This window comes from Erpetoichthys calabaricus, chromosome 7 (genome assembly GCF_900747795.2).
Source record: "Erpetoichthys calabaricus chromosome 7, fErpCal1.3, whole genome shotgun sequence".
Taxonomy (NCBI): domain Eukaryota; kingdom Metazoa; phylum Chordata; class Cladistia; order Polypteriformes; family Polypteridae; genus Erpetoichthys; species Erpetoichthys calabaricus.
Window position 1 is genome coordinate 84,915,080 of NC_041400.2, and position 72,089 is coordinate 84,987,168.

Genomic DNA, 72,089 nt, shown 5'->3' on the forward strand with positions numbered 1-72,089 from the left:
AAAGAAATGTTTCTTTGGATTGGAGGAAGCCAAGTATTTGGGCTACCTGGTGGGTCGTGGTACGGTGAAGCCGCAGTGCTCTAAAATAGAAGCCATTTTGACATGGCCCCGTCCGCGAACCAAGTGGCAGGTCCAGGCATTTCTCGGATTGGCGGGGTACTACCGCCAGTTTGTATCACGTTTTTCAGAGAGAGCCGTGCCCTTGACTAATTTAACAAAGAAGAGGGCTCCTAACACTGTGGTATGGACTGATATGACTGAGGCAGCCTTCAGTGACTTAAAAAGGGCCCTGACGTCGGCACCCGTTTTAAAGGTGCCTGACTTTTCACAACCTTTTATCCTCCAGACGGACGCTTCGGACACAGGCCTAGGGGCAGTGCTGAGCCAAAGTGTCGATGGTGCTGAACACCCTGTCATGTTCCTGAGCCAGAAACTGTTGGATCAGGAGAGCAGATATGCGGCACTGGAGAGGGAGGCTCTTGCAATTAAGTGGGAGATTACACAGTTGAGATACTACCTCTTGGGTCGGGAGTTTACACTAGTCACGGACCATGCACCTTTACTGTGGATGGCCCTGCACAAGGAGTCTAACCCATGAGTCACAAGGTGGTTCCTCGATCTGCAACATTGTAAGTTTTCGCTCATTCATCGGAAGGGTTCTCTACACGCCAATGGCGATGCTCTCTCCCGCGTTCACGACCTCTCGGTGCAGAACGCCCGATCCGATGGGTCTGGGCTAAGGGGTGGCCCTGTCACACACGTGTGTTTAGGAGACAGCTAAAGGGCTTAAATACATGTGATTCCACGCCAGACCAGGGGGTGGCGAAGTGCACTAATTTTCCCTCTCGATCTTTTGCAGACCATTCTAGGGAAATCCCGCCCGGCTCTGGAGCAGCCACTGACATTACTTCTGGTTTCTGGTATTAATGACATCACTTCCGCTACTGGCCTTTAAAGCTGCCATCTTGCTTCATGGAAATCAGTTCTGTTTTGGACTCTGTTGAATGATCATGTCTCTGCTATTTGATCAGTTTTGTAGCCGTAAACAATTATATGGGTGGCTGCCCCAAACCTTCTCGATGTCTTTTGGTCGTTTTTCTGACAATATATATATATATATATATATATATATATATATATATATATATTGTGACAGATGGCCGGGGCCCATGCCTGGCCGGGACGCCCCTTCACCACATCTGCCAGGGGGACAAGGGTGGGAAGCCCAGTATCTCCCCCTGGACGCTAGATGGCAGCATCCCTCGGTTGCAGCAGTGCCTCGGACTCCCCCAGGGCTTCATGTGGCTTGGAGTTCTGTGCAGCTCTGTGGGGTTCCACAGGCGCCAGCAGGAGGTGCTGCAACTGGAGCGGCTGGCCCGTTTTGGGCACTGGTTTCACCTTACCTGGAAGTGCAGCCGGATGTCCTAATCAACCACCTGGAACACTTCTGGGTGCCTGATAAAAGGGAGCCAGCAACCACCACTCAGCGGCCAGAGTCGGGTGGAAGTGGACAAAGCTTGCTGAGGAGGAGTGGTGGTGGAAGACAGGAGAGAAAGAGTGCATAGTGTACTGTGCTTTATTTGGGATTGTGTTGTGGCTGGAGGGATTACAGGGAAGACGTGCCCTCCAGCTGAAGAAAACTAAAAAGTCTTTTCATTTTATACGTGCCTCCCATGTCCAATCTGTGTCGGGTCAGGCGCTATATAGCTCCATTATTATAATGTATATTGTAAGAAAGGCGCTATATTGCACAAGACCCGACACAGATTGACACGAAGGCACGTGTAAAATAGAAGAAATATTTATTTTTCTTCACCTGTGGGGCACATCTTCCCCGTGAACCCCACAGGCAATACACAGTCCCAAATAACAGCACACCAAGTAACACAAGCACTTCTCTTTCTGGTACCACCACTCCTCCCAGGCAACCTTGTCCTCCTCCTCCCGACTCTGGCCGCTGAGTGGTGGTCGGTGGCTCCATTTATTGGGTAACCGGAAGTTCTCCAGGTGCTTGATTGCCGACATCCGGCTGCACTTCCGGGTGTGGCGAAACCAATGCCCAAAAGGGGCCAGCAACTCCTGCTGCAGCAACCCCACAGGGCTGCACAGAACTCCAAACCCCATGAAGCCCTGAGGGAGTCCGAGGCACCACTGCAACCCAGGGAGGCTGCCATCTAGCATCCAGGGGGAGATACTGGGTTTCCCACCCTTGCCCCCCTGGTACATATGGTGCAGGGGCGTCCCGGCTAGGCATGGGCCCCGGCCATCCGTCATAATATATATATATCTCTCTATTATAAAAAAAAAACTTGGGATGATACTTTTCTCCTGCAATGAGACACGATCTTTTGAAGAGAGATCTTTTGAAGAGAGACGGGCAAATCACGTCATACTGACAACCTTTGAAAGCAAATCCCGTGTTACACATGCAGAGCATTTTAGAGATAATGGAAGTAGGAAAATTTAGAACTCTCAAAAAATGAGAGTAAAGATCACATTAGCGCAAACAAACATATTACTTGGTTAAATAATGGAACAGCGAAAACAGATTGAATAGTGTTTGAGGATGTCTGGGGGAGAAGAGAGATAAGGCAGTGACTTTAAAACGTTTGAAGCACCGCATGAAATGCAGATCACGCGGCAGAGGAGCAGCAGCAATCCAGCAGCTGATCGAGCAAAGAGGAGGTAAAAAAACAAATGTTATTTGATTCCCATTGTATCATCATTAAAGAGGGGTTTCAGAGGAGCGACCGCATCTCCTTGTGGTGCATTCTGCCCCCCTCTTTACAACGGCATGAAGCACAGGTGTAAGGGGTTGACGAGCGAAGCGAGCAGGGGGCAAAGCCCCCTAGTATGCTCAAAAAAATTAAAGGATCCCTTTTTAATCAGAGTATAGCATCAAATCAATGAAACTTCTAGGGTATTGATCTGGTCAGTTGAGTAGCAGAGGAGATTGTTAATTAGTTTCAGCTGCTTTGGTGTTAATGAAATTAACAATAGGTTCACTAGATGGGAAACCATGAGACAACCCCCAAAGCATGAATAGTTTAACAGGTGGAGGCCACTGACATTTTTCCCTCCTCATCTTTTCTGACTGTTTTTTCACTAGTTTTGCATTTGGCTATGGTCAGTGTCACTACTGCTAGCATGAGGCGATACCTGGACCCTACAGAGGTTGCACAGGTAGTTCAACTTCTCCAGGATGGCACATCAATACATGCCATTGCCAGAAGTTTTGCTGTGTCTCCCAGCACAGTCTCAAGGGCATGAAGGAGATTCCAGGATAGCTGGACAGGGCTGTAGAAGGTGCTTAACCCATCAGCAGGACCGGTATCTGCTCCTTTGGGCAAAGAGGAACAGGATGAGCACTGCCAGAGCCCTACAAAATGACCTCCAGCATGACTTCATGAGGGTAGCCTGAGGGCCTGACGTCCTCTAGTGGGCCCTGTGCTCACTGCCTGGTACTGTGGAGCTCGATTGGCATTTGCCATAGAATGCAAGAACTGGCAGGTCCATCACTGGTGTCCTGTGCTTTTCACAGATGAGAGCAGGTTCACCCTGACGACATGTGACAGATGTGAAAGGGTCTGGAGAAGCTGTGGAGAATGTTATGCTGCCTGTAACATCATTCAGCATGACCGGTTTGGTGGTGGGTCAGTGGTGGTCTGGGGAGGTATAACCATGGAGGGATGCACAGACCTCTACAGCCTAGACAACAGCATCTTGACTGCCATTAGGTATCCAGATGAAATCCTTGGACCTATTATCAGACCCTATGCTGTTGCAGTGGGTCCTGGGTTCCTCCTGGTGCACGACAATGCCAGGTCTCATGTGGCAAGAGTATGCAGGCAGTTCCTAGAGGATGAAGGAATTGATACAATTGTCTGGCCCCCACACTCACCTGACCTAAATCCAATAGAACACCTCTGGGACATTATGTCTAGGTCCATCCAACGCCGTCAGGTTGCATCTCAGACTGTCTGGGAAGAGATCCTCCAGGACACCGTCTGTGGTCTCAGGAGCATGCCCCGACATTGTCAGGCATGCAATCAAGCACGTGGGGGGCATACTAACTACTGAATACGATTTTGAGTTGCTGCAATGAAATTTTGACAAAATGGACTAGCCTGAAGCATCATTTTTTCACTTTGTTTTTCGGGGTATCTTTGAATTCAGCCTTAATTTCCATCAAACGATGTGGCATCCTTATGTTCTTAACATATTACCCAGTCCATATCAGTATAGATATCTAGCATGATTTTTTTCCGATTGAGATATGATGTGTTTTCAAAGTGTTTGTTTAATTTTTTTGTCCTTGACTGGATGTAAGGGGCTTAGCCCAAACCCTGAAAAACATCCCCACACCAATATCCCTCCTTCACCAAACTTCACAGTTAGCACAATGCAGTCAGGCAGGTAATGCTCTCCAGGCATCCGCCAAACCAAGACTTGCCCATCTGATTGCCAAACGGAGAAGTGTGATTTGTCACTCCATAGAACATGTTTCCACTGCTCCACAGTCCAGTGGCAGTGTGCTTTACATCACTCCATCCGACACTTGGCATTGACCTTGATGATGTGAGGCAGACAGAGTGTTGGCGACTTTTACGCACCTTGCACCTCAGCAGTTGTTGACCCCATTCTGTGACTTTACATAGTCTTCTGCTTCATGGCCAAGTTACTGTTGTTCCTAAATGCTTCCACTTTCCAATAATACCACTTACATTTGACCATGGAATATCCAGCAGGGATGAAATTTCACAAACTGTCTTATTGCAAAGGTGGCATCCTATCATAGAACCACACTTGAAGTCACTGAGCTCTTCAGAATGACTCCTTTTGTTTCACAAATGTTTGAAAATGGAGAATGCATGGCTAGGTGCGTGATTTTTTACACCTGTGGCAAGGGGTCTGATTGAAACACCTGAATTCAATAATTGAGGTGTGTCCCAACACCTTTGTCCATAGAGTGTACATATAAGAATTCTTATACTGTATTGTAAAAGAGGACAGAAACAAAGATAAAGATTGGGGCACAACCTTGGTGTCCCCATATAACTGGATGAAAAACAGACAAAGAAAACACACAATAAATTCAAAGTTGTACAGACAAAGAAAACACACAATAAATGCAAAGTTGTATTTTCAGACTGGTGTTTTCAACTGAACTGAAACAAGATGGCTGATTTCAGATTTAAGAGTTCATGAGGCAGGAAGTGTAGGGTCCAGGAAAATGGACACGGAGAGATGTGTGTGACTCTAAATATATATATGGAGGCAAAGGTCTGTGAAAGGGTTTGCATATTTGTAGCTGGAAATCCAAAAAGGGAGCAAATGAATCACATATCTTAAAACAGTTTTTTATTCCTAAGCTTTCAAGTCCTGCCAGGAATCACCATCAGAGGAAAATGATTAGACTTACAGGAATCCAAGGCAATATATAGCAAAAAAGGAAGGGGAGGACAGGTTGATTTGATGGAATTGATGAGGTGGGGTTCGGAGGGTGTTGGTCGAAGTAACTAGTTGGTTAGTAGTTTATGAAGGAAGATGGTAGGAAGGGGCAGGTCCAGGAGGACGGATATCAGTTGCTTTGTCTTGGTAGAGTAATATATTACTCTACTTTCCCCTTTTGTATTATTAATATGTAGCCTTTGTCAGAATGCCTCATATCTTACAGACTTACCGCTGTTTATAAGGTATTGTACCATGCAACTTCTCCCCACCTTCCCTTCTACATTTATAACCTCAGGCAATTAGGTGTAGTAAAAAACAAGCAGGTGTTAAGCTACAATTTAAATAATGTATTATTGATAATATTCATAAATAATAACAATATGCAAAGTACATTTGAATATTGGCCACCATACAACCTGATAAATGCTGATGTGTAGTTTCAGGCAGTACACAGACTTGTATTTACTTTAAATGTCTCTACTTAAAGCATCATTTGTGGTCCACTTTCTTCAGAACAGGCCGTATGCCTGTCTCAATATGGCTGCCGAGCTCTGCTCTCCATTGTGTTGTCCTTTTCACTTCATGGTGTGTGAGATGCTCTTTCATCAGATGTTTGTAAGAGAGAGAGAGAGCTAGGGAGGGGTAAAACAAGCACATTTATAGATTCTCTGTCCACACTCTACAGCCAATAGGGCTTCATGGTACTTCACTCCACTGCAAAGCTCTGAGGCCATGGGATGTTCAATAGGGAGTCAACATGATTTTCTTGTTACATACAGGAACTATCAGCTTAGCTGTTTTCCATTGACATTATGCTGGTTGTCATAAGGTATAAAAGGAGTGTGAGCAGAAGAGAGGAAAGGAAAGTGAAAAGGATAGGAGAAGGACAAAGGTGAAATAAGAGGAGAGAAAAAAAAAAGAAAATCAGGATCATGGCAGAGCTGGTGCGGCAGACAGTAGGCATGTTGGTCAGTGAAGAATCCCTGTGTGGAGCAGTGAAATTCTGGGGGTAGGGTCGTGCTTACTGAGCAATGCATTGGAGCAGGAGTGACCATTCATTCTGAGAGGTCTCATGGACATCAAGGGATGGTGGTGGGGACAAGAACCAGTGAGGGTTGGCCATGCTTGCCAGAGAGGGTTTTCTGCCACTGACCAGGTCCTAAGGGTGAGCAAAGGAGATATGGTCATGGAAAGATGCGCTGAGGGTCAATATTTTGTAAGTGATTGATGCTGTTATTTTAAGCCTTGTGTAAGAGCCAATCTTAGAAAGTTAAAGTTTTGAGTTAAACTCATATTAATGTTTGCTTAATTTGAATAGAATATAAATTTCTTTCATAGTCATAACTTATGGTATAGTCTTTCCCCCCATAAGTTAGCAAGAGATAGAACCTTCTTACTGTAACTGAGAAACAGTGTGATAATAAGTGCAGTTGTTGTTTAGAACAGGTCCCAGTAAAGAGGGACTTGATAAACCCATTTTAAGTTTAGAAATGGGATAAGCATACGGTTTTCTGACCATTTTGAAATGGTTCAGAAATTATAAGTGTTTAGTAACAATTTCAGATGTAACAAGATTAAGCTTAGAACTAAATTTTTCTTATTATAATTTTTCCTTTTTTTGCTATTTTAATTTTCTTTTTTGTGTGAACTGTTTTACTTTGAAACTTAACTAAACTTTTAAAAAACGAAGATATTTTGTCTGTGGAATCATTTCTGCGCGTCAGGCTTTTGTTGAATCCCATTTTTTGAGTTAGAGCTGCAGAATTTTGGAAACTTTGGGAAAACGCAGCTACATTTTTGTCAGAAAACTATGCCATCTGAAGGCCTTGAACGTGAATTGGAATCTACCATCAGAACGGAGGACACTTCTGCTCCAGAACTCGTCAATGAAGAAAAAGAACTGAATCATTCAGAAGGTACCGTGCTGTTATCTACTATCTTCGCATGATCGTAAATGAAAGCAAGGTCGCCGTACCTTTAGAAGATTTGAGAGAGTATGATATTATAAAAAGACGTCTTGAAAAAAGACATTTTGGATGATCGGTTGTGCCTTTGTCTGAGTCATTGAAGCTTGAGCATAACCTCCTTACTCCTGTACTTTACACATTGAGCTGTATAACTTAAGATTCTGTTAGCCTTCTTACTGGGTTCTGAACACTGTCTGGAAGTTGATAGTGTCGAGTCCACTATGACTCCTAAATCCTTCTTATATGATGTACTTTCAATTTTCAGACCTCCCATTGTGTATTCAAACTTAACATTTTTAGTTCCTATTTGTAATACTTTCATTTATTTAAATTAAATTTCATCTTCCACAAATTTGTCCAAGTCTGTACGCTGTCCAAGTGCCTCTGTAATGACTCAACTGATTCTAAATTATCTGCCAAACCACCTATCTTGGTATCTTCTAATCCTGTGCTTACTGCATCTGACCCAATTTTGCATCCATCTATCAAATAACACCCTGAACTCCCACTTCTTTTAGTTTGATGTCCAACCTCTCATTGGGTACCTTATCAAATGCTTTCTGAAAGTCCAGATAAATAATATCTAGGCTTCACTTTGATCATATTCTTTTAATACTTAGAATTCCATCAATTTGGTAAAACATGACCTCCCTCTTAAAAACACATGCTGACTGTTCAGTAAAACTCTTATTCTTCCCATGTGTTGCTCAAACTGTTCCTTAATAATTCCTGCCATTACTTTACATGTGATGCATGTTATGTTTACTGGCCAATAGATGCTTGGAACTGCCCAATTTCCTTTTATTCTAATGGGATAATATTTACCATTTTCCACTCCTTCAGAATTTCCCCATTGTTCAGTGACATCCTAAAACTATTAATCAAGGGTTGGTATATCTACTTGCTAACTTCCTTAAGAACTCGGTGGTACATTTTATTTGGTCCTGATGATTTGTTTGACTTCAGCTTATTTAATCTGAACAGTACTCCTCCCTGTACATTTTCTAAATCACTCAGTACCTCCTTAGTTGTCCTTTTTACTGCTGGGATGTTATCTACTTCCTGACTTGTGAAGACCTCAGACCACTGTCTGTATTTTTTAAATTTCCCTTTACTATTTCTGATGCATTTCACTTTTCCCTTGACTGTTCTTTTAGTGCTAAAATATTGAAAGAATCTCTTAGGGTCATCTTTTGCCTTATCTGATATATTCCTCTCTAACTGCCTTTTAGCCTCCCTAATATCCTTCGTAATGTTTGCCCTCATGTTCTCATATGCCCTATGATTCACAATGGAGTTGTTAGTCATATATGCCTTATACAGCTGTTTCTCCTTTAGAACTTCGTTCTGTCCTGCATTATGTTACCTGTTCCACTGCTCCTCAACTGTCTCCACACTTAAAAGCTTAAGCCAGTCTATCCTCCTTAGTCTTTGCTGCATCTGTTCAAAATTTGTCCTACTAAATGTGGAAGCCGGCCCGGACACATTCAAGTCACCCACAATACGTTTATTATACATTATTTACAGTTGTAAAAAGTGCACCACAAACCCCCAAAGTCCTGGCCAACACAATGCCTTATCTCTTCAGGCCGCCTCCTTGCCTGTTCCAGAGACTACGTCCTTCTCCTCACCTGACTCCAGCCACTCTATGAAGGGAGGCGGCCCCTTTTATTAGCACCTGGATGTGCTCCAGGTGATTCCCGGCAATCTTCCACCGACATGCCCCAGTGTGGCGGAAGTGCCGGCTGCATCCCCGGAAGCATTCCAGGTGTCCCTGCTTCTCTTACCCCCAACACTTCCTGGTGTGGCTGAAGTGCTGAGGTTCAGGGCTGCCAAGGCATCAGGGCGCCCCCTGGCGGTGACCACGGGCCCCTACAGGGTTGAACTTCAAAGCTCGGTACCCGTGGCCCCCAAAGCAACCAGGGTGGTCGCCCCCTCATGGTCTGGAGGAGGCGCAAGCCCTCCTCCGGTCCTCCTGGGCGTCCCGGCTGGGTACCACCCCCAGCCGCGTGCCACACAAAGTTAAACTTAACAGTTTTAGTCTTTGCAGCCACACTTTTCCAAAACAATAAGAATTGTATTATATTATGATCACTTGACCATAGTGATTCATTCACATCTGCACCCTCAAATTTATCCTAATTATTACAAAATTCTAAATCTAGACAGGCTTCATCCCGCGTTGGTGCTTTAACTTACTGAAAAATGTGTCTCTCTCTATGTTATACTCATCCCCATCTTTGTTATTTGGTCCTGTTTCTGCTATCTATCTATCTATCTATTAATATAATATCATAATTATGTTCTGCTACATACAACTCCACCTGTTTTTTTTCATACTTCTAGCATTAAGGCAAGATATTTTTAATGTGTTACTCATTTTAATTTTGCATTTAAACGTTGGGTTCCAATTTACCTTAATTTGCATTTTTATTTTTACACTATTGTTTGTTCCTATATGTACAGTTCTAAACCTGAGAGAGAGAGAGAGAGAGAGCCTGTCCTAAACTCCCCCCTTTCCTATACCTTAGTTTAAACAATCCTCAACTAACCTTCTCACATGCCTCATATATGTGAATAAAATATGGGTTTATGAGATTTGCAAATAATTGCATTCTGTTTTTATTTACATATTGCACAGTGTCCAAAGTTTTTTGGAAGTTGGGTTGTACTTTTATAATCCTTTCGTTTATCAATAAATTGCATTATTCTATTTCTTAAAATGAGTGTGCTTCAGTTAGCTTGATAGAAGTCTAAAGTCTGGCGACCTACCTCCTACAACAGAACAACAGAGAAAGACAAGATAAATAATGTAGGAGCTTTACCAAAGGAGCAGTACTCCCTCGTAATGCTGGGGGACTTCAATGCTCACGTGGGCAATGACAGTGACACCTGGAAGGGTGTGATTGGGAGGAATGCCCCCCCCCCCCCCTCCGATCTGAACCCGAGTGGTGTTTTGTTATTGGACTTCTGTGCTCGTCACGGATTGTCTATAATGAACACCATGTTCAAGCATAAGGGTGTTCATATTGTAGCAGTATTGCTATTGTAGCACCTCTTGAACTCTCAGGTACCACGCCAAACACCAGGTAAAAGTACAATTATTATTCTTTTTATTATAAATACGTGCACTAAGCACCCTCCACTCCACACTACTCATACAATAATCAATAATCAAATAATCCAACACCAATACACATTCCTCCTCTCCCAGACACTTAGCCACCCTTCCTCCCAGCTCAGCTCAGTGTTCTGGTCTCCCAGAGTCCTTTATATAGTCCATGACCCGGAAGCATTTCTCTCTTCTGTCCATGTGACCGTGAACACTTCCGGGTCGGATGAAAGCTCCTTTCTTCAACCCGGAAGCACGTCATTTCTCCTGTTCACGTGACCAGGATGTACTTCCAGGTTATAGAGCACATAGCACTCCCCAAGCCTCCCTACAGCGGCTCCTGGTGGTCCCCATGGTATCCAGCAGGGCTGTGTATACAAACTACAAGGTCCATAAGGCCCTGCTGGAGTTCGAGGAACCTCCATGCTGTTGGGAGGGCTCCACCTGGCGGCCTGGAGGTGTGGGCCGGAATATTTAGCCGGCCATCCATCACAATATGTGCACTTGGCATCAGGACACCCTAGGCCTCAGTTTGATGATCGACTTTGTGGTCGTGTCGTCGGATTTGCGGCCACATGTCTTGGACACCCAGGTGAAGAGAGGGGCGGAGCTGTCAACTGATCACCACCTGGTGGTGAGTTGGCTTCGATGGTGGGGGAGGATGCCAGTCGGGCTTGGTAGGCCCAAACGTGTTGTGAGGGTCTGCTGGGAACGTCTGGCAGAGCCCCCTGTCAGAAGTAGCTTCAACTCCCACCTCCGGCAGAACTTCAACCACATGCCGAGGGAGGTGGGGGACATTGAGTCCGAATGGGCCATGTTCCGTGCCTCTATTGTTGAGGTGGCTGACTGCAGCTGTGGCCATAAGGTGGATGGTACCTGTCGTGGCGGCAATCCCCGAAACCGTTGGTGGACACCGGCGGTGAGGGATGCCGTCAAGCTGAAGAAGGAGTCCTACCGGTCCCTTTTGTCCTGTGGGACTCTGGAGGCAGCTAATAGGTACCGGCAGGCCAAGCAAAATGCGGCTTCAGTGGTTGCTGAGGCAAAAACTCGGGCATGGGAGGAGTTTGGGGAAGCCATGGAAAACGACTTTCGGACGGCTTCGAGGAGATTCTGGTCCACCGTCCGGCGTCTCAGGAGGGGGAAGCAGTGCAGTGTCAACACTGTATATGGTGGGGATGGGGCGCTGCTGATCTCGACTCGGGATGTTGTGGGTCGGTGGGGGGAGTACTTTGAAGACCTCCTCAATCCCACTAACATGCCTTCCAATGAGGAAGCAGAGCCTGGGGACTTGGAGGTGGGCTCCCCCATCTCTGGGACTGAGGTCACCGAGGTGGTCAAAAAACTCCTTGGTGGCAGGGCCCCGGGGGTGGATGAGATACGGCCTGAGTTCCTCAAGGCTCTGGATGTTGTAGGGCTGTCTTGGTTGACATGTCTCTGCAACATCACATGGACATCGGCGACAGTGCCTCTGGATTGGCAGACCAGGGTGGTGGTCGTCCCCCTCTTTAAGAAGGGGGACCGGAGGGTGTGTTCCAACTACAGAGGGATCACACTCCTCAGCCTCCCTAGAAAAGTCTATTCGGGGGTTCTGGAGAGGAGGGTCCATCGGATAGTCGAACTTCGGATTCAGGAGGAACAGTGTGGTTTTAGGCCTGGTCGCGGAACAGTGGACCAGCTCTACACCCTTAGCAGAGTCCTGGAGGGTGCATGGGAGTTTGCCCAACCAGTCTACATGTGTTTTGTGGACTTGGAAAGGGCGTTCAACCGTGTCCCTCGGGGAATCCTGTTGGGGGTGCTCCTGGAGTATGGGGTACCGGACCCCCTGATAAGGGCTGTTCGGTCCCTGTACAACTGGTGTCAGAGCTTGGTCCGCATTGCCGGCAGTAAGTCGCACCCATTTTCAGTGAGAGTTGGACTCCGCCAGGGCTGCCCTTTGTCACCAATTCTGTTCATAACTTTTATGGACAGAACTTCTAGGCGCAGCCAGGGTGTTGAGGGGGAGCCGGAGGGGGTTTTGTGGACTCAGGAGTGGGTCACTGCTTTTTGCAGATAATGTTGTCCTGTTTGCTTCATCAGGCCATGATCTTCAGCTCTCTCTGGATCGGATCGCAGCTGAGTGTGAAGCGGCTGGGATGGGAATCAGCACCTCCAAATCCGAGACCATGATCCTCAGCCAGAAAAGGGTGGAGTGCCCTCTCAGGGTTGGGAACGAGATCCTGCCTCAAGTGGAGGAGTTCAAGTATCTCAGGGTCTTGTTCACGATTGAGGGAAGAATGGAGCGTGAGATCGACAGGCGGATCGGTGCGCCGTCCGCAGTGATGCGGGCTCTACATCGGTCTATCGTGGTGAAAAAGGAGCTGAGCCGTAAGGCAAAGCTCTCAATTTACCAGTCGATCTATGTTCCTACCCTCACCTATGGTCATGAGCTATGGGTAGTGACCGAAAGAACGAGATCATGAATTCAAGCGGCTGAAATGAGTTTCCTCCGCAGGGTGTCTAGGCTCTCCCTTAAAGATAGGGTGAGAAGCTCAGTCATCCGGGAGGGGCTCAGAGTAGAGCCGCTGCTCTTCCATATCGAGACGAGTCAGATGAGGTGGCTCGGGCATCTGATCAGGATGCCTCCTGGACGCCTCCCTGTTGAGGTGTTCCGGGCACGTCCAACCGGGAGGAGGCCCCGGGGAAGACCCAGGTCACGGTGGAGGGACTATGTCTCCCGGCTGGCCTGGGAACGCCTCGGGATTCTCCCGGAAGAGCTAGAAGAAGTGGCCGAAGAGAGTGAAGTCTGGGCATCTCTGCTCAAGCTGCTGCCCCCGCGACCCGACCTCGGATAAGCGGAAGAGGATGGATGGATGGATGGCTTTACCAAATTATTTGAGTAATTACCAGTAATGCCAAAGGCATTAGTTAATTAACTGATAGTTAATTAAACAAGTTAAAATGTCTTTCTCAAATCCTACGTTATTAAGTTGTCTTCCTGCATAGGAGTCTTACTGATCATCAAAATTCCTACACCCCAAGGCAACACATGCAGCAGAAACTCTGTACTCTAACTACACAGCAGCATGATGTTCTGGAACTTCTTTTGCTCAAGGCTGCATCAGAGCCAAAGTTTTGTAAATTGTGTTAAGGCAGAGTTTTGCTCTGTACTCAGGTCAGTTTGGTTGGTGTGTGTGGGGGTGGGGGTTACTTTAGTTTATTTTGCTTTACTCACTTGTTATTTTTGTATATAAAACATTTTGACGGTTTGGATTATTTGGTAGATGTTTTTTCCTTTATTTTGTACAGTTACAGTGTCCCTGCCAAAGAGGCCTTTTACAGATACATGTTTCTAGTTACAGCTGGGCCATTGTTGACCCAAAATGGAAATGACATACACCAATTAGGCATTTGGCCTGCATTAGGCACAGAATGCAAATGCCATGAAAACCTACGAATGTTTCTGGTTACTGTTAGGCCTTATTTGGTCCACAATCAAATTGGCAAAATATATTACATGTTCTTGGTTACATATGAGCCACATTTGGCCCAGTATACCAACTGCATAAAAACTCCTAAATGTGACTAATTACAGTTGGGCCATATTTGGCCCATAACTGTAGTGCCAGACATACTTGACATGCGTCAGATTGTGTCCATACATAAATTGCTAATGTGGCTGGTTACATCTGGGCCATTTCTGGGCCAAGATACATTTGCCATTGCCATAACTGAACATTAAGTGCCTAAAGTCAACTACATTTGGCCCAGAACAGTCTGCTATCTGGGTTGCTTTTGAAGGCCGAATAATTTTACATCTAATATTATTTATTTTTTATTTAATATTTTTATTTAAAAAATGCTGCAAAAGCCTCACTTTTATCTGCTGATGTTTTCAGAAACCATTACATTAATGGAGCTGGGTTTAATATATGATCAATTTTTGAAAAACAATACTCTTAAGTTTTCCATGGAATTTTAATAATAGATGATTTCTCTGCAGTTTTTCCAGGCCTACTACAGTATGTTTTTTGCGGCCCTCAGCTTTGCATTAAAATTTTCCATCTTATTGTTTACATTGCTGACTATTTTAGAATAAGTACCAAATTCAACCTAACTGTTCAGAAGCAGCTGAAGCATTAAAATAATGTATTTTAAAGGGTGTGCTTCTTTAGTTCTAGTAATAGATATTTCTAAATCAAATAAAATTCAATAACAGTCAGATATGCTGAAGTCCAAGACCTATTTCTCATCGATTTTAGATCCATTCAAAATACTGTCCTTCCTTGTGTGAGTTAGCTGGGTGACGTGTTAAGATCTAAAGAACGCAGTAAGTTAATAAGCACACGTTTGAGGGTCAAAATGGTTATATATAATAAAAATGTCTACTATTAGGCACTTATAATTAGTAGTAATTATAGATAATACGTGTAATAGTTCCTCAATAAAAGATGCATTCATTTTGAAAGATGATAAAAGCTTATTAAAATAAGAATGTGATACTCCATGAATAATTACAGCAGGATACTCAACAGATGTGAGAATGCCAAGATTGTTATTCTTACAGTGTAAATGGCTTCAGAAAATACTCACTAAATCACTAATACTCCTTTACTTGATAAATGGATTGAAATAAATATTATTGGAAGGTATGTTTCCCTGAAAATTTCAGCTCTGTCGCTGCTCAGCCGCATTTCGAACTAAAGTTTTAAAAAGTCTAATTTCCAATAATAATAATAATAATAATAATTCATTACATTTATATAGCGCTTTTCTCAGTACTCAAATGACTGATATGATTATTAAAGTAAAACATGTTACTAGTTAAAGCTCTGATAATATGTAAAGCCATATTGAGGAGCTCAGCAGAACACCACTGCATTCAAAATTTTGAAAAAGTTGAAACATTACCTATAATAGGTTATATGCATTTATACCAGTGCTAATTGAAACGTCTTTCACTGTTGAAGGGGAGATTCTTTGAAATATTTATTGTTGAAATCAGGAGTAGGGAATTACAAGAACCAATATTTTAGTGCCAAGGTGATACCAAGTCAAGTCAAGTCAAGTTGGGGAGCATGCACTGGTACAGTGTGTTGCCGCACCCACTACACGTCGAAACAGCTTGGGATCCCAGTTGGCAAACCCCCAGGCAGACACATGGTCCAGTCGCACCCTCCGAAAATGACCCTCTATCTGCCACAGCCAGGTGTTATGTGGGCAACCCCTTAGCCTGGTCCAGCCACTTGGGTCCCCAACAATGAGGATCTTATGAGCCGGATCACGCTCGGGGAAACGCGCCACATGGCCGTAGTGCTGTAACTGACGCTCCCTCACAGTGCAGGTAATGTGCCTCATTCGGGACTCCATGAGCAACCACTCATTTGACACAAAGTCAAACCAACGGTACCCAAGGATTTTCCGGAGAGACACAAGTACCAGTCTTTGTCTCAGGTCACTGGATAGTGTCCATGTCTCGCAACCATATAGTAAAACAGGAAGCACCAGGACTCAAAAGACTTGGACCTTCATCATTTTGCATAGATATCGGGAGCGCCACACACCCCTTTCCAGCGACCTCATGAGCCCCCATGCTCTCCCAATCCGTCTACTGACTTCACAGCAAGAGTCACCAGAGACATGAATGTCACTGCCAAGGTAAGTAAACCTCTCATCAAGGTCAACACTGTCTCCACAAACAGACACATTGCTGATGGCTGTGCCCAAGAGGCCATTAAAGGCCTGGATCTTGCTTTTTATCCAGGACACTCGCAATCCCAGACACTCAGTCAGTCTCTCGAGTGCTCCAATCAGAGCCTCCATTAACTCGGCGAAGATCACAGCATCGTCAGCAAAGTCAAGATCCGTGAATCTTTCTTCACCAACAGATGCCCCACAGCCGCTGGACCCCACACCTTGCCCAACACCCAGTCCATACAAGCACTGAACAGAGTAGGAACAAGAACACACCCCTGACGAACCCCAGAATCAACTGGGAAAAACACTCAGCACACTACACTCTGCACAGCACTCACAGCACCAGTGTACAGGCCAGCCATGATATCCAGCAACCTCAAGGGGATCCCGCGAACCCTCAGGATGTCCCACAGGGCAGCTCGATCAACTGAGTCGAACGCTTTGCGAAAATCGACAAGGCTGCTAAGAAATTCTGCCGATATTCACGTTTGCGCTCTATGAGAACCCTCAGCGCCAGGATGCGTCGATGGTAGACTTCTTAGGCTTAAAACCAGACTGTTCCAGTCACTGGTAAGTGAGAAAGTGATCACGGATCCTATTGAGGACAACCCTAGCAAGGATCTTACCCGGCACTGAGAGCAGTGTTATCCCCCTGTAGTTGCTACAGTCCAGGCGATCACCCTTCTCTTTCCAGATAGGGACGACAAGTCCATTTTCCAGTCAGTTGGGATGATGCCAGTCTCCCAAATGGAAGCAAAGATTGCTTGCATTGCCAGGAGGACAGTCTTAGCACCAGCCTGGAGAAGTTCACCCCAGATACCACAGATCCCTGCAGCCATTCCACCCCTCAGCTGTTTCACCACCTGTGCAATCTCAGTGAGATTGGATGGTTCACAGCTAATTGGAGGATCAGCCTCAAGAACCATGGACCCAGAGATATCCCACATCCTAGTCAGAGGATCAGCTTTGAACAACTAACTGCTCAAAGTAGTCAGCCCAGCGGGTCACAACTGCAGTTTCATCTGTAAGGACCATTCCATAAGCTGCACTGACTGCGACACTCCGAGGAACAGATTCAGATGTGCGTAATGCTTCGATTCCTCTGTAAGCAGGATGTGGGTCACTAGACCACAAATGATCTAGTCACTTGCTCATAGATTCCTCTAACAAACACCTCTTTATCTGCCCTCAGAGCCCTCGCAGCCGTCCTTCTCAGTTCCCGGTACAGACCAGAGTTGCCATTGAGTTGTTTGCTGCGACTCCTCTTGATGATATCCAGGGTGCCCTGCGAGATGAAACACCTCCTTCTGGGAACATCGGTAACACCAACACAACCCTCAGCAACCTTCAGGGTCTTGTCACGGAAGGTCTCCCACATCACATTAGGATCGGCAGTCGTACCCAAATCTGAAAGTTCCTCACACAAACTGCGTGCAAATTCCTTAGAAACAGCCTGGTCTTGGAGTCTGGCTAAGTCCAGGCTCATTTTCCTAGCAGGTGGTAACCTACTGGACCTAAGCTGGATCCTAAGAGTAGCAACAACAAGTCTATGGTCAGAATTCACAAACTGTGCACTTCTGTAGACCCTGCACTTTTCCAAGAGCCTCCAGCATCTGCCCACGAGGATGTGATCGATCTCCTTCACCGCACCACCAGTATTGGAGTACCAAGTCCAACGATGCGGTTCAGGGCGCTGGAACCAGGATCCAGCGATTTGCAGCCCGTGACCTTTTGCAAAGTCAAGGAACATGGAGCCACTTTCACCATGGTCACCAGACACATGGGTACCAAGACAATCCTCATAGCCAGCCCTCTCAGTGCCAGTGGCTGCATTGAAGTTGCCCATGACCAGAGGAGTGTCACCCCATGGGCACCCATCAACCACAGAGTGAAGTTGCGAATAAAATGTCTCCCTTGCCGAGACACCACTCACCGCGGTCGGAGCATACACTGAGACAACAGACAAGGCACCCAGTGAGTGCCGTAATCTGAGTCCCATAATACGCTCATTGAAAGGAGTGACATCAGACACCATCGGAAGAAGCCAATCTGCTACAGCAACAGCTACTCCCTGAGTATGACAGCCATCAGACCGACCAGACTAATAAAAGCTGTATCCACCTACAGAGATTTGGCCAGTCCCCGGTCTGCGCAGCTCAGAGAGTGCCGCCACTGAAATGCGGAGTTTACGCAGCTTCTCTGACAGCAGAGGAAGATGATCATCTTGTCGGAGACAAGACGTTCCATGCGCCCACCTGTATGGGCTGCCTCAAATTGGGACCTGAGTGCTGCCGTGCAGTAGGCGACGCCTCAGCACCACACCAGTTCCGATCCCCAACAGACTTGACCCTATTGGCTCTCCAACGGTTTTGACTCTCCGAGGGCTTTCCCTCATCCTCTTCATGATGTGAGCAGCCTTCCTATGGGCAGCTGCAGCAGAGCTACTCCCGCGGAGAGCAAAAAGGAGTCCTTTCTGTAGTCTCAGAACTTTGTGAAGTTTTTATATGGTGGCCAGAGTGCTAATCCTGCCACCAAACCCCATGATTTCCCTGCAAGCTGGAGGACCGCTTAACATCATACCAAAATTCCAAAAATTAAGCAGTACTAGTATTTTTTTATTTTTTTTACAGTATCAGTTATCCTAAGTAAAAGTTGCTACCACACTTGCACATGACTGCAAGGAGATCAATTATTTCAGAAGGCTCAATAATATATGGGAAACACATGAGGAAAATCTACATATAAAAATAAGTGGTCATAACACAGCACTGCATTAACATATGTCAAAAAGAAAAAACTGCAGAAGCCACATTTGGAAATGCTTTGTGCTTGAACAAGGATAATTTTAGTGTGTGAATGTGGGAATTGTAATAATTATTTTTAAAAAAAACACAGTTTTTTGTTATTTCCACTTTTTTCTTATGTGTGGAGTTAGTTCAAAAACAGATTCGCTTTCAAAGAGCAGTGATTTGCCCATTCAGATTTGAGTAGTACTTGTTTAACATAGTTTCACAAATTTGTCAGAGGAAATTAAATGATGATGATATTAATCACTTTTTAATACACCGTCCCAATAAAAGAAGTCAGGCTTTGCATTCATTCTCTGACTACAATGAGTACGTCTTCAGAAATCCGGCCCAATCATTCATTAATTTTGTAACTGGTAGATACAGTTCAGGTTCACAGAGTAAACTTTGTATGAATCCATAATTACACAGATAGGGCTGTGAGATGTGTGAGGGAAAGTGCACGCTGACAGTGAGAGCAACAGTTTTAGCATGTGAAAGTCAAGAGTAGCTTTAATCAGAGTGGCTATGTGGCTTGTCTACACCAGAGATGAAATGCGTTGCTCTGTATGTTAGTACCAAAGAAAAATTTATTTAGTGCTTCATTCAGAACAGAACAGAAATGTATAATGGCTGAGATGGTAAAATAGCATACTTTTGATGAATATAAATATGCAAACACTAAATTTGTGTGATTTATTTGTTTGTAATTCTCTGATGAACCACATTTTAAAAGGACTTTGTTACAAAATGGCTTTAAAGAGTTTTTTAAACAAAAATACCCTGAATTATCTTGGAGTTCAGAAGTACGAATATACAGTAATATATTTTTGAATTTTTATTTTTAGTATTCATTTTAAGCAATATTTTTCAGTTCCTGGAGAGAAAATTTTAAAGAATATGTTCAGAATGTGTGCATGGTAAATCAGATCTTTCAAGATTATATCATTCTTTAAAAATCCTATACTGAAATCCCCTGAAGATTATAAAATCCATTGTTATTACAGTGGGGGAATCCCTGTGTCTATCACACATTACAATTCAAGTCCTGCCTTGTACAATATTTTAATATTTAAGAACGCCAAAACCTGTTGGTTTTATATATTTTTATTCCCTTACAGAATAGGCACATTATTGTCAACTTAAACAATGAAGGTACCCTAACATTTTCCATTAGTTAAAAGCTGAGTAAATATGAGAAGGTTGGAAAAGGTGATTATCATGTATAGGAGCAACACATAAGAGCTTCTCTTCTTTAAAATATATCCTGCATTGTTTCCATATTTTAAGTAATAGGTGGATGATTAGATTGGTGGTAAACTGATGGTAGTATTGACTGGAGCACAGAACAGGGCATACAAAGAAAATTTAGAAAAAGATTTGTTTGCCCTTGCAAGCCAGGTTGTTGTATGTTTGTGAGTCTCTGCCAGTTTCCAAGAGTTGTGTGTGTATACTGTATTTGCTGCCCAGAGGTAGTATAAAAGTTTGGTAGTGCCATAACACTTTCTGTTTTAGATCTTTGTAGTGATGTATTTTGGATGCATGGCCATTTAGAATTCCAGGTGAACAACAACAACAACAACAACAACATTTATTTATATAGCACATTTTCATACAAAAAGTAGCTCAAAGTGCTTTACATAATGAAGAGAAGAAAAATAAAAGACAAAATAAGAAATTAAAATAAGACAACATTAATTAACATAGAAAGGAGTAAGGTCCGATGGCCAGGGTGGACAGAAAAAACAAAAAAAAAACTCCAGAAGGCTGGAGAAAAAAATAAAATCTGTAGGGGTTCCAGGCCACGAGACCGCCCAGTCCCCTTTGGGCATTCTACCTAACATAAATGAAATAGTCCTCTTTGTAGTTTGGGTTTTTCACGGAGTCACTTGATGCTGATGGTCATACAGACTTCTGGCTTTTAATCCATCCATCATTGTTGGAACATCATGGTGCTTTGGGTAGATGGTGGTGGCACACGCCACCACCAACAGGACACCGGAAAAGGAAACAGAAGAGAGAGTAGGGGTTAGTACAGATTTTGAATGAATAGTTATTATAATGAATTGGATATACAGAGTATCAGGATTAAATTACAGTGAAGTTATGAGAAGGCCATGTTAAAGTAATGTGTTTTCAGTAGTTTTTTAAAGTGCTCCACTGTATTAGCCTGGCGAATTCCTACTGGCAGGCTATTCCAGATTTTAGGTGCATAACAGCAGAAGGCCGCCTCACCACTTCTTTTAAGTTTTGCTCTTGGAATTCTAAGGAGACACTCAGTTGAGGATCTGAGGTGTCAGACATTCCGATATATAAGCCAGGGCGAGATTCTTTAAAGCTTTATAAACCATAAGCAGAATTTTAAAGTCAATTCTGAATGACACAGGTAACCAGTGTAGTGACATCAAAACTGGAGAAATGTGTTCGGATTTTCTTTTCCTGGTAAGGATTCTAGCAGCTGCATTCTGCACTAGTTGCAAACGATTGATGTCTTTTTTGGGTAGTCCTGAGAGGAGTGCGTTACAGTAATCTAGCCGACTGAAAACAAACGCATGAACTAATTTCTCTGCATCTTTCGATGATATAAGAGGTCTAACTTTTGCTATGTTTCTTAGGTGAAAAAATGCTGTCCTAGTGATCTGATTAATATGCGATTTAAAATTCAGATTACAATCAACGGTTACCCCTAAGCTTTTTACCTCCGATTTGACTTTTAATCCTAATGCATCCAGTTTATTTCTAATAGCCTCATTGTATCCATTATTGCCAATCACTAAGATTTCGGTTTTTTCTTTATTTAATTTGAGAAAGTTACTATTCATCCATTCTGAGATACAAGTTAGACATTGTGTTAGCGAATCAAGAGATTTGGGGTCATCAGGTGCTATTGATAAATACAGCTGTGTGTCATCAGTATAGCTGTGGTAGCTCACGTTGTGCCCTGAGATAATCTGACCTAATGGAAGCATGTAGATGTAGGTGAATGATATTATGATTGAATTTAACATCTTCAGGAATGATTTGTCGATGTATATAGGAATGTTCTAGAATAGATATAGTAGCGTAGGTAGAATATTCATTTTGACAGTATTAATGTTCTCTGCTAATATAATGATGAAGGGTAGACCATCTGTTAACATCTTTTTTGATTTCTTCCAATTCTTCATCAATAATAATTTATTGACTACTATCAAATCTTGTAAGTATGGTGCTATTGTTATCTGAACACACTCCTCTGATCCTGGAGCTTGAATCATTAGGCCCTACACACTCATCTCGTAACTGGTATCTTAACTCACTGTCATTAGCAGATATAAACCTTAAAGATATAAACCTTAAAGAATTAATCTCCATACAAATTGGTTATTTTTTAGAGAGTAACACATTCTCAGAGGTTTCCACATGAACACTTTGGGAAGCATTAAAGACATTTTTAATGGGATGTATTATTTTGTATCTCTCTCAAAAGAATAAATTGGAGGCCAAAAAGGCATTAGAGTTAACGAGTGAGATTTCCAGAATAAATCATGAATATGCCACATCTCCAAATGAGACAGTGGAGATGGTAGAGCAATACAAATATTTAAGAACAATCATTGATAACAAACTAAACTTTGATCTTAACACAGAACAAATTTGTAAAAAGGGGCAGACACAACTTTTCTTTTTTAGGAAATTCAGCTGTTTTAAACTGGACAAGTCCTTTATTGAGTCTATGGTTACATTAGCTCTTACCTGTTGGTTTGCAACCTCAGCAATAAATAAATAAACCATCTTAACAACATTATAAAAATTATTATTTCTCAGCAGACCTCAATCACTGAAATGCATTACAAACAGGTTAGAAAGAAAGACAACTCAATTCTGTCTCAGTTCTTCTCTCTCTCAATTCTGAAGCTATCCTCTTCTCTCTAAATTCCAGTTGTTGTTATCAGGCTGCAGCTTTAGGTTTCCAAAGGTAAAGAGTATTAGGTTCAAGAACTATTATCTCTAGAGTTATAATCATTTAAAATTTTGCAAGGATGCTGCTAAATGTTAAATTCTGTATTAATTTGTATAGTGTTGAAAGAAATTATTTTTCCTTTTATTGATCTTGAGTGTGTGTTTATGCAATAACATTGGTTGTCAAATGTTGTGTCTCTATTTATGTATTCTTGGGGTACCAAGGATGATTTAATGTGATCGTGGGACTCGCTTTGTAAGCAATGTTATAAAAGATATTTGCAAAGGATTACACATCAAGCATAATTTGCATTGTTTCTAGCATCCACAGTCGGCAGGAAAGGTTGAGAGAATGAACTGAACTATTAAATACAAGTTAAACAAAGTTTGTGCAGAGACTTGTTTGAAATAGACAGATGCCCTCCCTCTGGTGCTAATGTCAATTTGGGGTACCCCCAACAAAACAACCAGTTTGTTCCCACAATAACATTCAATTATAATGATAAAACATTGTCAACAACTACTTGATCAATGTTTTATTGTTCCTGCATTTAAAGTAAGTATTTGATTTCCTTAAACATTAGCTATATTAATTCTCAAAAATGTACCTTGTCTTGAATTTCGTCTGTGGTCAAACCATTTAATAGAGCTGTTGGTAGCAACACAGATAGCACAAGTATTAGCTTCAAAAGTTATTAGTTTATGTTGCCAATAAAATGTACAACAATGACCAGAGATACAGTCCTTCTACAAACAACCATGCTCACATCCTCAAAGTCACCCTGTTTCATATGCAGTTATGGTCTATAATATGTTACCACCTTTGTTTTCTACTAAAAACGGTAGTATACACCTTCACAGTAGATGTCAATCCTCCCTTCAGAAGATATAATCACTACTGTCATTAATGCAAGTCACTGGTCACATTTAAATTGCAAGAGTTGTACCCAAGCTTCTTACTGATGTTAAAAATCTTCTGCCACCAGTGGGATCTTTGCTTTGTATTTGGGATTTCCAATTCACAAACTGCACACTCCGCAACTCTTGCATAAGACACTCTATATCTGTAGTGCCCAATTATTACTTTGTTTGGCTATTTTCTGTGTTACATAGGTCCAAGAAGCCATAATATTAATTATGTGTCCTGTATTACCACTAACAGCTGCTAGTTCAAAATATATCTTGTAAAGAAAGCACACAGACACTGCATTCAGGGTTGGGGATCCGTCCCCGTATAGTGTAGCTTGGTCAAGGTTATACAGTGGTTTGACAACTGCAGACATTTACAAGCCACTTTCTGGTGGATAGATGGGTGTATTTATGAAGGACGGCAGAAAGGATGCCGGCAGGAGCGGGGAATCCTGGGATGATGGTGACGTCATCAGGAAGGGACGGTACACGACTGAGGAACACGCAATTAGCCAGGCCGTCTGGATGGAAGGCTGGAGGTGAATTCATGTTACCGGGCTCTTTTGCGGTTCGTCTTTCCTGTGAGAGAAAAGAGATAGTGGTTAGTACACTGTTCCCTTTCCCTGTCTTGCACATCGGGTCCTTTGGCTGCCCTCTAATCGCTTGTGTGTGACAATCTTTATACAAAAGGATTTAGAGATTTTGATCTGAGTGTCTTCTGGAATGACTTGTTTCTCCTTGGAGTCAGTTTGTTTGCAGACCTTTATTACATCCCAGTCTATGAGTTTTGCGCAATATTAGTCAGTATTGTAATACTTCAACTGTAATTGCTGAAATTTATTTATGAATCCCATATTAATATTTCATGAGGTGTTGGGCCTGTTTCATTGGGTATACATGTTACTAACAATAACGCTTATATCTTGGCCAATTTGTTTTTAATAGTCAAAGTGAATTCTGCAGGTGGCACACACAATGTGCAAGTTTCCTCTCATTTTGTTTATTATGTTCAAAATAGATCCTTCGATAAAATGTATCCTTCATAGTTGTATCTAGTTTAGCTGCTGTTGTGACCTCCACTGAATTGAAAAGGACAAGAAAATATTTCGGAATAAAAAATAAAGTCAGTCTTAATATATAAAGTGGTATGCAAAAGTATACAGTCCCCTTGAAAGTCATCATAATTTTCTAAATGACCAAAGATTTGCACATATTTATTTATCCATTCAGTAACCTAACACACTCAAAGTAATGTAAACTGTCATTTATACATTTAAACTCATTTAAGTTTTATTTATTTATTTTTAACTAGTATTCACTATTCAAAGAATTTACTATGGTGACCGAGAAGGGCAAATCAATTTGCACATTAAGACATATATTTACTTAAACATGGTGTTTGTAAACAAATCAATGCACAAAAAGAAACAGAAAGACATGCACTTGAAAGAAGAGCGAGTTAACTACTTTACCAATCATGGAGCTTAAATGAGCCTTTAGTCATGCTCAGTCCATGGAGTAAGCAATTAATTAAACAATTCATCTAGTTTTATACTTTCTTCTAATTACATCACCTTATCTAATAAATCACATCATCTGACTATTAATATGCAGAACGTTATTACTTTATCCAACCAACTAATACTATCAGCAATTTCTGACTCATTTCGATTCTCCCATTATTCTGAACACCGCTTCATTAAGAAGGGTGTTTTTTGGATTGTCCAATTCATAGGAAGGGCAGCTCTCCCATCATTTATCCTAACTTTCTGGAGTGGTGTTTGTTACTCATTTACTTCATTCTAACCTCATTGGAAGCTTCTCTAAGATGAGACAGAGAACTCTTGCACTTTCAGCTTTATGTTACATTTAATTAACCCTTGAGCTGCTTTCAGTCCTTTTCCTTGTGTTTAATAATTCATTCTGTTATGGCTTCAAATATATATACTTATAATAAATTGTAAAAAATCATTATATATTAACAAATTCCATTCCACCCATTTCTATTCCAGAGAAAATACTGATCACTATTGAAGACTCAGACAGAATCTCAACAATATGCAAAACTATCTCAAAGAAGTTTTCCTTCAACAATCCTAGGGTGCTAGGGAAAAGGACAACATCTCAGAAAAGAGGTGGATGTCAGCCGTACATGAATATCCTCTAGCTTCATATGTGCAAAGCATTCAGTCGCTGAACCTATAATATTTTATCGATCACATCTATCTTGTTTAAAATTGTCCAAAAAGTATCCAGGCCAAGATTCAACCTGTGAAAATTTCAATCTAACTCCAGCCTCACGAGGCCACACAAAATTTATGTAATTTTGGACAAAAATCTTTGAATTCCTTTCAGGCAACCTTGGTGTCACAATCACTCCTATCCTGTTAATAACCATATTTGGTGCACTTCCTGATGGACTTAAAGTACAGAAAGACAAATCGATTGTAATTGGCTACACCACACTTCTAGCACATACACTTAACCAGCTTAACTGGAAGAATCCTAACTTACCTTTAATAAGTCAGTGGGTAACTGACATTCCATATTATATGAAATTGGAAAAAATAAAATTCACTCTTTGAGGATTCTGTCTAAAACATTTTTAAAACATGAGAAAAATTCATTTAAAATAAATTAGAATAAGCATTTATTTAGGGTTTTCCCTTTACAAATTTTTTATTTTCCTATGGTCTTGACATTTCTTTCTTTCTCCAGAGCCCTGGGTTGAATATTTGCTTTGTTAGGTTTTGAAGTTATTTGTTGTATAAATTCTGTAGATTTAATTTGTTTGATTATATATTATTTGCTTTCTTGAAATTTTTTTTCCATTGAACTTCTAAAATTGTATTGAAAGAGATTTTTATATATACTTTTGCTGGTTATTCCTAGATATTTAAACTATTTTAATAATTATTAACAAACAGGTATCAAAGCTGGTATGATGTGCTAGAGAGTTAACTGGAAAAACTAAATTTTTATTTAATTTGATTTAAAATACAGAGATTTCATAAAATTCTCCTAACGGGTTTAAGATTAATGGAAGAGATGATTGTAAGTTTGATTTCATTTATACATTGTGACATGCCTGAGTCTCAGTACTTTAGCAAAACCAGCTTTATTCAGCTTGAAACAGGAACAGCATGGTTATTTATTGTAGTGGGATCTACCACTCTCCTATACACAGATACAGCAATCAGGCAGGGTCGTGGCCAGGTTAGTGGCCAAGTAATACTGTTCCCTGCATTTATAATGTTCCTTGCATCACCCACTGACAATGGCGCTTACAGCGTGACCGTGATTGGCTCGGATTTGCTTTTGCAGCAAGTCTGCGGTTGCTCTGGTGATGGATAAGCTTTCTTCCACAGATGCGCCAATCGTGCTTTGGGATGCTCTTCAGCATGTCGTCTCGTTGGGGGTAGTCCCAAAAGAGTTTAGAAACCTTACATCTCTCCTCTCAGCTTTGTCCACATCGGGCTCGGCTATGAGGGAGAGAACGTCAGCTTCTTCCACAGATGCGCCAATCGTGCTTTGGGATGCTCTTCAGCATGTTGTCTCATTGGGGGTAGTCCCAAAAGAGTTTAGAAACCTTACATCTCCCCTCTCAGCTTTGTCCACATCGGGCTCGGCTATGAGGGAGAGAACGTCAGCATAGGAATGTGCAGCCCCGGGATGGTGGCAAACATCAAAAGCAAAAGCCTGCAAACTGATAGACCACCAAATGAGCCGGGCATACGTATCCTTCTGTTAGTACAGCCATTGTAGCGGGGTGTGGTCAGTCACCAGGGTAAACCATCTTCCTCAGAGATAGTAACAGAGGGCTTCCACTGCCCACTTAATCGCTAAGCACTCCTTTTCAATAGTCAAATAATTATTCTCCCTGGGTAGCAGCTTTCTGCTGAGAAACGTGATGGGGTGTTCTTTCCCCTCAAAACATTGTGAGAGCATTGCTCACAAATCAAAAGCACTAGCATCTGTTTGCACAATAAATTCCTTCGAAAAGTCTGGATTGCGCAAAACCGGGAATGATGATAAAGAGGCTTTTAGGTCCGTGAAAGCTCTCTCACAGCCATTGGTCCAGACAACACTGCGATTCTTTCTGCCCTTTGTCAAGTCAGTGAGGGGTGCGGCCTGATTCGCAAAATTAGGAATGAACCACCTGTAATACCCCGCGAGCCAGAGGAAGGCACAAACCTGTCTCTATGTTTCAGGATGGGAATATGCAAGCACATCCCCCACCTTGACCATTTCAAGCTTGAGTAAACCCTTTCTCATGGAATATCCCAGATAGTGGGTTTCCAACATACTCAGCTTGCACTTCGTAGGGTTGGCTGTCAACCCTGTCAGCAGTAAAGTATCAAGCACCACTCGAAGGCAGATGAGATGAGATTCCCAGTTATTACTGAAAATGACCACATGGTCAAGATAGGCACCCGAGTACACAGAATGGGGACGCAGGATCTGGTCCATCATTCGCTGAAAGGTCAGCAGTGCACCATGGAGACCGAAAGGGAGTGCTGTAAATTCAAACAACCTGTCCAGAGTGGTGAACGCAATCTTCTCACAACTATACTCCTAAAAGGGGACCTGCCAATTACCCTTCATGAGATTAAGGGTGGAGATATATAAAGCCTGTTTGAGCTTTTCCAACAGCTCATTCAAACGCGGCATCGGGTATGCATCAAACTTGGAAATTTTATACAAATGCCTAAAATCAATACAGCACCGAACCGTCAGACTTTGAGACAAATACAATTGACCTTCTCCATTCACTTTTACTTGGGCGAATAATGCCTAATTGGAGCATCTGTTGGACTTCCTTGTGTATCACTTTCCTTGTAATAGGAACATTTGCTTGTAGGCGATACCTGAGTGACAATCTTGTGTTCTGCAATTGTCGTCCGGCCATGCATTGCCAAGAAGACGTCCGAGTTCCCCTCGATCAGCGATAGCAATTCCGCTTTCTGGGTATCAGTTAAATCATCCCCAATAGCAACCTCAGTCTGGGGGACTGCTGCGGCTGTGACCAGGACTTGCCACTCGTGCCACTCCTTAAAAAGATTAACATGCAAAATTTGTACTGGTTTCTGCCACCTGGGAATTCTGACTTTATAATTCACTGGAGACATACGCTCTTTTATCACTGCCAGCCCTTGCCATTCTTCCATGAAATTTATGTGGATCAGATGGGATCAACATCAGCATGCAATCCTCCTTCTTAAACTCGCGAGTTTACTTGTCTTGTCATAATTACATTTTCGTGCCTCCTGCTCACACTGCTGATGTTCCACCACAGTAAGAGGACAATCTGGCAATCTGCTCTTGCAGCGAAATGACAACAAACCGCTCCAATCACCACTTTCTGTCCCTTGGGTACACAGTTCATCACTTCATCCAACTCACTCCAAAAATCTTCTTTCTCCTCCATCGCACACCCAACTTGCATATGCATATGCACTAACAACATTCATCATCACACCTCCAATTTCCAGCTTCATAATCATCACTCTGTCTGACACTCTTTTCACCTCCAAAACACTCTTGACATGCTGTACCTTCAGAATAACCCCTACTCCATTTCTGCTCCCATCCACACCATGACAGAACAATTTGAATCCACCTCTGATCCACCTGGCCTTACTCCCCTTCCATTTAGTCTCTTGCACGCACGATATATCAACCTTCCGTCTCTCCATCATATCTGCTAAATCTTCTACCTTCGGTTCCACTCTCTTTACTTTTCTCCTCTCTCTCCTGCCTCTGGACATGTCTCCCCCTTTTTTTTCTCCTTCTTTTTCTTTGGCCAACGGTAGCCCAATTTCTGCCAGCACCCTGCTGGCTAACAGTACTGGTGGCGGTCGTTGTTAACCCGGGGCTCGACCGATCCGGTATGGAAATTTGTATTGTTGTCTGCATACTGATTTGGCAAAATTTTACACTGGATGCCCTTCCTGACATAATCCTCCCCATTCAGCCGGGCTTGGGACCGGCACACAGAAACACACTGGTTTGTGCATCCCCTGCGGCTGGGTTTCAAAAATAAATAAAAACTGTGGCGTGCAGCTGGGTCCCATGCCTAGCCGGGACTCCCCTTCTACATATGTTCCAAGGGAGCAACCATGGGCTTCTCAGTACCTCCCCCGGGATATTTGGTGGCAGCCTCCCTGGCTTACGATGGTGCCTCAATTTCCCGCAGGGCTCCATGGAAGATGGAGTTCTCCATAGCCCAGTTGGGATCTGGGGTGGCCGCCAGGGGGTGCTGCATGGCTCCCTGAGCTGGCATGGACAACTCTGCAGCCCCGCCCGGAAGTGCAATCGGAAACAGGTAATCAAGCATCTGGAGCACTTCTGGGTGGGCTATAAAAGGGGCCAGCAACCACCACTCAGAAGCCAGAGACAGGAGGCGGAGGATGAAGCTAGATGGTAGGAGTGGTGGTGCCAGGAGGAAAGGTTGTGATTTGTGTGCTTACTTGGACTGTGCTGTGCCTGTGAGGTTCACAGGGAAGACGTGCCCCACAGGTGAAGAAAAATAAAGTCTTTTTGTATTTTTACACTTGCCTCAGTGTGAGTTTGTGCCGGGTCAGGCGCAATATAGTGCTTTTATCACACTGGTGTAGTCGGCAGGATTCCGGTCCATCCTTTTGGGCCAGGACCTGTTTAAAAATTTGTGTGGTGATCCGGCACAGCAGCGCGAGACATGTGCCCAACTCAACAGTGCGGAGAACACACACCCGACACAGCTGCAGGACAGCACGCGTGGCCCAGCACAGAGTGTGCGCACCCGAGGTTGCAGTGTGAGGCACGTGCCTGCACAAGCTGCAGGAGGACCCCCAAGAGACCTTGAAGGACACTGTGCTGATGGGGAAGAGACGGTCCGGGCAGACTCAGAGGCCAGCCGCTAGACGCCGCCACGCTGGCCAACACCACGGGACGCAACAGGAGGTAGGTGACATGCCCAGGGAATGTTGTTCTGTTGTCTTGTCTGCCTGCCTTCTAGATGCCGAGGTGCGGGATACCTGTTGCTGGCCAGACAAAGTATGTCCATGGCGTGACAACAGAGTAAGCTCCGGAGAGAGCGAAGCTGACCTGGGTCTTTTCTTCAGCTCCAGACAACAATTGGAGGACGACAGCTGGGACAAGCTCCCCAGTGCGGTGATCCTTGCAGAGGAGCAGGAAAATCTCCTGGTAGCATGTAAGGGGGTGGAAGGTGTGTGTCAATTCCCTGCCGATAAAAGAGCAGAGGCAGGGACAACAAACCTTCACCCCAAACTCGAGGAATACCTGATGGGGCCTGCGGGGAACCCGCATGGCCTCAATGGCTCGCGGTCGGCAGGAGAGGACAAGGGGAGCCTGAGTCCACCGCTGACCTAAAACACTAACTTTCTTGTGCTGCACGGGAGGTGGAGGCCATCCTCCTACCCCTGCAGTCCCTGGCTAAGGTTTTGCAGGTCCTGCAGGAGATGAAGGAGGGACTGGAAAGGAAACTTGGCATGCTATTAGGAGCTGTCACAGAGTGGCTTCAGAGGCGTGGCGCGAAATCCTCAAGCCTGCAGGACACAGCAGTACAGGTGAATGAGGCCTGTACCGGAGATAAAAGGGGAGGGTGGAGTGCAGTGGCGGCAGTCATGATCAGTACTGCTTGCCAGGCCACCCTGCCTCTTACACGAGACGTTGCCGCTATAACCGACAGCATGGCAGGGGAGCGTGCAGGGAGGCAGCTGGTGGATGTCGGCTGCCAAACAACCTTGCCCCGATTGCCAGCACCGGTCTCGCGGCCGTCTAAAGGGGTGCAGATGGTGAGGGGTCTCTCTTCTTCCCATAAAGGGACTCAGACCATCAGTGCACCCCAGAGAAAGAGGAGTGACAAGGAAGAAGAAAACAGGAACTCCTGACAGAGCGCAGCGTAAGCCCGTCTGCTTGAGGGTGCTGGAGGGCTACACTGCAGAGGAGCAGAGACCCCATGAGCCCTCAGCTGAGCAGGCAAAGGGTCAGGGGTTTCCTGTCTGCTTCCTCTCCCACAAGGGTCGAGCTGGAGGGGGTCGGCCTTGCTACAACTGCGGCTGCTGTGGCCACGTCTGGAGTTGTTGTCCAGAGAGGACGTCCGAGTGGCAGGGACGTCGGGGTAGCACCCCCAGACCATTTGCTTATATTTCCACAGGGCAGAGCCGTGGATCCAAGGACGCCAACTCCCTATCCTGGAGAGGACCGGCCCTCACAGGACATGCTGCTGAGCCCCACGGGTCTCATCTGAGAGAGGGGCAATGTGGCGGGACGCCTCTTCTACATATGTTACGGGGGAGCAACCATGGGCTTCTCAGTACCTCCCCCGGGACGCTTAGTAGCAGCCTCCCTGGCTTATGATGGTGCCTCAGTTTCCCACAGGGCTCCATGGGAGATGGAGTTCTCCTTAGACCTGTTGGGATCTGGGGTGTCCTCTTAAAACTGTTTCTCAGAGTATTTATTTGAAAGTAGCACCTGAAGAAATCTCTGCCTTAAAGAATTCACCTTCAAGTTTAAAGAAGCATGTTGAAGTAAACATTTTTTCCTCTTCTTAAGATATTTTGGAGCCCATGAATTACAAAAAGCAGTATCTTTTTAATCTTGGGCAAACAATATTTTTGGGCACAAGTAAAATGTTGAGGCTACAATTTATATATTGTCTGAAAAATATCCTTTTGTTGTATGCACAATATACTGCGATGGATTCTTATGAGCTCAGTTACTTAAATGCTAGTGTGAGCCTGGCTATAAAAACTGCTCATTTACTAGATGAGATTGATTTGGGATTCAAGTGAGATCTAGAGGCTGGCAAGGGGTAATGGGAGAAGTGATGCCAACATCTGGCTTTCCCTTGTTATATGAGAGCTAATTAAAGGGGTTTCAACCTTTCTTCAAGCAGAGATGAGTATTTTTGTTGCTACCTTATGGAATGTGAGTTCAAGGAAATCTAACAGAAAATGGCTCTATTGACCAGAATCTACTAGAGCCACAATGACTGAGGAATGTATAGGTATATTATTAAGAGAATTTTCTAGTTTTGTGTTCATGGGTGAACTCTGAGTACAATTTATTTTTGTCTTGGTAAATTATTGGATAATTACTACACATTATTCTGTCTTACACTGAACTGTAAATTGTGTAACTCTTCGTTTCTCTGAACTGTCCTTTTTATTAGTCCTTTATGTGATTCAGGATAAAGAATTTAAAAATGTAACAGAATTGACCAATATCCAGAGCATTCTTCAGTAGAACACTGGCTCTCAAATTTGTAATTGTCACTTTATTATTAGTATTGTTGTACTGAAGTTGAATTACTGTAGTGTAATATTGATGGAAGTGAATTTAATGCTTATACAGTATGTGGGAAAATTATTCTGTTAGAAAGTTATTGTGTACAATTTAAATGGTCTGTAAGAGTGCATTTAAAATATGAATACATATTATGAAACAACCATCTGGTATACATATGGTTATGAGGTGTTATGAGAAGAATAAACCAACAGTGGAAAGCTGATCACCGATGGATGATGAAAACATAAACACAAGGGTCTCCCAGTGAACCAACTAAACACAGAAGGCACTGCAAACACAATAATAAAGGTGAACTCAGCACTTAAAATTAATTCAATTTTTTCTCTGCCCATACATGTTTATACTGTATGTTGTGTGTCCTGCAGTACAAAATTGCATAGTTAAATTAGAGTTGGTCAGAAACATATGTTCTTAGGAGAATTGCATTATGAATGTGATATCAATTAGGCAACACAAAAATTGGGTTAGCTCTGTTTGTTTAAACAATTCAGTCATTTCTGATTTGGCTTCAGTCTCTCAGGTCCCACTGTAGTCCATGCATGATCAAAATCAGCAACACCAATTCAGATCCAAATTCAATCCAAATTTAGTCCCTCAGTAGCCAGGTCACCAATTCGGTCTTAGAAAAGATTCTTAGCCCACAGCAGCATGTCTGTTGAGGCTGAGAACAATAAAGTGCTCATAATTGGCAACTCCATAGTGCAGAATGTTAGAATTTCAATCTGTGTTAATCTAGCAGTTAAAGCTACGTGCCTCCCTAGGGTCAAAGATATCTGACATAGAGGCTAAATTCTGTCTAACAATGAGGTGTCTGCACTAATGATATACATTTGCAGCATCTGACATCTTAAAGAGGACCTTCATATCTTTTTGCACTAAAGCTAAAAGACTATGTTGAAATTTAATTGTGTCTGGCCTCTTACTAAGATTATATAGAGGGGATGTGATTCATAGCAGATTGCTTTACCTTCACTGCTGGCTGGAAACTTGGTGTGCAAATAAAAGATTAGCCTTTGTGGACAATTTGGTTGACTGTTTGGGAAAGGCCTGGATTTTTTTAAGAACTGGTGGGGATTTTTTGTTTTATCACAAATTATAGCAGCAAAACTGCCTGGATCACTTATCAGAGCATAATCCAGGCCTCAACCTTGTGATCTTAAATCACAGGCTGTTATTTACCTCACCTGTTACTATCCTTTTGCTGGTAACTTGAATACTTATGGGAAATTTTATAAATTTAATATTGCAAAATCTAAATCAAAATTGTATTACATTAAGTACAAAATGTGATTTGTGCCTTATCACTGGAACCTGGCATTGTCCTGTAAATTGGATACTATTCCCTTAGCTGATGCATTATGAAATGGTTGTACATTCCTTCAAAAATCAAGAGATACTGGTTGAAGAGTAGGACTTTGGATCAATTTATGTGATGAACAATAAACTGCCTCTAAACATTTAGGTGAATTTACATTTTTGAGTTACTTGTATTAGATATTAAAACAGATTCCAGCACAATTGTCATCCTAGTCTACAGGCTACTAGGGCCGTATTCAATCTCCTTGACTGAATTTAGCAGCTTTTTATCTGATTTAGCCATAAATTGCAATCATGTAGTGTTACTGGGGGAATTTTAATAAACACATTGATGTGGAAACAAATACCATCATCAAATATTTTACTTTTTTGTTAAACACAGTAGAGTTTTGCCGTATTGTCAATGGCCTGACTCATAATCATAACTACACATTAGATCTAATTATTACTTACAGAGCTGAGATTCAAAATTTTAATATTTCACCTTTAAATGAAGTTATTTCTCATCACTGCTCAATTACATGTAACTTGATTCTACCCTTACCAGTATACTCTCTGATTAAAACAAGGACAGTGTGACATCTAGATATAACTCTGCATTAAACTGTGTAGATATTTTGAAAAACTTGAGGATAATTGAATTTGGATCTGGCAAGAACAAATTATAATGTGCTCCTATCAAAACAAAAGTGATTAAAGTATATAGAATCTCACCTGGGTTTAATGAGAATACTCAAGCTCTGAAATTAGAATGTCAAAAACTGGAGAGCAGACAGAAAGCAACAAAGCTGCAGGTCTTCCAAACTGCATCAACAAAGAGTGTTAAAAAACATAAAAGCTCTATTTATAACTCCCTCAGATTACTATTCTAGATAACAACATTAATAATCCTCATGAATTTATCAGAACAGTGGCTAATTTACCAAATGGTAATCTGGGCTTCAATGCAAAATACCTATAGATAGCAGTGCAGACTTTATGAACTTCTTTAATGAGAAAATTAACAATATAAGATCCTAGATTTCAGCGTAACATTGTAAACTTAAGAGTTGGTCTTGTCCGTTACAGGAGATGGATGTCTGAAGCGGAGCTCCGTTAGCAGCGGCTTTATTTTCCCACGTATTTCTTATTATTTAGAAGTAAACTGTATTTACCCAACCCAAGGAACTTCCACTACAATATATAAACATGAGTAACAAAAAGAGAAGTCAGAAAGAACCGGAAAAGAAACTTAAAACTGCATCAAAGTCTGGACAGACATCCGGCCCGAGTACGAGGTATGGCCTCTCGGAGACTGACCTGGAACAGGCAGACGAATGCGCAGACTTCCTAGGACCCTGCTCCACTGCGTCGCCTCCAGTCGAGAGTGAAAATGGGAGTGAGGGTGCAAGTGATACAGGTCACGATGGATCGCCGATTTCTGAGGATCATTCAAGACTAGAAAAGGCCCTGCAGTACATGCTCTCATCTACTCATCGCGAGCCCGCAGCATCTGCTGTAACAGGAGCTAAAATTCCACTCGTGGAGCACAAAAGCCGAAGCGAACTCTCCGAAATGAAAGAGATGATCGCTACACTGGATACGGCCATAAGTGAGCTTAAGAAGGATAACAAAAACCGGGAAATGTGTCTATTTAAACGTTTTGACGCGACCTTTAAAGGCATCTTGGAGAAATTAGAGGAATACGTTGAAGAAAATAGATCCAAACTGAAAAAACTTGCCGATCAGATGAATGACGTTACAGATCAGCTGGAGGATGTTAAGCAGGTATTCATGGCTTGAGTTGAAACAGCGAAACAATTGGCATCTAACGCCGATGAAAAAGCTACAGCTGTGAATTCCAAATGCAATAAACTTGGAGACAGACTTGCAGCCCTGGAAGATGGGTGCAGAAGAAATAATATAAGAATTGAAGGTATACCTGAGAAACGAGAAAGCTCAAACCCAGTGAAATTTGCAGTAGAATTATTCTCTAAAATAATTGGAGATGACTTTAAATTAGATACCGAGATAGCAGCAGCTTATCGCACACTCAGATCAAGCACCTTTAAACCTAGGTCTTTTATTGTCCGCTTTGAGCGATTACGATGTAAGCTTGATGTGATGGCACGTCTCAGACACAAGCAAGTGATCATATTTGAAAATAATCTCATTCGTATTTTCCCCGACTTCTCACAATTAACAGCTGCAAAACATGCAGCCTACTTTAACATTAAAAAGCTGCTACAGAAATTTGATACCAAATACAGCCTCTTGTATCCCGCCAAAAGTGGAAGTGGAAGTTTAAGACCAATATTATGTATTTTCAAGCAAGGAGGAAGCTGAAAAGGAAAAAAAGAAGCTGTTCCCGACACTCTTTTGAAAGTTAATAAGGAGCCGTATTCTGTCATGGCATGGGAAGGACCTATCATCTGCTGTCGGATCCACTTTTAAAGAGACTGGTATTACTTGGACATTATATGTTTATGTCTTAATTACAGGTATAGACGTGAGTGTGTGGAAGTAATTAAGGTAGGGTTTGATTTTTTTTTTTTTACTACCTTTAAAGTAGACTGTTTAATATCATACCCTTGGTTTATTGCTATTTCTACTATTGCATTAGGATCTACTATGTTTATCCTAGACCACTTTTTAAAATCATTCCCAGGGTTTATTATTTTATTGTCTTAATATCTTAAAATTGCTGATGATTATTTTAAGTTTAAAGACTGTTAATGATTATATTTTTGGCAGATAGTATTTAGACTTCAGCTGCAATAGATATCTCTATTATGTTTTAATTCTCAAACTCCGCTGTGATGGGGGTGGGGGGTTGGGCTTGTTTTGTTTTGGACATGCTCTGTCTCTTTGTATGTCAGAGGACTGGGACATTGCGAAGTGGGATCAAGTCTCATGCGGGGAGGCAAAATGGGGGGGTGGGGGGATAAAGTTGCTCCCGGTTAAGTTTAGGGCAGATTTCAAAATCCTTCTTTTAACATATAAAGCATGAAATGGTCGAGGTCTGGCTTACTTGTCTGAACTTATCATGACTTACAAACCTGAGCGCACATTAAGATCTCAAGATGCCGGTCTGCTTATGATTCCAAGGATTAATAAAATAACAATGGGAGGTCGAGCTTTTAGTTACAGGGCCCCTAAACTGTGGAATGGTCTGCCTGCTACTATAAGAGATGCCCCTTCGGTCTCAGCTTTTAAATCCTGGCTGAAGACTCACTACTTCAGTTTAGCATATCCTGACTAGAGCTGCTGATTAACTGTACAGACTGCATCTCTGCTGTTAGTCATTAGCACTTAAACATAAGTAACATGACAGTTATAATTGTATACTAACCCTCACTTATTCTGTTTTTCTTCTCGGTATTCAAATGTGGCACTTGGTGCCATGGCCCACCTGCCAAGTTGTTTTGCCTGCCTAAGGAAAAGTCATCCCAGATGGAGGATCGCAGGAATCGTGGGAAAGAAGGGTCCTTTCATCGGATTGGCTGGCCCAGCACTGTTTCAGCCGTGGAATGGCCAAATGGGGGAGGCAGCTTGAAGGATGAGGTCTCCAGGACTCTACACAAATCCAAATCTTATTATGGGATATATCATCTACTGTTAAATTCTGCTCTGAACTTCTAAAATTTATATTTTTTATTTCTTACTATATTGAGAAAATTGTTCTGTTCTGTGTACTGCATTGTATTGTATTGACCCCCTTCTTTTGACACCCACTGCACGCCCAACCTACCTGGAAAGGGGTCTCTCTTTGAACTGCCTTTCCCAAGGTTTCTTCCATTTTTTCCCTACAAGGTTTTTTTGGGAGTTTTTCCTTGTCTTCTTAGAGAGTCAAGGCTGGGGGGCTGTCAAGAGGCAGGGCCTGTTAAAGCCCATTGCAGCACTTCCTGTGTGATTTTGGGCTATACAAAAATAAACTATTGTATTGTATTGTATTGTATAAAGGGGGGAGAGAAGGAGAGCAGGCTATATCTAATCTATTCTTCTAATCCTTATAACTATAAATATCAATGTAACAATAGGGTATATGGCAATAACTCGTGGGGAAATTTGAAATTAAGATTAAAACTGCCTCACTACCAGTTAAGACTATAAAATGACATTAAAAACTCAGAATCAATGTCTCCATGATGGGACAGTTAACTTTGTGAGCTGGAATGTTAAAGGCCTGAATCACAAATTAAAGAGAAGGAAAGTATGCTCTCACCTAACAGGCTTAAACGCTAAAATAGTATTTTTACAGGAGACCCACTTACTAAGCAAGGATCAGTCCAGACTACAAAAAGACTGGACTGGCCAAATGTTCCATTCTAACTTTACAAAGAAAACTAGAGGTGTGGGAATTCTCATACACAGAACAGTCCCATTTGTAGCATCAAATGTAGTATCGGACCCTGAAGGGAGATATGTGATGGTCATGGGCAACTTATTTAACAGTAAAATGATTTTGATAAATGTTTATGCACCCAATGTCAATGATAAGAAATTCATGCAAAATCTATTTGCATCCATTCCCAATGTGAACACTCATAAAATTATAATGGCTGGGGACTTTAATTGTGTTTTAAATCCACTCTTAGATAGGACTCCTGTGACAGGGGGGACAACATCTAACACTGCAAAGACAATTACACAGTTTGTAACTGACCACAACTTATCAGACCCCTGGAGGTTTCTTAACCCAAACTTAAGAACATATTCGTTCTATTCACCAGTGCATCATAGCAACTCAAGAATTGATTATTTTTTTATAGATAATAATTTCTTGCCTATGATTAAATCGTGCAAATATGACACAATTGTTATCTCCGACCATGCCCCTCTAGTCTTGGAGCTAAAATCATTAAGCCCCTCACACCTCGCAGATGGCATCTTAACCCTCTTCTATTGGCAGACAAGAACTACACAGAATTTATATCCAAACAAATCAGCTTCTTCCTAGAGACAAACACACCCTCAGAGGTTTCTGCAGGAACACTCTGGGAAACTCTAAAGGCCTTCCTAAGAGGACAGATTATCTCATATCTTTCCCACAGAAATAAATTAGAAACCAAGAAAGCGTCAGAGCTAAGAAACGAAATTACTAGAATAGATGAAGAACAAGCCAAGCGTCCAAGTGAAGCTCTTCATAGGAAAAGGCAGGCTCTGCATACAGAACTCAACATCTTAACAACTAAAGAAACTGAACAACTTATTTATAAGTCAAGACATCATTACTATGAACACAGAGAAAAGGCTAATAAGCTTTTAGCTCAACAAATTCACAAACAAGAAGCTCGCAATGCAAACCCAGTAATCACCAACACGAATGGAGAAGAAATCATTGACCATAAAAATATAATGTACACATTTAGAGATTATTATAAATCTTTATATTCTACTGAGTTCAAAGAAGACAACACACAATCTAATACATTTCTGGATACATTACAGACACCACAAATAGATGCTTTAAGTGCTGAGGAACTGGATAAACCTTTGACCCTATCAGAATTACTAGAAGCTATAAAGTCACTTCAAAGCGGGAAATCAGCAGGCCCTGATGGTTACCCCGTAGAATTTTATAAGAAATTCTCCACTCAGCTAGCTCCCCTCTTATTGGCAACACTTACAGAAGCTAGAGACAATCAAATTCTACCTCAAACATTTCGTCAAGCATTAATCGCCGTCTTTCCTAAACAAAATAAGGACTAGTTACAATGTGCATCATACAGACCAATTTCACTCCTGAATAATGATGTTAAGATACTCTCAAAAATTATAGCTAGAAGGATGGAGAAAGTGCTGCCCTCGGTAATATCACAGGATCAAACTGGATTTATTAAAGGCTGACATTCCAATCTCCGACGCCTGTTTAATGTAATATATTCACCAGCAAAGTCAAACACCCCAGAGATATTACTATCATTAGACGCAGAAAAAGGGTTTGATATGATTGACTGGAACTACCTTTTCAGTGCATTGGAGAAATTTGGGTTTGGCCCGAATATTTGTGCATGGATGTATACCAATCCAGAAGCTTCAGTTTGTATTAACAACATTTGTTCAGACTACTTTAAGCTAGAACGTGGCACCAGACAAGGATGCCCCTTGTCACCATTGCTGTTTGCAATTGCCATTGAACCACTGGCGGCTCACTGTCGAAATTCTTATCAGATAAAGGGGATTATCAGAGAAGGACTAGAACAGAAAATTTCTCTATATGCAGACGATATGGTTTTATATATATCAGACCCAGAAAACACTGTGCCTGCAGTTTTAACAGCACTCAGAGAATTTCAAAAGATATCTGGTCTCAGAATTAATCTGAATAAAAGTATACTCTTTCCAGTGAATTCACAAGCATATAATATTAGATTGGACACCCCACCTTTTACCATAGCAGATCAGTTTAAATACCTTGGGGTAAATATGACAAGTAAACATAAATCTATTTATCAACAAAATTTTGCCTTCTGTATGGAAAAAATTAAGAAAGACTTGCATAGATGGTCAACCCTTCATCTCACTCTAGCCGGAAGAATTAACGTTGTTAAGATGAATATCCTTCCTAAACTTCTTTTATTTCCAAACATTCCAATATATATAAGTAAATAATTTTTTAAGCAATTAGATTCAACTATAACCTAATTTATTTGGAACTCAAAACACTTGCGTAACCGAAGAGCGACCCTACAAAGACCTCAGGCAGAAGGTGGCATGGCTTTACCTAATTTTCAGTTTAATTACTGAGCAGCAAACATACAAGCCATAAAAACCCGGACACAAAAAAATGAACATACACAGGCTTGGCCCGCAATAGAAGTAAAGTAAAATCCTGTAGTACTTCTTTATACTCCCTGCTCTATGCTTCAATAAATGCAAGTTATCGCAAATATACTAATAACCCAATTGTGCTTTACTCACTCAGAATATGGAACCAACTTAGAAAGCATTTTAAGATGGAAAATCTTTTATCTGTGGCACCTCTGCAAATGAACCACCTCTTTCAACCCTCGCAAACATATCCAGTTTTTAATACCTGGAAAAGATTTGGGATTAAATTGCTCAGAGATCTTTATATAGACAATATCTTTGCATCCTTTGAACAATTATGTTCCAAATTCAACCTTCCAGCTACACATTTCTTTCACTATCTTCAAATTAGAAACTTTGTTAAACAGAAACTGCCCGATTTTCCTCATCTCGTACCCTCCACCATGCTGGAAAAAATACTGCTCAATTTCGAGGAATTAGGCACCATTTCTGCATTATATAAAATCTTATTAGAGTCCCTTCCTTTCAAAGATCCAAGAGGACATTGGGAAAAAGATCTCTTAATCAGTATATCAGAAAAGGAGTGGAAGGTAGCATTGCAGAGAATTCACTCGAGCTCCATATGCACAAAGAATAGAATTATTCTACTAAAAATTATATATCAAGCTCATCTGTCTCGCCTAAAACTGTCCAAAATGTTTCCAGGGCAAGATCCAACCTGCGAACGCTCCAACCAAGCTCCTGCCTCACTGAGTCACATGTTTTGGGCCTGCACCAAATTAACATCATTTTGGACCAAAACTTTTAAGTGCCTTTCAGACAGCCTTGGTGTCACAATCCCTCCTAACCTATTAACAGCTGTGTTCGGTGTTCTTCCAGACGGACTTGGAGTAGAGAAGGACAAGCAAACGGTGATTGCATTCACTACACTTTTGGCACGCAGACGTATTTTGTCAAATTGGAAGAATCCTAACTCTTCTCTGATAAGTCAGTGGGAAACCGATGTTTAATATTATTTGAAATTGGAAAAAATGAAATTCTCAGTTAGTGGATCTGTACAGAATTTTTTCAAAACCTGGCAGGACCTAATCAATAATATTTTATAATAAGAAGAAATAATTATTTCCGCATTTCTTTCCCTTCTCCATTTTTTATTTACCTATATATATTTTTTCCTTTCTTTTGTTCATTTTTGCCCTATTAAAAAGCCCTAAGCAATTCTCCTTTGGCCATGCTCTCTTTCTCAAGGGTGGGGTTTGATTTGTCTTCAATTCTTTTTTGTATAAATTGATCTATTTGTATGGAATGATTACAACAAAATTAAAAAAAAAAAAAAAAAAAAAATTGTAAACTTAATACTAAATAAGCAAACACTGCCTGGAATATACCAATTTAGTAATTTTAATTTGCTAACAGAACAGGAAGTCTTAACTTTATTTTATAAAATGGAACCTACTAATTGTTGCCTAGATCTACTACCAACTAAACTAGTTAAAGTTCAATAGATGTTTTGCCAGCACCCATCCTTAGCATTATCAATAGTTCATTACTGAATGGTTCATTTCCTGATGATCTAAAAGTGTCAGTTATCAGACCATTACTTAAAAGGCCAGAACTGAATCCACATATGCTTAACCATCATGGACCCATTACAAATTTACCTTTTTTTCTTAAACAGTTGAAAAAGAAGTCACCACACAACTTCAGTCTCTCCTTACACATCACAATTTATTTGAGAAATTCCAGTCTGGCTTTCATACTGGTCATTGTACAGAAACACACTAACCCATGTTGTAAATGACATTCCGATATCCTTTGACGATGGAAATTCCACAGTAATTATGTTGTTAGATTTAAGTGCAGTGTTTGACCATTGACCATTTCATTTAATTACAGAGGCTGGAAAATTACATTGGGTTTAGTTGTTTTTTTATCAAATAGTTACAGTATGTACAGAAATGTTCTGACAGTACTCCATCATTACATGCAAAAGTTAAATATAGTGTCCCACAGTAGTGGGATGTTTACTTTTTTTATTTTACATGCTACAATTTACATGCTTTAATTTTCACCCAGCCACAGGGGATGCACAGACCAGTGTGTTTCTTCGTGCCGGTCCCAAGCCCGGATAAATGGGGAGGGTTAAGTTAGGAAGGGTATCTGGTGTAAAATTTTGCCAAATCAATATGTGCACAACAATACAAATTTCCATACTGGATCGGTCGAGCCCCGGGATAACAACGACCGCCACCAGTACTGTCAGTCTACAGTATGCTGGCAGAAATTGGGCTACTGTTGGCTGAAGAAGAAGGAGAAGAAGAGGAGGCAGATGTGTCCGGAGACAGGAAAGGAGGAAGGTAAAGAGAAGTGAAGTGAACTGAGAGTAGGAACTTTGTTATCAGTATGACTGGTAAGGGGAGAGATTTAGCCGATATGATGGAGAGAAGGAAGGCTGATATATTGTGAGTGCAAGAGACTAAATGGAAGGGGAGTAAGGCCAGGTGGATCAGAGGTGGTTTCAAATTGTTCTATCATGGTGTGGATAGGAAGAGAAATGGAGTAGGGGTTATTCTGAAGGAACATTATGTCAAAAGTGTTCTGGAGGTGAAAAGAGTGTCAGACAGAGTAATGATTATGAAGTTGGAAATTGCAGGTGTGATGATAGATGTTGTTAGTGCATATGCCCCGCAAGTTGGGTGTGCAACGGATGAGAAAGAAGATTTTTGGAGTGAGTTGGATGAAGTGATGAACAGTGTACCCAAGGGACAGAAAGTGGTGATTGGAGCGGATTTCAAAGGACATGTTGATGAAGGGAACAGAGGAGACGAGGAGGTGATGGGTAGGTATGGTGTCAAGGAGAGGAATGAAGAAGGTCAGAGGATTTTGCCAAAAGGATGGACATGGCTGTGGTGAATATGTATTTTAAGAAGAGGGAGGAACATAGAGTGATGTACAACACTGGAGCAAGATGCACACAGGTAGATTACATCCTATGCAGAAGAGTCAATCTGAATGAGATTGAAGACTGCAAAGTAGTAGCAGAGGAAAGTGTAGTTAAGCAGCATAGGATAGTGGTCTGTAGGATGATGTTGGAGATCAAGAAGAGGAAGAGAGTGAGAGCAGAGCCAAGGATCAAACGGTGGAAGTTGAAAAAGAAAGACTGCAAGGTTGAGTTTAGGGAGAAGGTGAAACAGGCACTTTCTGGTAGTGAAGAGTTACAAGACAGTTGGAAAACTACAGCAGATGTAGTAAGCGTAACAGCAAGAAGGGTGCTTGGCGTGACATCTGGACAGAGGAAGGAGGAAAAGGAAACCTGGTGGTGGAATGGGGAAGTATAGGAGAGTATACAGAGGAAGAGGATTGCAAAAAAGAAGTGGGATAGTCAGAGAGATGCAGAAAGTAGACAAGAGTACAAGGAGATAAGGCACAAGGTGAAGAGATAGATGGCAAAGGCTAATTAAAAAGCATATGATGAGTTGTATGAGAGGTTGGACACTAAGGAGGGAGAAAGGACCTGTACCGATTGGCTAGACAGAGGGACTGAGCTGGGAAAGATGTGCAGCAGGTTTGGGTGATAAAGGATAAAGATGGAAACATACTCATAAGTGAGGAGAGTGTGTTGAGCAGATGGAAAGAGTACTTTGAGAGGCTTATGAATGAAGTAAACAAGAGAGAGAAGAGGTTGGATGATGTGGAGATAGTGAATCAGGAAGTGCAACGGATTAGCAAGGAAGAAGCAAGGACAGCTATGAAGAGGATGAAGAATGGAAAAGCCGTTGGTCCAGATGACATACCTGTGGAAGCATGGAGGTGTTTAGGAGAGATGGCAGTGGAGTTTTTAACCAGATTGCTTAATGGAATCTTGGAAAGCGAGAGGATGCCTGAGGAGTGGAGAAGAAGTGTACTGGTGCCGATATTTAAGAATAAGGGGGATGTGCAGAACTGTAGTAACTACAGGAGGATAAAATTGATGAGCCACAGCATGAAGTTATGGGAAAGAGTAGTAGAAGCTAGGTTAAGAAGTGAGGTGATGATTAGTGAGCAGCAGTATGGTTTCATGCCAAGAAAGAGCACCACAGATGGAATGATTGCTTTAAGGGTGTTGATCGAAAGTATAGAGAAGGACAGAAGGAGTTGCATTGCGTCTTTGAGAACCTGGAGAAAGCATGTGACAGGGTGCCTCGAGAGGAGTTGTGGTATTGTATGAGGAAGTCGGGAGTGGCAGAGAAGTATGTAAGAGTTGTACAGGATATGTACGAGGGAAGTGTGACTGTGATGAGGTCTGCGGTAGGAGTGACGGATGCATTCAAGGTGGAGGTGGGATTACATCAGGGATCGGCTCTGAGCCCTTTCTTATTTGCAATGGTGATGGACAGGTTGACAGACGAGATTAGACAGGAGTCCCCGTGGACTATGATGTTTGCTGATGACATTATGATCTGCAGTGAGAGTAGGGAGCAGGTTGAGGAGACCTTGGAAAGGTGGAGATATGCTCTAGAGAGGAGAGGAATGAAGGTCAGTTGGAACAAGACAGAATACATGTGTGTAAATGAGAGGGAGGTCATTGGAATGGTGAGGATGCAAGGAGTAAAGTTGAGGAAGGTGGATGAGTTTAAACTCTTGGGATCAACAGTACAGAGTAATGGGGATTGTGGAAGAGAGATGAAAAAGAGAGTGCAGGCAGGGTGGAATGGGTGGAGAAGAGTGTCAGAAGTGATTTGTGACAGACGGGTATCAGCAAGAGTGAAAGGGAAGGTCTTCAGGACGGTAGTGAGACCAGCTTTGTTATATGGGTTGGAGACAGTGGCACTGACCAGAAAGCAGGAGACAGAGCTGGAGGTGGCAGAGTTAAAGATGTTATTATTTGCACTGGGTGTGATGAGGATGGACAGGATTAGAAATGAGTACATTAGAGGATCAGCTCAAGTTGGACGGTTTGGAGGCAAAGTCAGAGAGGCGAGATTGTGTTGGTTTGGACATGTGCAGAGGAGAGATGCTGAGTATATTGGGAGAAGGATGCTAAGGATAGAGCTGCCAGGCAAGAGAAAAAGGATAGAGCTGCCAGGCAAGAGAAAAAGAGGACGGCCTAAGAGAATGTTTATGGATGTGGTGAGAGAGGACATGCAGGTGATGGGTGTAACAGAACAAGATGCAGAGGACAGAAAGATATGGAAGAAGATGATCCGCTGTGCCAACCTCTAAAAGGAGCAGCCGAAAGAAGAAGAAGAAGATGCAGATGACACCCAATTACAGTGTGTCACAAGAATGAGCCAAAGACATCAAGAAATGTTTGGGGCAGCCACCTGCATAATATTCCCTGGCTGCAAATGGGTAATTCTTAGGAGTTGTTTACAGGTTCGAGTCCAAAACAGAACTGAGGCAGGTTGTCAAAGATGGCGGCTTTATTTGCAGAGATGGGAAGTGATGTCATCAGAGGACATGGAACCGGAAGTGATGTCACCAGAGGGCCGGAAGTGACACCATCAGAGACGTCCAAACCGGAAGTGACATCATCATAGGGGCTGGAACTGTTCGGGATTTCCCGTGGATGGTCTGCAATGCAATGGATTGAGAAAGTCAGTGCACCTCGCTGCCCCTTAGTTTGGCATGGAATTGATTCTCACAAAACAGGAGAAGGCTACAAGAAGATAGCAAAGCGTTTGCAGGTAGCTGTTTCCTCAGTTTGTAATGTCATTAACAAGTTGCAGTTAACAGGAGTGATGGAGGTCAAGATAAGGTTTGGAAGACTAAGAAAACGTTCTGGAAGAACTGCTCATTGCATTACTAGAAAGGCACATAAAAACCCCTGTTTGACTGAAAAAGACCTTCAGGAAGATTTAGCAGACTCTGGAATGGTGATGTACTGTTTTACTATGCAGCGATACCTAAGCAAATATGACCTTTATGGTAGAGTCAGCAGATGAAAGCCTTTCCTGCATCCTAGCCAAAAAATTCAGTGCATGAAGTTTGGACATGGACATCTAAACAAACCTGATGCATTCTAGAAACAAGTCCTGTGTACTGGTAAAGTCAAGATAGAACTTTTTGGCCACAATGTGCTAAGGTATGTTTGGAGAAAAAAGGGTGCAGAATTCCAGGAAAAGAACACCTCTCCAACTATTAAGATTAGGTTGGATCAATCATGTTTTGGGCTTGTGTTGCAAACAGTGGCACAGGGAACATGTCATTGGTAGGGGGAAGAATGAATTCAAATAAATACCAGAACATTCTGGTATATTCTGGAAGCAAATATCATACCATCTGTGAAAAAGCTGAAGTTAACAAGATAATGATAAAAAACATACTTCAAAGAAAATAAGTTGTGTTGTATTTTATTTTATTTTTCACTATGGAGTAGGGGGTGCCTGATGTCATATCTGCACTCACTAGTACAGTAATCCCTCCTCCATCGCGGGGTTTGCGTTCCAGACCCCCCCGCGAAAAGTGAAAATCCGCGAAGTAGAAACCATATGTTTATATGGTTATTTTTATTTTGTCATGCTTGGGTCACAGATTTGCACAGAAACACAGGAGGTTGTAGAGAGACAGGAACGTTATTCAAACACTGCAAACAAACATTTGTCTCTTTTTCAAAAGTTTAAACTGTGCTCCATGACAAGACAGAGATGACAGTTCCGTCTCACAATTAAAAGAATGCAAACATATCTTACTCTTCAAAGGAGTGCGCGTCAGAGAGAGAGAGAGAGAGAGAGAAAGCAAACAGTCAAAAATCAATAGGGCTGTTTGGCTTTTAAATATGCGAACCACCGCCGGACAAAGTAGCTGCAAGGAAGGGAGCAAGCATTTTTCAGCATTTTTTTGAGGATCGTCCGTATCCTCTAGGCCAGTATGCGAACAGCCCCTCTGCTCACACCCCCTCCGTCAGGAGGAGAGAGAGAGAGAGAGAGAGAGAGAGAGAGAGTCAGAGAGAGAAAGAGCAATCAAAAATCAATACGTGCTGTTTGATCTTTTCAGTGTGCGAAACACCATGCGGGAAGCGTATCGCTTGCAAAGCAGCCACATGTAAGCCCAGCAAAGAAGGGAGCACTGTGAAGATAATCTTTCAGCGTTTTTTGAGGAGCGGCCGTGTCCTCTAGGGGTGCGAACAGCCCCCGTGCTCACAATATATTTGAGGAGTTTTATTTAATACATAATACGCGCTGTGGTTGGGTAGCTTCTCAGCCATCTGCCAATAGCGTCCCTTGTATGAAATCAACTGGGCAAACCAACTGAGGAAGCGTGTACCAGAAATTAAAAGACCCATTGTCCGCAGAAATCCGCGAACCAGCAAAAAATCCGCGATATATATTTAAATTTGCTTACATATAAAATCCGCGATAGAGTGAAGCCGCGAAAGTCGAAGCGCGATATAGCGAGGGATTACTGTACCACAGGTCAGGTCACCACTTTGACACTGACTGTAGTTATGTACCGATCAAAGGCATGATTGCATTTACATGATTAATTCAGTAGGATATTACTATAGCAAAAATATATATTGTGTTCTTTACACAAGGCCTTGCACATTCTCATTATTATGTGTACTTTAACTTCTGGTACTTGAATACTTTTGAAAGCAAGTATTTTTTTACTGAAATACTTCTTACTTCAGTGAAAACTGAAGGACTACTTGAGTTGCAGGCCATCCTATCTGAAGAACTGCAATCTTCCCCAAAAGAGGTACCAGTTGCAAGAAAGCTCCTATCCAGGTTTTCAGGGCCAGTAATTAGCTGTAAGCTTCGTCTGATCTTCTCAACACATGCAATAGTTCAGAAACAACTTTTCTTGCAGCTAGGGTCCTCTCCTTAACTCTTTAGACTCCACCTCAAGTTTCTTTAGCTGTCAGCCCATACTAGAGATCATTGGCTTACAAAGTGTACACATAAACTTTGATAATTTGCCTTTAAAACTGTATATTGCATGTGTCTGTATGTCTTTGTTCTCCTTCTACGTAGAAAAATTACCAGTATTAAATTAGTGCTTACAGTGTTAAAATAATCCTTAGAAGTGTATATATGGAAAGTGTTAAAAGTGGACTCATATATACACTGTGATGGGCAGCCATGGCCATTACCTGTCCGGGATGCCAACTGTATGGAATGACGGGGAGAGAGCATCGGCAGGGCAATACCTTCTCTGGGACGCTAGAGGGCAGCTCTCCTGGGCGGCTGTGGTACCATGGATTCCCACAGGGTATGGTGGGAGTTGAAGTTTGGCATGGGGGCCACCAGAAGTAGAGCTGCAGAGTCCTTCACTGGGCTTTCACCACACCTGGGAGTGATTCCAGGTCCAATTAATGAGCCTCCTGGAACACTCCCAGGTGCATCATAAAAGGAGCCACCTCACTCCATTCGGAAAGACAGAGTTGGGAGGAGGTGTATGAAGCTTGCAGGGAGAAGAGTAGAGGTGGTGAAAAGAGAAAGAAAGAGAAGAAAAGGACTGGGCTTTAGTGTGCTTTGTGTACTGTGCTGTGGGGTGCAGAGAAAAGAGCTCCCCAGCTGTAAATAAATGTGTGTGCTGGACTGGAAATTGTGTCTGCCTGTCTGTGTCAGGTTAAGGCAGCTGTATGTGCCCCGGTGGTCCACAACACTTAAAGCGTTAATTTAAAACTACTGGTTTTACTGTTTCTGCCTGCTAAAACAGACAAACTTGCATGACAGATTCAGGAACTCCCACCCTATATTTGTGAACATATGACTTTGAGCAGGATCAATTTCGCGGGCAGGCTTCTATTCAGTGAAAAACAGGAGCATTTCAGTTCTCAAAGAAGGCCAACAGTCTTTCCTGTGTCATGTGGATCATGAGACGAGTCAATCTGAATATGAAATCTTCAAAGTCTACCTTTGCTTGTCACCTATTGGATGAAAATTTGAAAATCAAAACATCTGACTTTTTCTTCAATTGTATCTCTAAATTCTCCAGGTTCTGCCCTTTTAAATAAAGTACATTTTGTCTTTGTGCCACCTACTGATATTGAAAAAGAACCTGTTTGGAAAGCTTGGCAGTGTTTACAAAATTCTACTGAGCATCTTCACACATTTAAAGCAGCATTTTGAGAAGACTATTATATACAGTATATTTATGTACACTCCCAGAATGGGTGGTTCTTAGTCTGGGAGCCATGATTTGCTAAGAATCTTCTGCTTAGTTAGCTTCAAAGCTGTGTGTGAAAAAGGAGATACTGTGAGTGTTAGTGCCTCCTCTCATCACAGGGTGGTTTTCCTTATCTTAGCAGAGCCCTGCAGGTGTCCCCTAGTTGCATAGCCTGACAACATATTCCCACCCTACTGTTTGATAAAATAAAGAAATTGTGGATTTGGCTGGGCTACCTCACAATGTTAGTCAGACACATTTGAGCATCACATATTAGCAGTATATTTATTGAATAAAAATGTGTTCTGTTTACAAAAGCAAAGCCATTTAAAGCCATGGTGCCTTTATTGCATCCTGTCTGCAATTAGCTACACTGACTACACATGACATGACTGGGCTCACGGCTGACTTCAAGATTCCTGACCAGTCAGCCAGTTCACCCTGAAAACCACCCATTGTCAGATACCCTACAGTTGCATAAACCTGTAACAGAACAGGGATTGCAAAATTTCTGTTTAATGGTTTCTGTAATATAGGCTTCAATTCAGCACACAACTCCAATAAAACAGCTCTGAGAAATCTAAATCATCTTATAAGCCAGTCATCATCATGAGCCAAAAATCATTTCAATCCTCGAAAACTTCCTTTTTGTGTATCTATCATTGTGCCATTGCCAGTTATGTTGTACAACACACAGAACACCCTTTTTATAGACATAATACATCCACTGAGGAACATCTGTACATCTGCTTATCCATGCAATTATCTAATTAGCCATCCATGTGGCAGAAACGCAATGCATAACATCATGCAGCTACAGGTCAGAAGCTTCAGTTAGTTTTCACATGATACACCAGATTGGTGAAAAAATAAGTGATCTCAGTAGTTTTGACCGAACCAGGGTTCTTGTAACTGTAACTGTTGATATCCTGATATCTTCAGACACAACAGTCAAAGGTTTAATGAGAATGGAGTGAAAAATAAAAAAAAACTTCCATGTAGAGGCAGATGTTTATAAGAGAGGTTACAGGAGAATGGGCAGGCTGGTTCGAACAAACAGAACATTAGAACATTAGAACACTCTAGACGAGAACAGGCCATTCAGCCCAACAAAGCTCGCCAGTCCTATCCACTTATTTCTTCCAAAAAAACATCAAGTCGAGTTTTGAAAGTCCCCAATGTCTTACTGTCTAAAACACTACTTGGTAGCTTATTCCAAGTGTCTATCGTTCTTTGAGTAAAGAAAAACTTCCTAAACTTTCGCATGTTTGTGCGAAATTTACTCTTAACAAGTTTCCAGCTGTGTCCCCGTGTTCTTGATGAACTCATTTTAAAATAACAGTCTCGATCCACTGTACTAATTCCCTTCATAATTTTAAACACTTCAATCATGTCACCTCTTAATCTTATTTTGCTTAAACTGTAAAGACTCAGCTCTTTTAATCTTTCCTCATAATTCAACCCCTGTAGCCCTGGAATCAGCCTAGTCGCTCTTCTCTGGACTTTTTCTAGTGCTGCTATGTCCTTTTTGTAGCCTGGAGACCAAAACTGCACACAGTACTCAAGATGATTCCTCACCAGTGCATTATAAAGGTTGAGCATAACCTCCTTGGACTTGTACTCCACACATCGTGCTATATAACCTAACATTCTGTTAGCCTTCTTTATGGCTTCTGAACACTGTCGGGAAGTTGATAGCTTAGAGTCCACTGTGACTCCTAAATCCTTCTCATAAGGTGTACTCTCGATTTTCCATTGTATATTCAAACCTAACATTTTTACTTCCTATGTGTAATACTTTACATTTACTGACATTAAATTTCATCTGCCACAAATCTGCCCAAGCCTGTATGCTATCCAAGTCCTTCTGTAATGATATAACGGATTCCAAATTATCTGCTAATCCACCTATCTTGGTATCATCTGCAAACTTAACCAACTTTTTACTTATATTCCTATCTAAATCATCTATATATATTAAAAATAGCAGCAGCCCTAGCACTGACCCTTGTGGAACACCACTCTTAACATCGGCCAATTCTGATGAGGTTCCTCGCACCATCACCCTCTGCTTCCTGTGTCTGAGCCAATTCTGCACCCATCTAAAAGCATCACCATGAACTCCTACTTCTTTTAATTTGATGCCCATCCTCTTATGTGGCACCTTATTAAATGATTTCTGAAAGTCCATATAAATAATTTCATATGCTCCACTTTGATCGTATCCTTTTGTTGCCTCCTCATAGAATTCCAGCATGTTAGTAAAACACGACCTTCCTCTTCTGAACCCATGCTGACTGTTCAGAATAACTCCTGTCCTTGACAGGTGTTGCTCAATCTTATCCTTAATAATTCCTTCCATTAATTTTCCTGTGATGCATGTTAAGCTTACTGGCCTATAGTTGCTTGGATCACCCTTTTTATATAATGGAATGATATTTGCCATTTTCCAGTCCTTCGGAATCTCTCCAATGTGCAGTGACTTCCTAAAAATATGTGTCAAGGGTTTATATATGTACTCACTAGCCTCCTTAAGAACTCAAGGGTAAATATTATCTGGTCCTGGTGATTTGTTTGATTTCAGCTTATTTAACCTGAGCAGCACTTCTCCCTCTACAATTTCCAAATCCCTTAGTACCTCCTTAGTAGTCCCTGTTACCTCTGGGAGGTTATCCACTTGCTCAGTTGCAAACACCTCAGAAAAATGTAAGTTTAGGGCTTCCGCTATTTCACTGTCTGTATCTTTAAATCCCCCTTTACTATTTCTGATGCACTTGACCTCCTCCTTGACTGTTCTTTTACTACTAAAATACTGAAAGAATCTCTTAGGGTTGTCTTTTGCCTTATCTGCTATTTTCCTCTCCAACTGTCTTTTAGCCTCCCCGATATCCTTCTTAATGGTTGTCCTCATGTTCTCATATGCGCTATGATTCACTTTGCAGAAAGGGTACAGTAACTCAACTAATTACTTGTTTCAACCAAGGTATGTAGAAGAGCTTCTCTGAATGCGCAACACATTGAACCTTGAAACAGATGGGCTACAGCAGCAGGAGACCACACTGGGTGCAACTAAGGACAGGCAACTGATGCTACAATTCTCATGGGCTCACCAAAATTGGAGAATAAAAGATTGGAAGAAAGTTGGTGGTGTACTGGTGTGGGGGATATTTGAGCCATTTTGGGCCCCTTAGTACCAAGTGAGCATTATTTAAATGCCACAGCCTACTTGAATATTGTTGCTGACCATGTCCATCCCTTTATGACCGCTGTGTACCAATCTTCTGATGGCTACTTCCTGCAGAATAACGTTCCATGTCACAAAGTTAAATCATCTGAAACTGCTTTATACAACCATGGTGAGCAGAAAAGCACCTCAGAATGCACAACACGTCAAACCTTGAAACAGATGAGCTACAACAGCAAAAGACCACATTGGGTTTCCTCATCTGTCAACCAAGAACAGAAAGCTGAGGCTGCAGAGAGCAAAGGCTTACCAAACCTGGACAGCTGAAGACTGGAAACCATGGCATGGTCAGATGCATCTCTAGTATTTGGCGTCAACAACTTAAAGAAACACACCCAACTTTCCTTGTCTTGACAAGTTTAGGCTGGTGGTAGTGGTTGTGTAATGGTGTGGAGAATGTTTTCTTTGCACACTTTGGGCTTGTTAGTACAAATCAATCATCATTTGAATGTTACGGTCTATCCGAGTATTGTTGCTGAGCATATGCATCTTTTCATGGCCAAAATGTACTCATCTTCTAATGGCTACATCTAGCATAATAATGTACCATGTCACAAAGCAAAAGTCATTGTAAACTGGTTTCATAAACATGGCAATGAATGCAGTATTTTTAGTGGCATTTCCTGTTACAGGAACTGAATTTAACAGAACACCTTTAGGATATGGTAGAATAGGCGGTTGACTTGAATGTGCAGCTAGCAAATTTGCAGGAATTGCATGATGCTGTCATGTCAACATAGACTAGAATCTCAAAATGAATGTTTTGAACATCTTGTGGAATCCGTGCCATGAACAATTGAGTCTGTTTTGACAGTAAAATGAGGCCTTCGACTGCAATTAGTATAGTGCTCCTGAAAGCTGAATATTTTTTCCAAAAAACACAGTTTTCTGAAAAGCACACAAAGCATTGTTTCACACAGAAATCAACATAAAACTTCTGTTGCTGTGAGCTGTGGCTGCCAGTTTGCCAGTAATGCACGGCAGGCTGGATGCCAGGCTATCTTCGTGTACAGGGGTGTGGGGGCAGCATTGGTTACAGTGCGCCACAATCTGGCTTGTAACTCTTGTCATTGTAAGTGATGGTCCTACCAGGCAAACGTTGCTATAAGAACATCACCTACATCAACCTATACACCAACACAATCAACTATTGATCAATCAGCTGATTCTGGTACCTCACATTCATTTTGTATCACTTGTATCAAAACTGGAGTCCGACAAGTCAGAGTCCAATTCAGCGATAATATGCATTTGCAGAGTATTTTGCTTTATGCATTTGCTCCAATTTCTTGCCGGATGTTGATGCCATTTTTGCCATTGTTTGCTCCTCACCATTCACATGAGCGCAGGAAATCTAAGTCAAACCAATAAAGCTAAATTTCTGTTATACTATGTGTTTTTATTTAATGTCACCGTTCTCTGTGCTCACTGTTATGGATTCATTCATACAGGAAGACCAAGTATAGGTACACAGGGGCACAGCAGCAGCATTTAGAATTGCCGAGCCAAGCACAGGACTAGATAGCCACAGACAACTGGAGAATTGAATAGTCAGCCTAAAGACAGACTAGTGTATATTTCTGTCTTCTGTCAGCACAGAAACCTTTCCTTGTTGGGAGAATGGGAACTGTATATGGGCATTGTGCTTTTCCTGTATGTTTGAAGGTGGGGTTGAGTACTGTCCTGTCCTTGTTTGGATCGGAGCCAAGAGCTCAAGACCAACCTATATTTAAGGATGGACACCTACGGCCAACACTTTGAAGCTTCCGGGCGGAAGAGTATGTCTTCCGTCCGAGGCCAAGCAGAAGATTATGTCTTCTGTCCAGCTAAAATCCTTTCAGCGTGGCAACGAAAGATGGCAGGCTGCGTAGGTCGAGCCTCCCACATGCTTGATATGTCTGTCATAAGCATCCCGTTTGTAATGCTGCGTAAAACTGTCAATAAAGAGCTAGAATTATCCTAACTTGTCGTGTAAGCTTGTAACCATCATTTTGCATGCTGGGTGGGATAATATTTTTTTATTTAAATTCAGATTATTAAAACGCCGCAATTGAATAAGAACACATTTCCAGAGAGCTAATACCTCTCTTCAGGAAACAAATTGGCATAGTCGGCAGGATTGTGGCTAAATTAATAACCGTATATTATTATTTATACAATATATATAATATGCTTCTGATAATGACGGCAATGAAGGGTTCGGTCAAAATATATTGAATATATTTGAGGGTTTAGTTGCGCGCTCAGACATGGAGGCCCTGACCGAGTAAAGATGCCAGACCCTAATTGGCATGGGGATATTACAAATTAATAATAATCGTAATTAATCCCGACAAAAGACAAGAGGTGGTCTTGTTCCGGGTCCCGGGCAAACAAAAGATAGCTGCCAATGACTTGTGGTAGCGTCTGTTAAACTATACCATGCAGTTTGGAATTTTAAGTCCAACGCATGCGTATAAAATGTGGGCTTGAACTGGAATAAACAGTAACAACAGTTTTAAATTTATAGCACGAGACTGGTTGTCCTGAATAAAATGAAACAGCACCCGCGTAGGACAACACAGATTATTTAACTGCCGTACAAAGTCCAAAACCTGCCTGAAAACTAAATGCCGTGTTGGGGAACACTTATTTAAATAAGTTGCATCGTTTAGCCATTAGAAACAATATTTTGAAAAGCTATAAAGAGCAGTGCATTAAGATTTGATGTAGATAGGCATGCTGACACTTACTTTGTCGTTTAATGATTCGAGGATCTAGAAGATCTGGAAGTTGATGACTTACAGATGAATGGTATAAAATGCTGATAAAATCCATAACGGCTCGATCACGCTCGCTAAAATAAATTGTCCATTCATCCATCCATCCTCTTCCGCTTATCCGAGATCGGGTCGCGGGGGCAACAGCTTGAGCAGAGATACCCAGACTTCCCTCTCCCCGGCCACTTGTTCTAGCTCTTCTGGGAGAATCCCGAGGCGTTCCCAGGCCAGCCGGGAGACATAGTTCCTCCAGCGTGTCCTGGGTCTTCCCCGGGGCCTCCTCCCGGTTGGACGTGCCCGGAACACCTCACCAGGGAGGCGTCCAGGAGACATCCTGATCAGATGCCCGAGCCACCTCATCTGACTCCTTTCGATGCGGAGGAGCAGCGGCTCTACTCTGAGCCCCTCCCGGATGACTGAGGTTCTCACCCTATCTTTAAGGGAAAGCCCAGACACCCTGAGGAGAAAACTCATTTCAGCCGCTTGTATTCGCGATCTCGTTCTTTCGGTCACTACCCATAGCTCATGACCATAGGTGAGGGTAGGAACATAGATCGACTAATAAATTGAGAGCTTTGCCTTACGGCTCAGCTCCGTTTTCACCACGACAGACCGATGTAGAGCCGGCATCACTGCGGATGCCGCACTGATCCGCCTGTTGATCTCACGCTCCATTCTTCCCTCACTCGTGAACAAGACCCCGAGATACTTGAACTCCTCCACTTGGGGCAGGATCTCACTCCCAACCCTGAGAGGGCACTCCACCCTTTTCCGGCTGAGGACCATGGTCTTAGATTTGGAGGTGCTGATTCCCATTCCAGCCACTTCACACTCAGCTGCGAACCGATCCAGAGAGAGCTGAAGATCACGGGCCTGATGAAGCAAACAGGACAACATCATCTGCAAAAAGCAGTGACCCAATCCTGAGTCCACCAAGCCGGACCCCCTCAACACCCTGGCTGTGCCTAGAAATTCTGTCCATAAAAGTTATGAACAGAATCGGTGACAAAGGGCAGCCCTGGTGGAGTCCAACTCTCACTGGAAACGGGTTCGACTTACTGCCGGCAATGCGGACCAAGCTCTGACACCGATCGTACAGGGACCGAACAGCTCTTATCAGGGGGTCCGGTACCCCATACTCTCGGAGTACCCCCCACAGGATTCCCCAAGGGACACGGTCGAACGCCTTTTCCAAGTCCACAAAACACATGTAGACTGGTTGGGCGAACTCCCATGCACCCTCCAGGACCCTGCTAAGGGTGCAGAGCTGGTCCACTGTTCCACGACCAGGACGAAAACCACACTGTTCCTCCTGAATCCGAGGTTCGACTATCCGACGGACCCTCCTCTCCAGAACCCCCAAATAGACTTTTCCAGGGAGGCTGAGGAGTGTGATTCCTCTGTAGTTGGAACACACCCTCCGGTCCCCCTTCTTAAAGAGTGGGACCACCACCCCGGTCTGCCAATCCAGAGGCACTGTCCCTGATGTCCATACGATGTTGCAGAGACGTGTCAACCAAGACAGCCCTACAACATCCAGAGCCTTGAGGAACTCCGGGCATATCTCATCCACCCCCGGGGCCCTGCCACCAAGGAGTTTTTTGACCACCTCGGTGACCTCAGTCCCCGAGATGGGGGATCCCACCTCCGAGTTCCCAGGCTCTGCTTCCTCATTGGAAGGCATGTTAGTGGGATTGAGGAGGTCTTCGAAGTACTCCCCCCACCGACCCACAACGTCCCGAGTCGAGGTCAGCAGCGAAAAATAAATTGTAGAAATCTTTAATGGCATAATTAAAATCCAATGCACACGGTTTGTCCACGTGTTAAAACGCAGTGAGTGACCTGGGCAGCTGTTGTAATCACTCTGCCTTACAGGTTAAAGGTTAAAGGTCTTGGCAACTCCCACCTATTTTGGTACTGCTACAAAATCATGCCGTGTGTTTAAACACACAGAAAGTATTGAAATCGCCTTTTAAATATAGCTTAAATTACGAATCTATGTTATAAGCTAGTGTTTAAAAAGAAACTGTAATGCAAAGAGCTCTAACTAAAAATTGGAAAAGATAATTATTGATTTGTGTAATTGGTTTAGCGCAAATGAATGTCTCCACTTTTCTCTAAGGCTTGTAAATGTACAAAACATTTGTCCTTTTAAACCTTGATCAAGTTTAAAGGAAAAATTCTCTTTTACTAATACTAGATGAGAAGGGAGACAAGTTCTTGCGATAAGCAGCATGTGCCTGATTGTGCATGAATGGAAGTTGTGTATTTTAAGTGCTATGGAAGTTGTGTATTTTAAGCATGGTGGCGCAGTGGTCAGCACACTTGATACGAATGAAGGTTCAAGCACGTATGTTTTCCTGGTTAAGTCAGAATGTTCTTTGTGATCGCGTAACTTTTGATGGGAATGCTTTCTTGTTGTTGAATTGTGCTGCGTGATTTCCCGAGTGGATTGTCCTTGCTGTCGCTGGAAATTGTGGCCCGCCACGGAAATTAGTGTTTCCTTGCTGCCGCTGGGCGCAAATTTCGCCACGGACATTTTTCATTATCTGGAACATAGCGCGTGTAAAACCTAAGGTAAGATGAATTCCTAATTTAATGTTTACGGCCTGAGAAGTTGTAATAATAAGCATGAAGGAAAAGACACGTTTAAGTGTGATGCATGGTGAAACCTTAAAGAAAAAAAAGGCACAACCTCAAATGAATGAAATGCAATTATAAAAGAGAACGTGAGTATGTGAAGATATTTGAAAGAATGAAGCGATTGCCAAATACTGTATGTTGAAATGACTGTTTGTGAACAGCTGCTTTCCCCAGTGTGCTGAATGTTGTTTGAAGAAGAATAAATTATTCTTATTCAGAGTCTGGGGTAGCAAATGTGTGTTGATGTCATTTGTCAGTATGTGTTTCTATGTGTGTCAGTTGACTAAAAATAATGTAAAGCGAAACCCTAATAGATGGGAGACGTCCCATATAATAATATAATAATACAGTATAATAATTGTTATAGTAATCGGGAATCATATTAAAATTTAATTGTTTTAGTGATACATGTACTGTCTAAAAATGTTAGCAATTAACGTTAAACAGAGTGATCATGACTGATAGTGCAGTCTGTGCCTAGGTAGTGGAGCCTGGAATGTTTTTTTTTCAAGCCTACAAACAGATGCAAGTGATAAATAGATGACCTATGCCCTTGCAAGGCAAAAAGACAGCCAGTCGCACAGTCAGTTAAAGAGTTAAGACTTTAAACATTTTACAAAATCTGAATAAAGTATTATAAGCATAAGGTTTTATATATAACTTCAAGCCTATAGATGTTGTTTTTCCTACAGGTTCATTAAAACCCGTGGCTAACGGATGAAAACAAATTATTTTGTTTTTTTTTTTTCTATACAGGCTGCAAGGAATAGCTTAATAGCAAGTTTATGTAGAGAAATCAAATAATCCAATCAAAGCGTGGTGAATGTTTATCAATCATAGATTAATGAACAGCAGTTACTGGAATTATTTTCCTTGCATGCTGATTAGTGCAAGTGTTATCATGTATAATAGAATGTTTAAATGACAAATATAAAGGTTAAAAATGTTCCTATTTTTAAAACTAGACTAGAGAAATAAATCAGTTTTCACATAAGAACAGTATAAAAGCTTTACATATTTTGATGTATAACAAATGATTATTATTATCACTTCAGTAATTACAAAATGTATTAGAACTGCATATCATGTATTGAGTTGTCTCTGTAAGTGATTCATCTTATGAAGATTTGTTATTATATCAATGTATTAAGGTTAAATGCTTGGTGATAATGCACTTAGCTAAATAGAATATTTAGTTATACATTAGAACCTATGAACTGTGCTGTTGTAATATTTTAAAGACCTTTAAAAGATTTCTCTTGATTAAGATAAGCTACAGTTTGTTTTATGGTATTATATATTGTAAGATGTTTGTTTAGACAAAAATGACAACACTCAAAGTTCAACTATGTAATATCCTGTAATGTACTCGTATAACTGATGTAATGTTTTAATTTTGATTAGTGTATTATCCTACTGAAGAAACATTTTTCATTAGCCTAGTAAATGTAATAATTTGTCATATTTAATTTATCTTTAACTGTTATTTATGATATGAGACTGAGAACTACGGGTCTAGAATTGTCATTAATAGTGCTGCATTATATTATACATATGATTGATAAAGAATTGTTTTAAGTTATGTATTTGCTATACCTTGTCACCCTTCTTTTAGTAGTAGCCTAGCAAGCATTTTAGTTTTGGCCACTCAATTTAATGGTGCCAAAAGTCTCTCCAAGCCAGTGGTAAAAGTTCTATATATGACGAGAAGGTGGTGTTATACACATGAAGATTTTAAAAAGACTGTACTGATGACTCTTGACCCATACCTCATAATAGCTGGTGAAGAAATGACTTGCTTGTCCAGACTGGAAGGCGTGCAGGAGCAAAGAAAGATTGTAAGTCCAGCTGGGAAAATCTGAAGCCATGCTGTGTGCAGACATTTTTGCTGCAAAACAGTTATATGGACTCTAACAGAAACAGGCTGTTAAACATGCCATTGAAGTGAGATGACAGCTGTTGAAGGCTCCCATGAATGAGAAGGCTCTCATGAATGAATGCTGAATCCAAGACAAGCCTAGGGGGAAGTGTTCCTCTGCTAAAAATGGACAAGTCACCATGTGTGCATCTCATGAGATCTCTAATGGCAACAGGACTGTTTAAATTTTTTTATTTCCAGCAATGGTAAAAGACTTTAGTTTCCTGAAGCAGTCATACTTCATACAGAATCTGCAAAGCCACCAAGCAAAAGACTTATCTACAAACCACTGAGCTGGACAAGGCATGAATATAGAAAGTTTAGGAATAGACTTGAAAATGTTATAAGAGGGGCTCAAAGGTATGAGGATATGCATAATTAACCACCAATAATGTTTAAATTGTAAATTGAATGGGAATATAACATCTAATAGTGAAGTTGGGAAGGATATAAATAATGTACAATTATGCAATAATATTAGCTAAGAACAAGTAATAATCATAGCAATAGATCTATAATAGCAATCTGAGTTATGTTACAACTATTATAACTTATAACAAGGGATCAGACACCAAAGGGTGGGGTACATATAACAACATACTGAATTTAGAAATGTTATGAGTACCAAAGAATAGTAAAATCCATTAAGATGCTATATAGAATTATAATATCCGATGCTATGATACAACTGATGAGATATAGGCCTAATGATCACTATGTAGTAACACCATGTTAAATGTAACTGTTTGTCCAAATGTACTGTAACTTGTCATTGTTAAGATTTACACTGGTATTAGATGAACGGTACAGAATCTATAGTGGTATTACACCTCATATTTCCACAAATGATTTTGAAATGTCTACAATGTAAAGAGGGATCTAGAACCTTTTGATTTGTGGATATGACTGTCAAGTGTTGTTTTTGTCACAGATCCAGTGACAAAGGGTGGCGTGTTATACTATGTGTTTTTATTTAATGTCACCGTTCTCTGTGCCCACTGTTATGGATTCATTCATACAGGCAGACCAAGTATAGGTACACAGGGGCACAGCAGCAGCATTTAGAATTGCCGAGCCAAGCACAGGACTAGATAGCCACAGACAACTGGAGAATTGAATAGTCAGCCTAAAGACAGACTAGTGTATATTTCTGTCTTCTGTCAGCACAGAAACCTTTCCTTGTTGGGAGAATGGGAACTGTATATGGGCATTGTGCTATTCCTGTATGTTTGAAGGTGGGGTTGAGTACTGTCCTGTCCTTGTTTGGATCGGAGCCAAGAGCCTGCACATGGACCAACCAGTATTTAAGGATGGACACCTACGGCCAACACTTTGAAGCTTCTGGGCGGAAGAGTATGTCTTCCGTCCAAGGCCGAGCAGAAGATTATGCCTTCTGTCTGGCTAAAATCCTTTCAGCGTGGCAACGAAAGATGGCAGGCTGCGTAGGTCGAGCCTCCCACATGCTTGATATGTCTGTCATAAGCAACCCGTTTGTAATGCCGCGTAAAACCATCAATAAAGAGCTAGAATTATCTTAACTTGTCATGTAAGCTTGCATGTTGGGTGGGATAATATTTTTTTATTTAAATTCAGGTTATTAAAACGCCGCAATTGAAAAAGAACACATTTCCAGAGAGCTAATACCTCTCTTCAGGAAACACTTTCCTTCTAGCAAAGAGAGTCCAATTAAAATATAACTGCAGGTTTTGTTACCACTTATACTTAAATTCCACCGGTAACTCCTTATTTTGACAAAAGTCGACACCCGCCCTGAAGGAGATAATTTGCTCAGTCAGTGCAAATAGCCAAAACACTAAGGCAACTAATATTAACCTCATGTATTAAGTGTTAAAACTAATATTGAAGACAACTGTATTGAAAGAACATGGCATAAGCTAAGAAATAATTAGTTCAAGAGCATCAGAATGTGAATGGCATATCATTGAAATGTGAAATGAAATTAGATGTCCTGTTAATTTCTTGGGCCTGGAGTTGCTAAAATGTCTTCTTCTTCTTCTTTTGGCTGCTCCCATTGGGGGTTGCCACAGTGGATCATCTTGTTCCATATCTTCCTGTCCTCTACATCTTGCTCTGTCACACCCATCACCTGCATGTCCTCTGTCACCACATCCATAAACCTTCTCTTAGGCTGTCCTCTTTTCCTCTTGCCTGGCAGCTCTGTTCTTAGCATCATCTTCACAATATACCCAGCATCTCTCCTCTGCACATATCCAAACCAATGCAACCACGCCTCTCTGACTTTGTCTCCCAACCATCCAACCTGAGCCGACCCTCTAATGTACTCATTTCTAATTCTGTTGATCCTTGTCACACCCAATGCAAATCTTAGCATCTTTCTGTCACCTCTATTTCTGTCTCCTGCTTTCTGGTCAGTGCCACCATCTCCAACCCATATAACAAAGCTGGTCTCACTACTGTCCTATAGACCTTCCCTTTCACTCTTGCTGATAGCCATTTGTCACAAATTACTCCTGACACTCTTCTCCACCCATTCCACCCTGCCTGCACTCTCTTTTTCACCTCTCTTCCACAATCCCCATTACTCTGTACTGTTGATCCCAAGTATTTAAACTCATCCACCTTCGCCAACTCTATTCCCTGCATCCTCACCATTCCACTGACTTTCCTCTCATTTGCACAAATGTATTCTGTCTTGTTCCTACTGACCGTCATTCCTTTTCTCTCTAGAGCACATCTCCACTTCTCCAGGGTCTCCTCAACCTGTTCCCTATTCTCGATACAGATCACAATGTCATCAGCAAACATTATAGTCCAAGGGGACTCCTGTCTAATCTCATCTGTCAACCTGTTCATCAAAATTGCAAATAAGAAAAGGCTCAGAGCTGATCCCTGATGTAATCCCACCTCCATGTTGAACACATTCGTCACTCCTACCGCAGACCTCACCACTGTCACAATTCCCTCATACATATCTTGTACAACTCTTACATACTTGTCTGCCATTCCCGACTTCCTCATACAATACTACAACTTCTCTTAAGGCACCCCGTCAAATGCTTTCTCCAGGTCCACAAAGACAAAATGCAACTCCTTCTGGCCTTCCCTATACTTTCTATCAACACCCTTAGAGCAAATATTGCATCTGTGGTACTTTTTCTTGGCATGAAACCATACTGCTGCTCATCAATCATCACCTCCATTCTTAATCTAGCTTCCACTACTCTTTCCCATAACTTCATGCTGTGGCTCATCATTTTTATTCCCCTGTAGTTACTACAGCTATGCACATCCCCCTTATTCTTAAAAATCAGAACCAGTACACTTCTTCTCCAGTCCTAAGGCATCCTCTCATTTTCTAAGATTCCATTAAATAATCTGGTTAAAAACTCCACTGCCATCTCTCCACCTCCATGCTTCCACAGGTATGTTATCTGGACCAACGGCCTTTCCATTATTTATCCTCTTCATAGCTGTCCTTACTTCTGCGGTCGAAACTTAACATCTTACTAAAGAAAGAAACATCCTCTAACAGGACCATTCAGTAATCAGACAGGAGAAAAGCTGTTTATTGTATCTTTTAATTACTCCTCGGCAAAATGCCTTAGAGGGACCATTCTTCAAAAGTAATCTGTTACAGCATGGTAAGCATGGTCAGAATGGTCAGAGAAACACAGAAGACAGGTTAATTTTGAATTTACATACAGTGTGTAACAAGGCGCTATATTGCGCCCGACCCAACACAGACTGACACCGAGGCACTTATAAAATAAAGAAAAGACTTTTGCTTTCTTCAGCTGGAGGGCACGTCTTCCCCGTAATCCTCCCAGCCACAACACAGTCTCAAAAACACTCTCTTCCAATACCACACTCCCTTCTTGCACCACCACCACTCCTCCAATCAAGCTTCGTCCTACTCCTCCCGACTCTGGTTCCTGAGTGGTGGTTGCTGGCCCCTTATATAGCCCACCCGGAATTGCTCCAGGTGCTTGATCACCTGTTTCTGATTGCACTTCTGTGCAGGGCTGCAGAGTCATCCACGCTGGCTCAGGGACCCATGCAGTACCCCCTGGTGGCCACCTCAGATCCCAACAGGGCTGTGGAGAACTCCATCTCCCAAGGAGCCCTGCGGGAAACTGAGGCACAATTGTAAGCCAGGGAGGCTGCCACCAAGCGTCCCGGGGGAAGTACTGAGCAGCCTATGGTTGCTCCCCCAGAACATACATCGAAGGGGTGATCCGGCTGGGCATGGGACCCAGCTGTCCGCCACAAGTGTCAATCAGTGTATACATTTTACTCTGGTTGGTTCATTGGTTTACTCCCAAATGATTTATACAAAATATGTCTATTATATTATATTCTGGTTCTTTTTATACCTTTTGAGATGAGCTACCACCCTTGAAACTTCTGTGCATACAACAACTGTCCATTCTCATTGTTTATAGGACATCTGCTGATTTCTTAGTCATCGCTTAGTCATCTTTCAGTGCATTGTATATTACCAACCTTTCTTCTGGTACATTATTTACTTGACCATCTCAGTATTTTTCCTAAACCAATTCTTATATTTCAATGTACATTTTGTTGTTCACTTGACCTTTATCTGGTTTCCTGGTGTGCCCACATTTATGGGCCTTTATTTTATTTCTTTAAGATGAATGCTATGTTACCCTAAAATTATTCTTTCACACTTCCTCCTTGCTAATCTGCTGCACTTACTGATTCACTATCTCCACAACATCCAACCTTCTTTCTCTCTTATTCTCCCATTCTACAGACCACCAACCTATGGTGTCTAACTACACGTTCCCCTGCCACCACTTTGCAGTTTTTAATCTCCTTCAGATTGACTCTTCTGCATAGGATATAATCTACCTGTGTGCACCTTCCTCTACTCTTGTAAGTAATCCTATGTTCCTCCCTCTTCTTAAAATATGTATTCAACATAGCCATGTCCATCCTTTTCGCAAAATCTATTAGCATCTGACCTTCTTTATTCCTCTCCTTTACACTATACCTACCCATCACCTCCTCATCTCCTCTGTTCCCTTCACCAACATGTCCATTGAATTCCGCTCCAATCACCACTTTCTGTCCCTTGGGTACACTGTCCATCACTTCATCCATCTCACTACAGAAATCTTCTTTTTCATCCATCGCGCACCCAACCTGCAGAGCATATGCACTAACAACATTCATCATCACACCTCCAATTTCCAGCTTCATAATCATTACTCTGTCTGACACTCTTTTCACTTCCAAAACACTCTTGACATACTGTTCCTTCAGAATAACCCCTACCCCATTTCTCCTCCCATCCACACAATCCTAGAACAATTTGAATCCACCTCAGATCCACCTGGCCTTATTCCCCTTCCATTTAGTCTCTTGAACGCACAATATATCAACCTTCCTTCTCTCCATCATATCAGCTAACTCTCTCCCATTACCAGTCATACTGCCAACAATCGAAGTTTCTACCCTCAATTCCACTCTCTACTTTTCTCCTTTCCTCTTTCCTCTGGACACATTTCCCCCCTCTTCTTCTCCTTCTTCGGCCAACAGTAGCCAAATTTCAACCAGCACCCTGTTGGCTAACAGTATGGAAATCTGTTTTGTTGTCCACATGTTAATCTGGGAAAATTTTACACTGATGCCCTACCTGACCTAACTCTCTCCATTTTTCCATGCTTGGGACCAGCACAAAAAAACACACTGGTTTGTGCATCCCTTCTGGCTGGGTTCGGAGTCACTGAAATGTCATCATCTAAAAAGCCTGTTTAGGACTTACAGATGGTCAATATTTGCTACACTGTTAAGTCAGTTTTCACACCATGTTTGTGTTTCATAAATCCTGACTTTTGCATAAGAAATGGATCCTGCATGTTTCTAAGTGTAAGCATGTTTTATACATGAGGACTCAAGTCTTGATTGACCTGAAATTCTTTATAGACAGAAGAGTGAATATAGGATTCAAAGGTGTGACAGGTAAGATAGCATCTTAATTGCTTTATGTTTCATACAAGGAAAGTAGAGTGGATCCACCGTGAAAGATAACAGCCAGTTATTTAAGGAGAAATGCACATTACTCTGTCTGCTTCCCATTTGGTATGGCAAATTCAACTTCTCATTCCGCATCTTCATTAGCTTCTACAGATGCAAGCTCAGTAACTGCATCACAGTATGGTATGGAAAGTGTACTACCAATTAGTTTGTTTTGCTGAATCAAATTATTGACTGTCCATTGCTCTGGAACCTATTGGTACTGGTAAACACAATATTTATTTAGGTTTATTGTTTTCTTATTGTCATTGTTTTGTTTAATTTGTGGTGGCTGTGTTATTGTATCATAGTCAATACTGTTACTGCATATTTCAGCCAACTGCATATTTCAGCCAACTGTACTAACCAAAATATTTTTATTGTCGTGCAATAGGTAATTTCAAATAAAATTTAAATGATTACTCATTTACAATAAAAAATGGCTCATGACAATAAAATATGGCCTATTGTGCTTCTAAGTTTTTCTGTAAAAGCTCCATCTCTAACAGGTGGAATGACTTATCATTGCCCACCTCCACAGCACAACGCAAAAAAAACTCTTTCAGTTCCAATCTCACTCTTTCTTTCTTTTGTTCTCTCTCACTCTCTCTTTCATGATCCTCATGTCTCTTTCTCTAATCTGTAAGCCTTCATCCCTACTCTTCCAATAGCATATACAAATGGGGTCACATGGTCCCTCTTAATACAGCCAAGGACTATGACTTATGTTTCCTGCAAAGATGTGCTGGGTTAACATCAATGGTCAAGTACAACCTATATAGTGAAGCGTACTTAGCACCTTATGATTGCATTTTTGTACATCTTATATTATTATCGCACATATTTTGCAGGATGAAAATTATAAATGCATTAGCTTCTTATTCCTTTGGACACTCACTATGCTGTTGCCAACACTTAATTTTACCCCTCCCACTTTACCTCCCCCATGTTGCCAAAGGTTTGAAGTAAACCATTGTGATCTGTGAGGTTTGTTCCATACACATTATTTTATTTAAAATAGGTAATTGAGGCCATAAATAAATACAGCTGAATCCATGCAAACCAGCTGACAGAGAGAACCTAACAGTGAGATGGGATGAAACAAGTGGAAAGCAACTTATGCAGGCTATTTAAAAGTGCAGATGTGCTCCATGTTTAGTGATAATCAATACAGTGCATCCGGAAAGTATTCACAGCACATCACTTTTTCCACATTTTTTATGTTACAGCCTTATTCCAAAATGGATTAAATTCATTTTTTTCCTCAGAATTCTACACATAACACCCCATAATGACAACGTGAAAAAAGTTTACTTGAGATTTTTGCAAATTTATTAAAAATAAAAAAATTGAGAAAGCATACTTACTTATGTATTCACAGCCTTTGCCATGAAGCTCAAAATTGAGCTCAGGTGCATCCTGTTTCCCCTGATCATCCTTGAGTTGTTTCTGCAGCTTAATTGGAGTCCACCTGTGGTAAATTCAGTTGATTGGACATGATTTGGAAAGGCACACACCTGTCTATATAAGGTCCCACAGTTGACAGTTCATGTCAGAGCACAAACCAACCATGAAGTCAAAGGAATTGTCTGTAGACCTCCGAGACAGGATTGTCTTGAGGCACAAATCTGGGGAAGGTTACAGAAAAATTTCTGGTGCTTTGAAGGTCCCAATGAGCACAGTGGCCTCCATCATCCATAAGTGGAAGAAGTTCAAAACCACCAGGACTCTTCCTAGAGCTGGCCGGCCATCTAAACTGAACGATCGGGAAAGAAGGGCCTTAGTCACGGAGGTGACCAAGAACCCGATGGTCACTCTCTCAGAGCTCCAGAGGTCCTCTGTGGAGAGAGGAGAACCTTCCAGAAGGACAACCATCTCTGCAGCAATCCACCAATCAGGCCTGTATGGTAGAGTGGCCAGATGGAAGCCACTCCTTAGTAAAAGGCACATGGCAGCCCGCCTGGAGTTTGCCAAAAGGCACCTGAAGGACTCTCAGACCATGAGAAAGAAAATTCTCTTGTCTGATGAGACAAAGATTGAACTCTTTGGCGTTAATGCCAGGCGTCACGTTTGGAGGAAACCTGGCACCATCCCTACAGTGAAGCATGGTGGTGGCAGCATCATGCTGTGGGGATGTTTTTCAGCGGCAGGAACTGGGAGACTAGTCAGGATAAAGGGAAAGATGACTGCAGCAATGTACAGAGACATCCTGGATGAAAACCTGCTCCAGAGTGCTCTTGACCTCGGACTGGGGTGACGGTTCATCTTTCAGCAGGACAACGACCCTAAGCATACAGCCAAGATATCAAAGGAGTGGTTTCAGAACAACTCTGTGAATGTCCTTGAGTGGCCCAGCCAGAGCCCAGACTTGAATCCGATTGAACATCTCTGGAGAGATCTTAAAATGGCTGTGCACCGATGCTTCCCATCCAACCTGATGGAGCTTGAGAGGTGCTGCAAAGAGGAATGGGTGAAACTGGTGAAGGATAGGTGTGCCAAGTTTGTGGCATCATATTCAAAAAGACTTGAGGCTGTAATTGCTGCCAAAGGTGCATCGACAAAGTTTTGAGCAAAGGCTGTGAATACTTATGTACATGTGATTTCTCAGTTTTTTTATTTTTAATAAATTTGCAAAAACCTCAAGTAAACTTTTTTCACATTGTCATTATGGGGTGTTGTGTGTAGAATTCTGAGGAAAAAATGAATTTAATCCATTTTGGAATAAGGCTGTAACATAACAAAATGTGGAAAAAGTGATGCACTGTGAATACTTTCCAGATGCACTGTATATGGCCAGGGGCCACTTTCTGCTATTTTGAGTTTCTCTTTGAATGCATTGTGGTAAATAATCAAGCCCTGACACACAAAGAGATTTGGGGTAGCCTCCCATAAACTTGAGAATTGGCTGCAAATACGAAAAAAGGCAGATAAAAAATGGTCTTTACAGACAAGAGTCCAAAACAGAACTGAACAGGTTAGAAAACATGGTGGATATATATTTGAATGGCAGGAAGAGGAGGTATCTCTGGACTTGAACCAGAAATTAGGTCATCAGGCTGCAACATCTTTGGAGGTGGAACTGGAAGTGACGTCTTCTGGGGCAGAACCGGAATTGACGTCTTCAGCGGCAGAACTGGAAGTGATGTCTTCATGGGAGCCAGGTGGAATTTCCCGTGTTTGGACTGCTGGGAGATAAAAGAGAGGATTAATGCACTCCCCCTGGTCTGACCGGCAATTACCTTTTTTTGAGCCTTTTAGCTGCCTCCCATACGCATGTATGTGACAGTATCCATGTTTGGCAAAAGCATGTTATTGTTTTGGAACCTCAAAAAGTATAAAGGTCAAGCAACTGTAGTGAACATTAGAGCTCACCTAAGGATGGACGGAAGACATCACTCCTGCCCATAACTAGAAAATATGCCTCCCGCACTCTCAAGGAGGCCAGAGTTGACTGCAGCAACCTCTGACTGCATCACATTTCCAGTAGCTCTCCTTTGAAGATTGTATTTTTTGAGTGCCCAATTGATATTAAAAAAGCAGCTAAGTGTATTCTTTCTTTAAGTTACTTTTTCTTTTTTCATCTTAGTTTCACTGCTGTAATACAAGGGAAAGTTATAATATTTACATAAGGTTATGTATTGTCACATGCATGTGCAAGGGAGACAGCTTACAGGCTTGAGTAAGTGTAATTATCTGCCAGGGGTAGGCACTGCTCTCTTATCCTTTCTCTTTTTCTCAGATCTACCACCACTAATGTCATTTCCCGTTACTACCATCCTGGACCCGCTCGTTCCTGTCAACAAAACTTATAAGCTTATAATTCAACTTCCATTCCTTAGTTCTGTCTTGAACCTGTGCCTGAAAAGACATGTTTTTTTTGCTTGCAAAAACTTCAAGTATATACGGTTACCATGGTGGCACCTCCAAACTTTCTTCTGTGTTTTTGTGTCCCTTATTACAGTGTCATATTCGGCAGGATTTTGCTAAAAGTATGACGGAACAGCAAGACCTCAACCATCACCATGCTCGCCGAGATCCAGTCCTTGCGAGTCCAGGTAGGAGAACAGCGAATGTAGCTTACAGAGAATGAGGTGCGGAACCAGGCACTTGTGGCTCTGCACCAAGACCAGCCATGAGCTCTGTCCCAGGCATTGTCACCACTACATGAGAACGATGATATTGAGACCTATTTTTTTTATTTTCGAGCGCACAGCCGCCTGCTGGGAGTGAGCGGACTGGGTGATCATACCGGTGCGGTTCCTAAAGGGCAAGGCACTGATCTCTAATCTTTTCTTGCGTTCTCCCTCTGCAGACCAACTGACTGATAACTCTATCACCACTGATGTCATTTTTGGTTTATGTCCACCGGGACTCACCTTTCCTGTTAACAAACCTTATAAGCACTCAACTTCCATTCCTCATTTCTGTTCTGGACTTGTGTCTTTAAAAACATGTTTCTTTTACTTGCCAAAACTTTGAATATACGGGGTTACCATGGTGGTACCCCCAAAACCTTTTCTGTGTTTTTTTCTTCCTTATTATAATATATATAGAATATTGGTTTAGTAAAAGCTGCAGTCTCTAATGAACATATTTCCAGGAAGTGTGTGCCCTCTGCTGGATTCAATTGGAGTAGTCGCAAGACTGTTCCTAAATTAGTAACTATGATGAATTATTTCATTTTTTAAATAGGTGCTTCAGATAACATTGGCATGAGAGGGACCCACTTCTTGTGGGTGCTAGTGCATGGACATCCATGGCTGAGTGAATTTAAATTGACATCCTGGCTACAACTGCAAACAGAGCTGGTTTCCCTCAAGCTGAAAAAAGGAAAAGTTGAGGAGTTAAAAAGAAATTCTAATCTGGCATGTGAAGGAGAACTGGCTGCCTTTATTCAAAATAAGGATGTTCAAAAGCTTGCTAGAAGTAAGAATATGAAATGAAATCCAGTGTTGGGGAACACTTTTGCTCAAAAGTTAACTAGAAATGTAATGAGGTTAACTATTAGAAAATGACGCATTAAAAATAGTGTTACTCTTACAAGAAACTGCAATATTTACTAGCCAGCATTTGTTAATTAATCCTAAGCACAGAGTTGGTGCATATAGATATTATGATATGTGCAAGCAGAAATGCGTTATTTTACCTGCCAAAAGATGGGTCATCTATATTCAGTCAGTAAAATG